Source organism: Chiloscyllium plagiosum, unplaced genomic scaffold, assembly GCF_037043375.1.
Source record: "Chiloscyllium plagiosum isolate Xiang-an unplaced genomic scaffold, Cpla_swu_hap1 HiC_scaffold_5, whole genome shotgun sequence".
Lineage (NCBI taxonomy): Eukaryota > Metazoa > Chordata > Chondrichthyes > Orectolobiformes > Hemiscylliidae > Chiloscyllium > Chiloscyllium plagiosum.
In genome coordinates this window covers 78,573,437-78,645,525 of record NW_028270143.1, presented here as the reverse complement: position 1 = coordinate 78,645,525, position 72,089 = coordinate 78,573,437, and the positions used below count along the sequence as shown (strand labels likewise).

Sequence of the window (72,089 nt, the reverse complement as noted above, 5' to 3'; positions counted from 1 at the left end):
CTTCATTCAACAATCCTTACAGTATAGAATGGATACCCTTGGAAAGGAATATCATGACATTTATCCTGGAAAATCTAACAAAAGCATTTCAAGAGACTGGCTTATGCAAAGTTGAACCTATTGTAAAGCCCAGGAAACCAAAACCTTCCACGGCATCAAGAAGTCAAGCAGAGAGAAATATGGAAGGGAATATTGGAGAAAGTGAAGATCAACAGGAGACTGAAGAGGTCAAAGAATTGAAGGAAGAGCATGTGATGATCAGCATTCAAGAACCTAAACAAGGATGGACTAATGTGGAGCTTAGGAAACAGTTGGCAATTGGGATCAACGAGGTTACTCGGGCTTTGGAGAGAGATATGTTGTGTTTGGTTCTGGTGTGTAAATCAGTGAAACCCCCTTTGATGACTCATCATCTCATCCAATTGAGCGTGAGCCGGCAGGTCCCTGCATGCCAAGTTCCCCACCTGAGTGAAACAGTGGCACCAGTGCTTGGTCTGAAATCTGTACTTGCATTGGGATTTAAAAAGAATTCAGAAGCTTTTACTGAGACGGTTAATGCTATTACTCCACAAGTACCTCCTTTAAATGTTTCATGGATACAGCAAAGTAAGGTAGTTGTAAATGCTGAAGAACTGGACACAAATGTGGAAGATTGCACTGGTGAAATTCCAAAGCTTGAAGTAACGGAGACTGCGCTTTCCCAAAGTCAAAAGCGTAAATTCAATGAAGTGTCATCAAATGATACTCCAACGAGCAAAGCAATAGGGGTGACATTGCTGCCTCTGAAAGTAAAGAAGATAGTTCCAAATCCAAATAAAATTCGAAAGCCAAAAAAGAATAAGAAAAATAAGTAAACATCAGATTGTGGAAACTTAAATGTATACAACTCATTTTTTGGTTAGTATCTGTTGACTGAAAAGATCAGTCAAAGGTGTCGATTCTTCATCAGAACTGTTGTAAATTTCAGATTATAAAGGGATGGAATAAAGACTGACTTGTCAAAGTTCTTAAATATTTAATATACCAGCTTGTTAAAACAAGCAGATTTAAAATTGTGTTACTCTTTTATTTTAAGTCCTACATGGGATCTAAGCGTAACTGATAAGGTTAGCATTTGTGACCCATTCCTAGCTGTCCTTGAGAGGTGGTGTTGAGTTGTCTTCTTAAACTGCTGCAAAATTATTATATACAGCTATATCCACAATGCTATTAGGAAGGAAATTGACAGGTTTTGAACAAAGAATCCTAGCCATTTGATGGATTGGTTTTATAATTGTATAATTGCTGGGCAGTACAGAACTTGAGTATTGCTGAAAGAAAAGAGACATTGCTTTATTCTGATGGTCATCAGGGTAGAACTATAATAATAACAACAAGATTTTACAGTTTAATTAATATTAAAAGATTCGTGCATTGCTGGCTCGACCATCATTTGTTGGGAGTCCTTGTCCATGAAGCACAAAAGCCAGAATTCAAGTTCAGTGGGTAATATGGAATCATAGAGTCATAGAGATGTACAGCATGGAAACAGACCCTTCGGTCCAACCTGTCCATGCTGACCAGATGTTGGGCTTTATTTCAAACGAAATGCAGTATAAAGTTGAGAAGAAACCAGGTGGACACAGCTGGAATACTGTTGATGGGTTTGCCCCTCATCTAAGTAAGTAATTACTGGCATTGGAGGCTGTCCAGAAAATGATTACTTGGTTGTCACCGGGTTTTTTAGAGGGACTTTCAGGAGAAGTTGAATAGATTGGGTCTAAACTCAGTGGAATTTAGAATAAGAAGTGACCTTATTGAAACATGCAAGATCGTTGTAGGACTTTACAGGGTAGATGTGGAGCCGTTGGTTCCCATTGTGGGATGGTCTACGATCAGAGCATAACCTGAGAATAAAGGATTGCACTTTTTCGATAGAGATGAAGAGGAATTTCTTCTCTTGAAGGTTGTGAACCTGCGAAATTCTTTACCGCTGAGATCTGTTAAGGCCAGGTCATCAAGTATATTCAAGGCTGTGATAGATTTGTAGTCAGCCAAGGAATCAAAGATTATGGAAAAAAGGCAGAAGTTGAGAATTATAAGATCAGTAATAATATTATTGATATTATCAGATCTTATTAGGCTGAATGGCCTACTATGGCCTTATGATTGTAGAGATATTGCCATGGAGAAAGCTAACTGTTCCTTGGTGCTATCAAAAGATTTATTTAAAGTTGGTAGTTCAAGGTGTTCAATGGGGAATGCACCAAGGAATGACTGTCCCTTCAAGCATTTGTTAATTGAAGAGGCATAATGTGTGAACATATTCTCTCTGTTTGCAAAATAAAGCCCTGTATGTAGCTTCTACATGTAAATGAGTCTCATTGTGAACCAGACTGAAACTTAAAATGGTTGTTTGTGCTTAGAATTACACTATCAGGATTGTTGAGCGAGTGTTTTCCAATAGTTGAATCACCAGCTGTATGACTGACCTTCTGGTGATGACCTTGTTCTGAGATTTGTAACTTTGACCATGATGGCAGCACCCTGTTTGTGGAGGACATCACTTGTGCTGCTAATGCATTATTCACTTTTAAAATCTTTAGTTTTACCTGTTCTTCAAATATTTTTGATTTACCTAATCTCTGGTAAAAGGGCGCTGTACAGTGGTGGGTTTAGGCCCATTCATGAGTTTGTGATCAGAAAAGCCATTATCTCATCACCACAGGGAGTGGAGTGTCTTATTTCCCCCTCCAACTCTATTTTGATTTAAACCACGCCCTCCCCTTCACTTTTTGATCACACAGCATTGCCCTTTGACCAGTGACACTGCTTGTCACTGGTCACTATGGTGTTTCCTTCCTTCCAGGTGTGGTATATAAATAAAGATATACACACCTGTTGTTCTTCACTGTGTCCGACACCTGCACACGTGACATGGTGCTGGGAAAAAAGCACACAAAAACACATATAATTGAGTGGAGTCAACATGGCTTCATGAAAGGAAAGTCATATCTGATAAATGTTTTAGAATTCTTTGAGGAAGTGACAATTGGAGGTGTAATGGACAGCGTGAAGATCTCAACCCCTCCCGGGAAGGGTCTCTTGGTTCCATGATCAGTCAAATAAACAACAGGAGTATGGACTGCTTCAGCAAGATTTCACAGTTTAATTAGTAATGGCCGGGCACAGGTTTGTCCAACAACACAGAGATTAAAAGCTTCTATGTTCCTTGGAGAAACTGTGCAATTCACTTTGAACAAAGACAATTTTTATATTTTCTTAAGAAATAGTACAGCCTTAATTACAGAGTAAATCCAATAAAGTGTAATAAAATGACATAATGGACAGCGGGTTAACCCAATGATATTTCCTGGGAACCAGTGTTATTTTCCACACATTATCTCTTTGCACCAGCATTTCAAGGTAAGCTACGATGGTTAGTAATGTCCTATGTAGCTTAGTTAATTCCATATTGTGAAGGATCCATTCTGCTTTATCTTTGATTCAGTTAGCTCAGCAAGGCAGGAATGCAGGCTTTAGCAGGTTGAGAAGCCATTGTTTAAACATAGTGTTAATTTACAGCCTGAAGCCATTTTATTATGCTACTTTATGTTTCATGCATTAAGAAGCCATTTTGTAGTTAGTAAAAGCATGTATTAAATGGTTGCTCCTGATAGCAGCCTAAATCCAGATTTTAGATCCTCAAGTGAAGAAGCTTACCTCAGATAACAATGGCCCATCTGGTCAAGATACCAATGGGCTGACGAGTGGCAGATGGAGTTTAATTTAGATACATACGAGGTGCTGCATTTTGGGAAAGCAAATCTTAGCAGGACTTATACACTTAATGGTAAGGTCCTAGGGAGTGCTGCTGACAAAGAGACCTTGGAATGCAGATTCATAGCTCCTTGAAAGTGGAGTCACAGGTAGCTAGGATAGTGAAGGCGTTTGGTTTGCTTTCCTTTCTTGGTCAGAGTATTGAGTACAGGAATTGGGAGGTCATGTTGTGGCTATACAAGACATTGGTTAGGCCACTTTTGGAATATTGCGTGCAAATCTGGTCTTCCTATCGGAAGGATGTTGTGAAACTTGAAAGGGTTCAGAAAATATTTACAAGGATGTTGCCAGGGTTGGAATATTTGAGCTATAGGGAGAGGTTGAATAGGCTAGGGCTGTTTTCCTTGGAGGGTTGGAGAGGTGACATTATAGAGGTTTATGAAATCATGAGGGGCACAGATAGGATAAATAGACAAAGTCTTTTCTCTGGGGTGGGGGAGTCCAGAACTAGAGGGCATAGGTTTAAGGTGAGAGGGGAAAGATATAGAAGAGACCTAAGAGGCAACGTTTTCACACAGAGGATGGTACGTGCATGGAATGAGCTGCCAGAGGAAGTGGTGGAGGCTGGTATGATTGCAACATTTAAAGGGCATGTGGATGGGTATATGAATAGGAAGGGTTTGGAGGGATATGGACCGGGTGCTGTCAGGTGGGACTAGATTGGGTTGGGATATCTGGTCAGCATTTTGGCTTTTTCTTTGCAAGGTTGTGCTGGAATGCGACAGTGTTATCAGAGAACTTCCTGTACTGCATGTAAGGCATCTAAGAGCCCATGGAAGTACAGGTAGTATATTAGTGTTAGTATACTCCATTTTGAACAGATTGGCGAGGAGAGAAACGAGGGCTGCCAGGTAAGTCAGTTTTTCCTACTTAAAAAGGGACTTAACTCAAAATTTGTGCCTCCATTTTGAACAGAGTGATGAGGACAGAGGGCGGAGAGAAGTGAGGGCTGCCGGGAAGTTTTTAAGTGGGTGAGATGTAAACCCAAGACCCTACACCATATGGCCTCCCTCCCACCCACCTCCTCTAACCTTACTAAGAGTCTGTAAACTCCGGTAACTTTTTAGGTTTTCTAATTTTTCTTCTTCTCTTCCTTGTTTAGTTCTGTGTGGGCTTTCAGATGAGAGGGGTATGGCTGTTAGGGCAGTTACATGTTCCTGCTGCAGAATATGGCAGGTGAGAGACACGGCACATGTCTCTGCCGATCACATTTGTGGGAAGTGCACCCAACTCCAGCTCCTCGAAAACAGAGTTAGGGAACTGGAGCTGGATGAACTGCGGATCATCCAGGAGGCTGGGGGGACATTGAAAGGATGTACAGGGAGATGGTCACTCCTCAGACACAGGATAAGGACAGCTGGGCGAGGAAAGTGAATGGACAGTCAGGGCAGGGATCCCATGTGGCTGTTCCCCTCAGCAATAAGTATACCGTTTTGGATACTGCTGGTGGGGATGGCCTGCCAGGGGATAGCCATAGTTGTGAGGGTCTCTGACACTGAGCCTGGCACTGTGGCTCAGAAGGGACAGTGGGAATAGAAAAGCGCTAGTGATAGGGGACTCACCAGTTAGACGGATTGACAGGAGATGTTGTGGTCAGGAACGGGACTCCCAGAAGGTGTGTTACCTCTCCGGTGCCAGGATCTGGGATGTCGCTGATTGGGTTTACAGGATTCTGAAGGGGGGGGCGGGGGTGAGCAGCCAGAGATCGTTTACATATTGGCACCAATGACATAGCCAGGAAAGGGATTGAGAATCTGAAAAGTGACTATAGAGAGGTTGGAATCTGAAGAGCAGGACAAGTCGAGAAGTGATCTCAGGTTTGCTACTGGTGCCACGAGATAATGAGGTGAGGAACAGTCAGTGATTGCAGCTTAACACGTGGCTGCAAGGCTGGTGCAGGAGGTAGGGCTTCAGATACATAGACCATTGGGATACTTTCTAGGGAAGGTGGGACCTGTACATGAAGGACAGGTCACACCTGAACTGGAGAGCACAAATGTCCTGGGTGGGAGATTTGCTCGTTTGGTTTGGGGGGGTTTAAACTAGTTTGTCAGGGGGTGGGAATCAGAGGCTACATATTTGAGAGAGGGGTAGTTATATATGAGAAAGTGATAAGATGTAGTGAATCTATCGAGAATGTTATTCATGTGATGGAACAAAGGGATCAGTTAATGTATGTCTGCTTTAACACTCGGAGTGTCAGAAATAAAAGTGATGCACTTAGAGCATGAATCAGTACTTGGGGCTGTGATGTTGTGGCCATAACGGAGACGTGGATTTCACAGGGGCAGGAATGGTTGTTAGCTGTTCCGGGGTTTAAAACGTTTAAAAAGAACAGTGAGGGTGGAAAAAGAGGAGGGGGTGTAGCATTGCTAATCAGGGAGTGCATCACAGCTACAGGAATGAAAGTTGTCGAGGAAGGTTTTTCTACTGAGTCAGTGTGGGTTGAAGTTAGGAACAGCAAGGGAACAGCCACCTCATTGGGGGTTTTCTACAGACCCCCTAATAGCAGTAGGGAGATTGAAGATCTCATAGGCCGGCAGAATTTGGAAAAATGCAGATGTAGCAGGGTTGTTGTTATGGGTAACTTCAACTTTCCCAATATCGACTGGAACCTCCTTCATGCAGATGGTTTGGATGGAGCCGTTTTTGTCAGGTGTGTTCAGGAGGGTTTCCTTACTCAGTATGTAGACAGGCTGATGAGGGGAGAGGCCATTTTGGATTTGGTGCTCAGCAATGAGGTTGGACGGGTGTCAGATCTCACAGTGGGAGAGCACTTTGGTGAAAGTGACCACTACTGCCTCACAGTTACCATAGTCTTGGAGAGGGAAGGGAGCAGTTACCAAGGGAAGATGTTTAATTGGGGAATACAAAATTATGATGCTATCAGACAGGAATTGGGAAGTACAGATTGGGAGCAATTGTTCCACAAAAAGGGCACAACAGACATGTGGAGACTGTTTAAGGAGCAATTGTGAGTGAAGCACAAATTTGTTCCTCTGAGACAGGCAAGAAGGGGTAAGATTAAGGAGCCTTGGATGACAAGAACAGAGGTGCTTCTCGTCAAAAGAAAGAAGGCAGTTTCCGTAAGGTGAAGGAATCAAGGATCTAGCACAGCTTTAGAGGATTACAGGCTTGCTAGAAAGGAGCTCAGAAATGGACTAAGGAAAGCCAGGATGGGGCACAAAAAGGCTTGCCAGGAAGGATTAGGGAGAACCCAAAGGCATTTATACATATGTGAGGAATAAAAGAATGATCAGGGAGAAGATAGGGTCAGTCAGGGATAGCGTAGGGAACTTGTGCGTGGAGTCTGAGCAGATAGGGGGAGCTCTAAATGAGTTTTATGCTTTGGTTTTCACGAAGGAAAGGGACCTTGTTGTGAATGAGAACTTTGAGGAGCTGGGAAACAGGCTTGACCAGATCAAGATTGGTGAAGTTGATGTGCTGGAAACTTTGGCAAACATTAAGATTGATAAGTCTCCAGGGCCAGACCAGATTTATTTTAGGCTGCTCTAGGAAGTGAGAAAGGAGGTTGCTAAGGCATTGGTGAAGATCTTTGCTTCCTCACTCTCCACAGGAGTTGTACTGGAGGATTAGAGGGAGGCAAATGTTCCTCTTTTCAAAAAGGGGAATAGGGAAATCCCTGGCAATTACAGACCAGTCAGTCTTACATCTGTGGTCAGCAAAGTTTTGAAAAGAATTCTGAGGAATAGGATTTATGGGTATTTGGAAAAACATTGCCTTTAGACGCGCTATCAGCATGGCTTTGTGAGGGGCAGGTCATGCGTCACAAAACTTAGAGTTCTTTGAGGAGGTGATGCGACAGGTCGACGAAGGTTGAACAGTGGATGTGGTGTATATGGATTTCAGGAAGGCATTTGATAAGGTTCCCCATGGTAGGCTCATTCATAAAGTCAGGAGGTATGGGGTACAGGGAGATTTGGCTGTCTGGATTTAGAATTGGTTGGCTGACATAAGGCAGAGAGTGGTTGTAGATGGAAAGTATTCTGCCTGGTGGTCAGTGATGAGTGGGGTCCCGCAGGGCTCTGTTCCTGGGCCTCTGCACTTTGTAGTTTTTATAAATGACTTTGATGAGGAGGTTGAGAGGTGGGTTAGTAAATTTACTGATGACACAAAGGTTGGAGGTGCTGTGGATAATATCAAGGACTATTGCAGGCTGCAGTGCGACATAGACAGGACGCAGAGCTGGGCTGAGAAATGGCAGATGGAGTTCAACCTGGAAAAATGTGAAGTGATGCACTTTGGAAGTTCGAACTTGAATGCTGAATATAGGATTAAAGACAGGATTCTTGGCAGTATGGAGGAATGGAGGGATCTTGGTGTTCAAGTGCATAGATCCCTCAAAGTTGCCACCCAAGTTGTTAAGAAAGCATATGGTGTTTTGGCTTTCATCAAAAGGAGTATTGAGTTTAAGAGCTGCGAGGTTTTGCTACAGCTCTACAAGTCACTGGTGAAACCACACTTGGAATATTGTGTCCAGTTCTGGTCGCCCTATTATAGAAAAGATACGGAGGCTTTGGAGCGGGTGCAAAGAAGTTTTACCAGGATGCTGCCTGGACTGGAGGGCTTGAGGTTAGCTAAGCTGGGACTATTCTCTCTGGAGAGAAGGAGGAAGAGAGGTGACCTGATTAAGGTATACGAGATAATGAGAGGCATAGATAGTGTCAATAGCCAGAGACATTTCCCCAGGACTGGATTGACTGGCACGAGGGGTCATAGTTTTAAGATATTAGGAGGAAGGTATAGAGATGTCAGAGGTAGGTTCTTTAGCAGAAATTGTGAATGTGTGGAATGCGTTGCCAGCTGTGGTGGTGGAAGCAGAGGCATTAGAGACATTTAAGCGACTACTGGACATGCACATGGACAGCAATGAATTGAGGGGTGCGTAGGTTAGGTTATTTTATTTTAGATTAGGAATAATCCTCAGCACATCATCATGGGCCGAAAGGCCTGTTCTATGCTGTACGTTTCTATGTTCTGTTAGCATGGATAGATGATTGGCTAACTATATAAAAGGAAGATTTGAGATAAATGGTACACTTTCAGAATGGCAAACTAACTAGTGGTGTGCCATCGGGATCAGTGCAGGGTACCATTATTTACAGTATCAATGACATGGATGAGGGCAGTAAATTTACTATCACCAAGTTTGACAAAACTAGATGGGAAGGTAAGTGGTGATCATGACATGAGTGTGTACAGAGGGATATACAGAAGTTGTGTGGGCATAAATTGGCAGATGAAATATAATATGGGAAAATGTGAGGCTTTGTAAGTGGAGGAATGGCTAGAGAGAGAAACTATAAAAAGCTGATTCTCTATATTCAATCTAGAGATAGAGGGCCTGAACAGAGTAGCTTTTGAGGTGATTGATTGAAACCCTGAACCACTTTAAATTGGGTTCATTTGAGAGTGAAACAGGTGTTTCTGATGCCTTGTACTTCTCTGATGCAGTAGAGTTACAATGTGCATTGTATTCTGGGAGAGGTTTTGGGTGCTATATCTAAACACTGTGATGTGCCACAAAGCTACCTATTCACTGAGTGGGTAGTGGGTATGTCACATGCTCACTGCATTATACTGATGTGTTCATGCTGTTTTCAATCTGCTATCTCCTCTGTATTTGAGCCATGTTAAGATATGTGTATGGTTTGAGTGCCCTAAAATGATGAAATTAAGGTGGAGCAGTACAAACAAAAATTCCAGAATTTAGCACTAAGTTAACTGAAGGTGTGGTCAGATCCCTGGCTTCTGACTGAGTTTACTTACATAAATTACGATAGTGCTCTCATCTAACTTACGGAAAATTATTTTTCAATACGTTTTATAGAACATAGAAAAGTACAGCACAGAACAGGCCCTTTGGCCCACGATGTTGTGCCGAGATTTAATCCTAACGTAAAATATAGTAACTTAACCTATGCACCCCTCGACTCACTATTATCCATGTGCATGTCCAGCAGTTGCTTAAATGTCCCCAATGACTCTGCTACCACCACCACAGCTGGTAATGCATTCCATGCATTCACAACTCTCTGCGTAAAGAACCTACCTCTGATGCCTCCTTTATACCTTCCTCCCAATATTTTCAAACTCTGACTTCTCATACCAGTCAATCCTGCCCTGGGGAAAAATCTCTGGCTATTGATTCTATCTATTCCTCTCATTATTTTGTACACCTCTATCAGGCCTCCTCCTCTCCAGAGAGAAAAGTTTGAGCTTATTCAACCTTTCTTCAAAAGGCAAGCCCTCCAGTCCAGGCAGCATCCTGGTAAACCTTTGCCCCCTCTTCAAAGCCTCTGTATCTTTCCTATAGTAGGGCGACCAGAACTGGACACAATATCCCAAGTGTGGTCTTACCAGGGACTTGTAGAGCTGCAGCAAAACCTCACGGCTCTTAAACTCGATCCCCCTGTTAATGAAAGCCAAAACACCATTTGCTTTCTGAACAACCCTATCCACTTGGGTGACAACTTTGAGGGATCTATGTACTTGCATACCCAGATCCCTCTGTTCCTCCACACTGCTAAGAATCCTGTCTTTAATCTTAAATTCAGCATTCGAGTTCACCTTCCAAAATGCATCACTTCATATTTATCCAAGTAGAACTCCATCTGCCATTTCTCAGCTCAGCTCAGCTCTGCATCCAGTCTGTGTCGCACTGCAGCCTGCAGTAGTCCTCGATACTATCGACGACACCTCCAATCTTTGTGTCATCTGCAAATTTACTAACCCATCCCCCAACCTTCTCATCCAAGTCATTTATAAAAACTACAAAGAGCAGAGGCCCAAGAACAGAGCCCTGCAGGACTCCACTCAACACTATCCACCAGGCAGAATACTTTCCATCTACAACCACTCTCTGTCTTCCGTCAACCAGCCAATTCTGAATCCAGATAGCCGAATCTCCCTGTATCCCATACTTCCTGACTTTATGAATGAGCCTACCAAATGCCTTGCTGAAATCCATATACACATCTACTGCTTGACCGTCGTCGACTTGTCTTGACACCTCCTCAAAGAACTCAATAAGATTCGTGAGGCATGATCTGCCCCTCACAAAGCCATGCTGACTGCCTTTAATTACACTATGCTTTGCCAAATAGTCATAAATCCTATCCCTCAGAATTGTTTTCAAAACTTTGCTGACCACAGACGTAAGACTGACTGGTCTGTAATTGCCAGGAATTTCCCTATTACCCTTCTTGAAAAGAGGAACAACATTTGCCTCCTTCCAATCCTCCGGTACGACTCCTGTGGAGAGTGAGGAGGCAAATATCCTCACCAGCAGCTTTGCAACCTCCTTTCTCGCTTCCTAGAGCAGCCTGGGATAAATCTGGTCTGGCCCTGGGGACTTATCAATCTTAATGTTTGCCAAAATTTCCAGCACATCAACCTCATCAATCTTGATCTGGTCAAGACTGTATCCCAGCTCCTCTAAGTTTTCATTTACAACAAGTTCCCTTTTCTTGGTGAAAACCGAAGCAAAAAACTCATTTAGGGCTTTCCCTATCTGCTCAGACTCCACGCACCAGTTCCCTCCGTTATCCCTGATCGGCCCTACCTTCTTCCTGATCATTCTCTTATTCCTCATGTACAAGTAAAATGTCTTTGGGTTCTCCCTAATCCTTCTTACCAAGTCTTTTTCGTGCCCCCTCCTGGCTCTCCTCAGTTCAATTCTGAGCTCCTTTCTACCAAGCCTCTAAAGCTGTGCTAGATCCTTGCTTCCTCCACCTTACGTAAGCTGCCTTCTTCCTTTTGATGAGAAGTTCCTCTGTTCTTGTCATCTAAGGTTCCTTAATCTTACCTGTCTCAGAGGAACAAATTTGTGCATCACTCGCAACAACTGCTCCTTAAATAGTCTCCACATGTCTGCTGTGCCCTTTCTGTGGAACAATTGCTCCCAGTCTGTACTTCCCAACTCCTGTCTGATAGCATCATAATTTCCTTTTCCCCAATTAAATATCTTCCCTCAGTAACTGCTCCTTTCACTCTCCAAGGCTATGTTAAATGTGAGGCAGTTGTGATCACTGTCACCAAAGTGTTCTCCCACCACGAGATCTGACATCTGTCCTGGCTCGTTGCAGAGCACCAAATCCAAAATGGCCTCTAGCCTCGTCGGTCTGTCTATATACTGAATAAGGAAACCCTCCTGAACACACCTGACAAAAACAGCTCCATCCAAACCATCTGCACTAAGGAGGTTCCAGTCGATATTGGGGAAGTTGAAATCACTCGTAACCTGCTACTTTTGCATTTTTCCAGAATCTGCCCACCTCAGAGGTGGTCTGTAGAAAACCCCCAATGCAGTGGCTGTTCCCTTGCACCCATACTGACTCAGTAGACAAACCTTCCTCAACAACCTTCACTTCTGTAGCTGTGATGCACTCTCTGATTAGCAATGCTACACCCCCATCTCTTTTTCCACCCTCCCTGTTCTTTCTAAACGTTCTAAACCCTGGAACATCAAGCAACCATTCCTGCCCCTGTGAAACCCAGGTCTCTGTTATGGCCATAACATCATAGACCCAAGTACTGATCTATACTCTAAGTTCGTCACTCTTATTTCGGACACTCCTTGCATTAAAGCAGACACACTTTAACCGATCCCTTTGTTTCATCACGTGAGAAACCTTCCTGAAAGGATATATTGAATCTATCACTATCCTGTCTGCAATGGATCCCCTCTCAGACATGTGGCTCTGATTTCACCCCCCCCCCCCGCTAGTTTAACCCACATGAATCACAGGAGCAAATCTCCCACCCAGGACATTTGTGCCCCTCCAGTTCAGGTGCAACCCATCCTTCATGTACAGGTCCCACCTTCCCTAGAAGGTATCCCAACAGTCTAGGTATCTGAAGCCTTCCCTCCTGCACCAGCCTCGCAGCCATATGTTAAGCTGCATTTGCTGACTGTTCCTCATCTCACTATCTTGTGGCACCAGAGAAATTGAGAGGATCTGAGATCACTACTCTACGTGTCCTGTTCTTCAGCTTCCAACCTAACTCTCTGAAGTCACTTTTCAGATCCTCAATCCCTTTCCTGGCTATATCATTGGTGAGAAAGTGAGGTCTGCAGATGCTGGAGATCAGAGCTGAAAATGTGTTGCTGGAAAAGCGCAGCAGGTCAGGCAGCATCCAGGGAACAGGAGAATCGACGTTTCGGGCATAAGCCCTTCTTCATTGGTGTCAATATGTACCATGATTTCTGGCTGCTCCCCCTCCCCCTTCAGAATCTTGTAAACCCGATCAGCAACATCCTAGACCCTGGCACCAGGGAGGCAACATACCTTTCAGGAATCCCGTTCCTGACCACAAAATCTCCTGTCAATCCGTCTATTGAGTCCCCTACCAGTAGCGCTTTTCTATTTTCCCCCCCTTCCCTTCTGAGCCACAGTGCCAGAGACCTGACAACTATGGTTTTCCCCTGGTAGGCTGTCCCCACCAGCAGTATCCAAAGTGGTATACTTATTGTTGAGGGGAACAGCCACAGGGGATCCCTGCTCTGACCGTTGGTTCCCTTTCCTCCCCGACAGTAACCCAGCTGTCCTTACCCTGTGACTGGGGAGTGACCACCTCCCTGTACATCCTCTCAATTTCCCCCTAGGCCTCCCAGATGATCTGTAGTTCATTCAGCTCCAGCTCTCGCTCCCTAACTCGGTTTTCGAGGAGCTGGAGTTGGGTGTACTTCCCGCAGATGTAGTCGGCAGAGACATTTGAAGTGTCTCTCACCTGCCACATTCTGCAGGAGGGACATGCAACTGCCCTAACATCCATATCCCCCTATTCTGATAGCCCGCACAGAACTAAACAAGGGAAGAGAAGAAAAAAAAACAGAAATCTGAAAACTTACCTAGTTTACAGACTCTTGGTAAGCTTAGAGGTGGTGGGTGGGAGGGCAGCCCTATGGTGTAGGGTTTCTGGTTTAGAACTCACCCACTTAATAACTTTCCAGAATTCCTTCACACCTCTCAGCAAATGGAGACCCCGATGCCTGAGGTAAGTCTTTTAAACGGTTAGACTCACCTTCCCAGAATTCCTTCGCTCCTCCCTCGCACCTCTTGGCAAAAATAAAATGGAACAATAAAATAGAAACTTCATTGAAACATGCAAAGTTGCTGGTTGATGTCCACGATTCTTCTCAATTTTCTAATCTCAATGTCACAAATTAGCTGGGAAAAAAAAGACCAATTCTGATTTTTGGTTTTTCTGGTTGGAAAAACATTGAATAGTTTAAAAACACTCAAGCCACACTCCAGTTAATACAGATCATAGTCAAAGATGGTTTCAGAATTGCATCACCTTACCTTCAACATTCTAATTCTTGTCTGGAAAAGCTAAACCAAGAACAAAAGGACAGAGTGGGGACTATTTCTTACACCATTAGCAAATCATCTAATCGTCTGGGTATACAACTGCTTGAGGTGATCCATTAGTCATAATCACTTGAACAATGATACTCTGGCTATAAATATGTTCAGACATAATCTCATTACGTATTGCAATATCAGGTCTACACTATCCATGACCCTATTTAGATCATTGATCAGTTTGAAAGAGATCATGTGACAAGTGATCTAGCCTGGTGTGTGTTTACTAAAGTATTTGTTCTAGAATGGTACAACAGCGGAGTTGCAGAAGGAACAAAGCAATGAGTGGTTTCTCTCCCTCTCCAGACAACTTAAATTTCAAACACTGGCTCTGATTTTAACTGTCTAACTGCTATAATGTTTTTTTTAAAAAAAGGAGGCGATAGGGGGTACTGCAGAGGCTGGAGATCAGAGTCAAGTTTAGAGTGGTGCTGGAAAGCACAGCAGGTCAGGCAGCAGCCATGGAGCAGGAAAATTAATGCTTCGGGACAAAGCCCTTCATTCTTGATGAAGGGCTTTGTCCCGAAACGTCGATTTTCCTGCTCCTCTTTTTAAAAAAAGTATTCAATCCAACAGCTGCCACCTTCAGTGAAACAGAACCTATCCAGCTACACCATCAAGGTATCTTGATGCCAATAGCAACAGGACTGAGATCAGTCAGAAGCCAGCCAAGTCACAAGCTTTTGAGTCAAATACCCCTTTACTGTTGCACTGTCTCTGAATTGGTTAATTTATTGTCCCACTTTTATCAGATTCTGCAAATACAAACATTGACTCAGAGATAGAAACGTTAGAGGTTTTTTTAAAAAAAGTTCTTTACTTAAAACTGAGGGAGATTGTGGAAAATCTGTCTCGAATTTGACTGTTTGCAGGAGGTTGTCACTATTCTCTGCTTCATGATACGAATCCTGAGATTCTCACCAATGGATCCATCAGACACAATAGATATGCAAACTGGGTCAAGCAGTGCTGCATGAATGCTCTTTCCAAATCTTCCTTGTTGCAACGGTCCATGAAGTTCCTGGCCAGAGTGGAGCTAACCTACACGGAGTGGGAAACCGTTCAACCGTTGACATTTCCAGGCCAGACGCTAGCCTGTGTGCACACTCAGAGACCTAGCTACAAACCATCAACAACAAATTGAGCAAGGCATTTTAGAAAATGAGCTTCAGATTAAATATCCAGAAGTAAAAGGTACTCTACCAGACTAGTCCTGTCACACACACAGCCTACCCCACCATCAAAATCCACAGCAAGATCCTAGGCCTAGACAACATGAATCATTTCCCTTATCTCAGTAGTTTTCTCTCACTGTGAGCAGATGTTGACAATGAAATCCAATATTAACCCAAATGTACCAGGGCAGCCTTTAGATGCCTCAGGAATCATGTTCAAAGTCCAAGACCTCAAACCTGCCATTAAGCTCATGGTCTACAGAGCAGCATAGTCCCCACTCTCCTATATACATGAGAAACATAGACCTTGTACAGCAGACACCTCAAAACCCTGCAGAGCTATAACTACCTCCACCTTGGTACACTTCTAATCTACTGGCAAACAGGTGTACCAGTGAGATAGTCCTCTCTCAGACCAATATCTCCAGTATTTACGTCCATTTGACCAGTTGTGATGGGCAGCCCACATTATCTGCATGCATAACACAAGTGCAATACTCCGAGTTCTGCAATGACTAAGGATTCACTAGGAATGCAGATGAAAATGCAACACCTGAAAGCCTTCCTAAGCAAATACAAAATCCGCATTGAAACATTGCCATCGCTTGGCCTAGAATGCACAAAATGGTGAAGTGCCAGTGAAGGCAGCAACCACTGAGTGGAGCACGTGGAAGCCAAGTGTGAGCAGCGGAAAGGGCATGTAGAATCCAGAGAGTCTCACCCCCTCCCCCTTGCCTCAAACAACACCTGGGGCAGAGTTTGAGGCTCCAGTATCAGATTATTCAACCACCGCAGAACCCAACATTTCACCCTGGGTGGAAGCAAGTCATCTTTGAACCTGAAAGACCACCAAAGATGTTGAGAGAGAGAAAGAAATTGGAATTTTTCTTCATAATTTTACTTAGATTAAGTTAAATACAGTAAAACTTGCCTTTTTTACAACAATGAAATCTGACTGATTGTGTCTTCTATATGATCACAACATGTAAACAGTTACACATTCACTGAATTGGCAAGTATATCTTTTCCAAAAAAAATTTGTTGGGATCAAATGAGGAGGGACAAGCAGGGATGATTGCAACAAGTGACTCAAATTGCTTAAAGTTAGCTCACTCAGAGAATTATATGTTCTCCAGTAAAACAAGTTATTAGAAGGTGGAGACCTAGAAAAAAAAGTGAAACATCCATCCATTTGGAAATATATACACATGCTGTCAAAATTAGGCTTTTCTGATAGAATGACTAATGTTTTCAACTATCTAAAACTTGTATATTCTGAGAGAAAATAAAAGTGTCAAAAAAACTGATTAATTGAAGGAATGAAAGCATGCACAAGTAATAGCAAAGTTGTAATGACGTTTATTAATTCAGACATCAAACAGTCATGCTGGTGACCTCAAACATTACTAAAATCAGAAAAGTACATTCTTTCTCTGGCAACATTTAAACCATTCCAGAACTGATTTAGGAATAGGTCATTTTTAGCACACATTGGGGGCCTTTTCAGTGAAGCATGCATAGCAATAATAGTAAACTGTACACAACCCGTCATTTGACCAGGCGAAGTTTTAAGCTCAACAGCTAAACATGCTTTAACAAACAAGCCCCATATCCTTCTTCTCAACATAACTTGTGCAAAACACAACATGGAACAAAGCTTTCAGCTTTCATTTAAAAAAAAACAACTTCCCTTTGATTTAGTCTCATTGTCAGGTATTCACATGTGCATTTACGCTTAAAAAAACATATCTGACTCCATTATCAAGATATCTGGAGAAAATGAAATAGCCAATGTTCATATGTAGAGAATGAAAAAGAGATTTGGCAAGAGAAAATTTCTCATCCATCATGATTGTTTTAATATTTTAAATCTACATGTATCTGCGAGATTGCTTTGACATGCAGCCTTAAGCTACTCTTAACTGCTACCAACTCTGTTAACTTCAGTTGTGGTTTGCCCAGATCTGAAATTTAGTCACAAAACCAGGCACCCATCTCAAATGTCAGCAGCTCCAAGACATCAATTCCTGATCTATGAATTGTAAAGTGAGCACTTTTACCACTTCTATCGGGCCACGCCAGGTGGCATTTTAAAAAAAAGCTTAGAAACTAACAGTGACAAAGCTTCGCCCCAACTTTACACAAAAACATGGGGAATGTGGCCTCTTTCACAAATAAGCCATGAACACTACCAATGAGCAGCCAGACTGCATTGTTGACATTGCAGATGCATATGGAATAGACTGGGACATTTTCCAATGTACTTGCATTGCTGGAAATTCTGAATTTGCACTATCGAGTTATTGCAAAAATTCCCACTTTCTATTACAAACATGACAAATGGATAAAAATCAGCTTGCACTATAGGCCTTTCAATATTCCTATAGTGAACACTTAAAAAAACACCGTTCAATAAATATAAATCTGTCTGGCAGTACAAGACCACCCAGTGAATATAACAATATTCTTCACAATTACTACTGCACTTTATTTGTACAAAAGACTGAGTTGTCATTCTGCAGAAGAAGCCTCCAGTTCCTCATTACCTCATGTAGCAGCAACGTGTTCTTCATGAATGTCTAAATGTAGATTAGCCTCTTGAAATTAACAAAAGTGCATTCAAAATCATTTTAGGCATTGATGAAAAATCTTATTTAGGTTGCAAATAATTAAAAAGTAACATTCATAGTGGTTCCAATTCCCAAGAAACACCATAGAATAATGCAACACTTTACTGCACAACAAATCAAATCCTAAATAAAGAATTAATTGTCTCCATTCTGTTGCAAGCAAAACATGGTTGCAACTATAGCTCCTTTTACAGAATTCTCTGTTGAGCTAGTAGAATACTGTCACTGAACAAAGGCATGATATTGGATCCTGGGCTTCAATGAAGAGACTTCTACAGCAGTAGTGGTGTTCTACTGTAGCACTAGACCAACCTGCAAGAAACAAAATTCAAAACATTCAGTAAAGCAGGGGGAAGATATATAAGCTTTGGAAAAGGCTGTAGAAATTTGAGCTCAACAGTTCAAAAATTTGATAATTAAACATGAATATCATTGAAACTTGAGTTTTACTTGGCAGAAGGTAGCTTTGTTTTAAAAGGTCAAGAAAGTAGAACCAGGTGTATGCTTTAAAAGTTATTATGAATAAAGTGGCAAATGTTTAGAGTAATTTAAAAAAAAGAACTGAGGATGCTGGAGATCTGAAACAAAAACAGAAATTGCTGGAGAAACTCAGCAGATCTTGCAGCATCTGTGGGAAGAAAGCAGAGTTAATATTTCCAGTTCAGTGACTCAGACTACAGACAGGAGGTGGAAGACCTGGAAAAATGGTGCACTGAGAACAAACTAGTTCTCAATGCCAGCAAAAGCAAGGAACTCATTATTGACTTTTGGCAGGGTGTTATTCATGCCCCCCAACACATTAACTGCATAGAGGTGGAACGAGTGGAGAGTGTCAAGCTTCTGAAAATGATCATCCACAACAAGCTTTCTTGGACCTTTCATGTGAACGCATTGGTTTACAAAGGCCCAACAACGTCTCTTCAAGGAAATGTGGCATGACAGCAAATACCCTTGCCAACCTTTATAAGTGCACCATCAAGAGCATACTGTCTTGATGTATCACTACCTGGTATGGCAACTGTACCACTCAAGATCGGAAATGGTTACAGACGGTGAACTTGGCCCAGATAATCACAAAGGCTAACCTCCCATGTATAGAATCCATCCACGAAGCCCATTGTCATTGAAAGGCCGCCAGCATTCTCAAAGATCCATCCACTTGGCAATGTTTTTCTACAACCTCTACCATCAGGGAGAAGGTACAGATGCCTGATCACATGCACCAGCTGGTTTGGTAACAGTTTCTACCCTACTGTTATTAGAACGCTGAATGGACTCTCAGACTCTTAACATTCGCTTGTCCCTGTGTTTTTGTTTTTGCCACTGTTTACCTATTATTTACTTATCTATGCTATTTAATGCTAGGATCTGCCTGAAATGCTCACAAGTCAAAGCTTTTCACCGCACCTCGGTACACGTGACAATAAATTCAATCCAATTTAATCAGAACTTCTGATCAAAATTCAAATTCAATGAATACATTTGGAAATAAAAGCTAGTCTCATGAATAATGACCATGAAACTATAGATTCGGATAAAATCTCATCTCATTCACTAATGGCTTTTAGGGAAGGCTATCAGCTATCCTTACGAGGTCTGAAATTACACAAATTACTCCAGATGCACAGCCATCTGGTTGACTGGTTAACTGCCTTTTCCAATGGTCTACTGGAATACACTCAGACCAGGCTAATTATAGAAGGCCAACAAATATCAGACTTGCCAGAAATGTGCATATCACATTTAAAAAATAAAAATCTCTGAGTACTTTCCTGGCTTCTTTATGTCCATCTCACAGCATACATTCCCACTGAAATTCTTATCAGCCGCACATGTGAACATATTAATACTCTAGTTTCTTATCCAAGTCATTAATATAGCTTGTAAATAGTTCAACCCAATGTTCCTTGTAACACCCCAATAGTTATAACCTGTTAATCTGAAAATAACCTGTTATTCCTAGTCTGTTTACTGTTGGTTAACTAAACCTAAATCAATGTGAGTTATATTACCCTCAATCCCAATCGCCTTAATTTTATCTAATTACCACTAGTATAATTTTTGAAAATTCAAATAGATTATATCAATGGATCCTGTGACACACCCTTACAGCCACCTCCTCAGACAAAATCTAGAGTTATCAAATCTGACGCTCCTCAATACTATGTGTTGACTTTGCCCAAAGATACAAACTATTAAGTACCTTGTTATCATGACCCAATAATATTTTCTAGCATGTTTCTTACTGCTGATGTCAGGCCACATGACCTATAGTTCACATTTTGATCCCTGCCTCCCTTCTCAAATAATGGCATTGAGTTTACTACCGCCCAATTTCCACAAATTGTTTTAGAATTTACAGAATTTGGCAAGATTGAAAACAAGGCAAATACTACTTCTGTAGCTATCCCTTTTAAAGTTCTAGGGTGCAGGACATCATGACCAAGGTACTTGTTGGCTGAGTTCCATTAATTTCTCCAGTCCTATTTCTCTATTAATATACTATCCTAAGTTCCTACTTTGAATGGATCCTTAGTTTTCATGATCGCTACATCACTTTTTTCAAACTTTCAGACAAATCCAAAATATTTGTTTAATATCTGACACTTCCATATTCCTCATTCCAATTACTATCTCTGCCTTTAAGACTGTAGCTCAGGTTGAGGTTCTGGATGCAGGTTTGTTCGCTGAGCTGGAAGGTTCATTTTCAGATATTTCGTCGCCATACTAGGTAACATCTTCAGTGAGCCTCTGGATGAAGCACTGATGGTGTAGCCCGCTTTCTATTTATATGTTTGTGTTTCCTAGTGTTGGCCATGTCATTTTCTGTGGTGACATCATTTTCTGTTCTTTTTCTCAGGGGATGGTCAATGGGATCCAAGTCAATGTGTTTGTTGATAGAGTTCTGATTGGAATGCCATGCTTCTAGAAATTCTCGTGCATGTCTCTGTTTGGCTTGTCCTAGGATGGTTGCGTTGTCCCAATCGAAGTGGTGTCCTTCTTCATCTGTATATAAGGATACTAGTGAGAGAGGGTCACGTCTTTTTGTGGCTAGTTGATATCCTGGTGGTTAGTTTTCTCCCTGTTTGTCCAATGTAGTGTTTGTTACAGTTCTTGCGAGGTTTTTTTAACTTCCATGATGTTTACTTTCATTAATCTCTAGGTAGCTAACGTAAAATGGAGGGAGAAGTTTTTACATGTTTTACAAGTTGAATCTCATTTTTTGTCAGTTTGTCAGCTTTTGTTTACTTTTTCAATCAACTGAATCCTCAGGTTCACTAATATGTTTGGAAGTATTACAAGTCTCTTCCTTTCATCTAATATTCTTTTAATGTCTCATTAGCCATGGTTGGATCATCCCTTGATTGGTGGTTTAATCCTCAAAGAAATGCATAATTCTTCTAAAACTTACCATCACCTATCTGCCATCATATTTTAAAAATCTAGTTTCACAATCTACCTTAACTATCTCATCCCTCAGATCTTCATAGATTGCTTTGATTAGATTTAAGATTTGAATTCAGTATTTAATTAGATCACTGCCAAACCCAATATAAAATTCTGTTATTTTATTATCTCTTCTTCCCAGTGAGTTGCCAGTGAAAGGTTATTAAGTAAATGATTTTGAGATTTTTTATGAATTTTGTCCCCAACATTGCTGTCACAAATTCAGTTTGCCCAGCCTATATGAAGATTAAAGAAACTCATCCCAACACCCAAATTGTATTATCCTTAGAACTTGTAACGTAATATCCTGATTTACGATCTACCCTACACTGCAAGGGCTGGAAGAAATAGCTTGAAATACAATCAAGCAGCCAACCTGCTCAATAACATTCAGTATGTGTTCCACCTGGACCCTAAACTGCTGACCTCATGACAACCTTAATTCAAACATGGACAAAAGAGCTGAATTCCGGAGATGGTGGGGAGATTGACTTTGACATCAAGGGTGCCTTTGACCATGTGGTATCAAGGCAGTCTAGCAAAATTTGAGTTAATAGGATTCTAGGTTTTGTGTGTGTCTGTGTGGGAGGGGGAGACACAGGGACATTTTACTTGTTGGAGTCCTAACGGGCATAAAAGGAAGGTAGGTGGGGTTACTGGAGGTCAGTCATCTCAGCTCCAGGACTCCTTGCTCTGGGAACAGATTGTTTGGTTGCCCCTCTCCCTCTCCTGTTTTAATCAAAACCTTGCTGACGGTATTTATCAGCAGTCATTTTTAAAACATACATCCATCTCGTGGTCGTGGTGAGATGAGCTTTTCCTAGCTGCCAGTAGTGTTTCTCATGTAACCAGCAGATTCAGCTAATTGGCAACTCCCATTCCCTACGTGCACCAAATACTAGGGAGATTACTCTAATACTCAGGAACATACTTAAAAAGTCCATAAACCTACTCGAGCTGTTGAACAGTCAAAGAACGCGGAATGTGAATGTGTTTCAGACGAGAGTAACTGAGGAAATTTCAATATACTGAATTTGAAAAAAAATCAATGTGTGCTTTTTAAAATAGTGAAGTAATCAATGGGTATTTTATTTCAGCATGGCTCCTGCATTTTGGACATGGTGGTGACTTGGTAAATTAGTATGAAAGCTTGGGTGGAGAGTCAGGGTTGGGATAGGGGTTATTAAGGGCCATAGGAATGACTAGGGCCATGGCTTGGTATGGGGTTCAAGGAAAGTGGATTCAGAGCGTTGGGTGGCATAGGTTAGCGTGGATGGAGCATGGGAAGTGTACACCTGAGATAGATAGTGTATGAGGGGCGAATGCTGGCTTTGGTTGCATGAATTTTCCTAACAATCTTAACCACACAATGCTGTGTCTAGTTCCCACTGACAGTCAGAAGCTTCCACTCTCCTTCCAGGTTTATTCAGCCCAGCTCCTGGGGAACTCCACCAGCCTGGAATGAACATCCAAACTCCCAGGTTACCTTGGTTAATTATGCAGAATTAGGAAATTCCTATCGCTGCACTCTGAACCTGGGTCTGAAGTCCAATGCTGGCAATAAAACACAACCATCTAAGTATTTGGATGACTGAAATTGGCTGCCCTAGTGCACTTGCAAAATGAAAGCGCAATCAGAAAAATTATCCTTCTGATAAAGTGAATGATTGCTCGCATTTGGAAGAGGAGATCATGGGAGACTAGAAAACGAGAAGACCAGGCAAATAGTGTGGGGTCCATGGCTTCAAATCCTACCACAGAATTTAAAATCAATCAATAAAAAAAAAGCTGAAACATGAAAGCTGGTCTCAATAATGGTGCCATTAAACAATCTTTGGATGCTGTAAAACCTATCTGGTTCAGTAACTACCTTCAGGGAAAGAAATGTACTATCTATATGCGATTTGGCCTACATGTGACTTCAGACAGATAGTAACATGGTTGACTCTTAATTGTCTTGCAAGCAATACCTATATCCCATGAAAGAAACAAAGAAAGGGTAGTGCAGGTCCAAGAACAAGTAGCCTCAGTGTTTATAATTTAGATATAAATGTTTCTCACCTTTTCCGGTTCCATGTCTGGGCACCTCCAATTGTACAAATAGTACTGTAAGTTACCATCACCTATGCCAAATTTTAATTTTTCTAGGAATGTTTTGTTTTCCATCAGATCAAGTGCATTCAACACATCAAATCCTTTCTGTAAAAGGAAAATGGAATATTTATCAGGAAAAAAAAGTGGGGTTGATAGCACCAGAAAACCATCAAAAATTATTTCCTTGGTAAAGAATTTTCTTGCATGGTACCTGAATAACTTCACTTGCCAAACAAGAACAGCACAACTTTTAAAATATATTGATAAATAACTGTTTAACAGACGACAATGAGAGCTGCTAATAGTCCAGAAATAGTCGCGTGCAGGAAGAAAGCAGAGAACAAAATACAGAACTGGAGATCAGAATAAAATCATGACAATAATACTGCTTTCTTTTATTGGTCAGAGTATTGAGTACAGGAGGTGGGAGTACATGTTGCGGCTGTACAGGACATTAGTTCGGCCACTTTTGGAATATTGCGTGCAATCTGGTCTTCCTATCTGAAGGATGTTGTGAAACATGAAAGGGTTCAGAAAAGATTTACAAGGATATTGCCAGGGTTGGAGGATTTGAGCTATAGGGAGAGCTTGAATAGGCTAGGGCTGTTTTTCCTGGACTGTCGAAGGCTGAGGGGTGACCTTATAGAAGTTTATAAAATCATGAGGGGCATGAATAGGGGAAATAGGCAAGGTCTTTTCCCTGGGGTGGGGGAGTCCAGAACTAGAGGGCATAGGATTAGGGTGAGAGGGGAAAGATTCAAAAGAGACTTAAGGGGCAACCTTTCCAGGCAGAGGGTGGTACGTGTATGGAATGGGTTGCCAGAGGAAGTGGTGTAGGCTAGTACAATTGCAACATTTAAAAGGCATCTGGATGGGTACGTGAATAGGAAGGGTTTAGAGGGATATGGGCCAGGTTCTGGCAGATGGGACTAGGGATTTCTGGTTGGCATGGACAAGTTGGACCGAAGGTCCGTTTCCATGCAGTACATCTCTATGACTCTCTGAGTTTCTGCGTTTCAACTTGAGCTTGAAAATATCTCATTCTTGAATGGGTAAGAGAATAATTTTCTATCTCCTGCTTTCTAAACAGGCCTTTCTCATTCTGTATTACTAACATTATTCTAAGGAAACAGTCAGTCAATATGATTACCGAAGTTAAATACTTTCCTGGACTGTAAAGATTAAATTAAAATTACATATCTTACAAGCATAAAATTATACCCTTGTACTGAAAATGCTGACTCTTACCAGGCAGCAGTCCTATTGTGCCAAGCATGCATTTGCTACACGCTCAAAGCTCACTTAAACAGCTATTCTTTTGTGTATTTATCTAGACAGTGGTTGCCAGCAAGCTACTAATTAAAGGATAGGATAGGATAACAGCTTAATCATGCATCATCTCACATAAGTGCAATACTTCTGTTAAAATGCACATCATTCTTCATCAGCCTCAAGCTCGTCTGAATTGGTGAGCAGATTCAGGGGTTTCTAAATTTTATGACTGTCACCTGACTATTGAAACACAGTGCACCTCTTTTTTAGAAACTACTCTGAATACTCTGAATTAGATTAGATTACTTACAGTGTGGAAACAGGCCCTTCGGCCCAACAAGTCCACACCGACTCGCCGAAGCGCAACCCACCCAGACCCCCTCCCCTACATTTACTCCTTGACCTAACACTACGGGCAATTTAGGATGGCCAATTCACCTAACCTGCACATCTTTGGACTGTGGGAGGAAACCGGAGCACCAGGAGGAAACCCATGCAGACACGGGGAGAATGTACAAACTCCACACAGTCTGTCGCCCGAGGAGGGAATTGAACCCGGGTCTCTGGCACCGTGAGGCAGCAGTGCTAACCACTGTGCCACCGTGCCGCTTCTTCTCTAATCATAGACACCAACTTCCGTAACACTAATGTATTGAGTGAGCAGATGTTTATAGCAATTAAGTATGAATGTATAGGTATCTTCAAACCATAGCAGTCAGAATTTGTGTTATCTTGAGGATGTCTAAAATGGAAACCCAAAGAAAGTCAATGTGTTTCAACTTTAAGATGCACTTGCATTCCACATTCTACTTCCCCCATTAGTCTTCAAATACTTAAAGGTCAAATTTTAACTCTGCTCCTTCATGTATTAAGCTACATTAAAAAATGTTTCCCAAAAACTACAGTTAGAAGTTTTAGCCATGTATGAGTCAGCAGGGTATACATCAAAATGCAGCTGTCAAATAGAGACCATGTTTAATTACAGCTAATTCAAACATATATTTCACCTCGTTATTTATTCCAGAAACAAACACTATTGATTACATCACTTCAATTTACTAGAACATTCTTGAAAACAACCCACACAAACAATTCATGCTAAACCTAATGATTGCGTTCAAAACATCTTTGTAACTCAGTTAATCATGAGTGATTTTATTATGCTGTAGCTATTATGTGTACACTTCAAGAGATGCAATAACAAAAAAAGTTTACCGATTTTGCAATTATTAGTGCATCATTCATAAGATCAATTAATGGGGTTTCGGTGTGAACGTTATAAAAGGAATAGGCAGCCTTAAGATTCTTGTGGACGGGATGATGCATAACTGTGGAAGGTAAAGTGTAGAAGCTCACAAAGTCTGTCAGCTCGCCATTAGCACCCTGAAAGAAAATAAATAGTTGTTTAAGAAGGCCAATTGTCAAAATGTTAAAAATCAAAGTAGTTTGAACCAAATTTAGACTCTAACATACAAACTATGGTGTATTCTAATTCAAAACTTGTTTAATTTCACTTCAACTATACTCTATTATTTGGAAGGCATATACAAGTCTTAGCTCAGTCCTTTTTCCAGTGAAACTCAATTTAATAAGTTCAGTGTCTCTTTACAAATTAGTGTGCATAAGGCATGAAATCATTGTGAACATTTCTTAGAACCTCTTCTAAAGCATCTCAATCTTTATTAAGGTAGGGACACCCCATATTCCAGAATTAGCCTCACCACTGAGTATACGATGTCAGAACAACTCATTTGAATTTAGTCCCAATGACCTCCTGCACCTGCCTTATTTGACTGGATACTGTCAATCGCATAACAGATAGCTGTAAAACTAATTAATCCAACCCTTTCAAATTCAGGCATCCAAAAACCATACTACCTCTTCGTAGTACAGTACCTAATGCCTCCAGGATTTTCATCTCTGCTATTTTATTTAGTAGTTGCTTCCATACAATGAACACTTTGCATGAACGATTTCCTGATGTCACCCACAGGTAACCTTTCACTAATCTTAACAATCATGAACAAGAGTTAACATGTATAAAAAAGAGAAGCACATAAATGCAGACAAAAGATCAAATACCCAGCCTTACCAACATTGTTAAGATCTATTACCTACATTTCTAAAAGACCTATTCTACGTTTACTTTTTAAAAGACTGAAAATATTCATATCTAAAACTTAATTGAACAATAGTGTGAAGCAATTTGTAGAAGGGTAGATAACAGGTTGATTAAAGATTAAGCCAGCTTCACTTCTATGGGAGTACCATTAGCTCAGAAATGTAAAGCAGCATGGGAACCGGGCATAAACATATCATGCTGCCACATAGACAGGCAATTTGATGAAGAAATATGTTAAGAAACTAAGATATTTAAAGAAACACCACCTTTTTCTCATGTTTCCCGGACAATGAATCACTGATTCTCAATTCCCAATTAGTTATTAGCAGAGGGAGGGAAGGAAACTTAAACGCCTTCATGGTGCTTGAAAGGTAATGTTAATAGACAACACAGCTGGTCAGTTACTTGCTGGACAGCATGCAGGGATTTGAAATATGGAAAATAGTATTAACATTTAAACATTAATTTCCAAAATTTTCATGATACTGGATTCTACATTCTCAGGCTGTAATCAGCTACACATGCTGTGTTGTTTTTTTAAGCTAACTTCACTTTTAAAAATAAACTTTTTAATTTTCCCTTAAAATTCTCTATTCTATCACCAGAATCGGTTGGGAAAAGTGGAGATACAGCATCTGAATTGTAATTGATAGCAATAGACGAGGAGTGTTTTCCAATAATCTATTCTTTATATTATTAATTCATGAACTGAATAAAATAATGGAGTGTTTACTTGTTGAAGTTTGCAAATATCAAGTTAAGAGCGACACTAAGTAGGAAAGATGGGGCAGAAAGTTACACGGGACTAGACAGATAGTTATTTTAATCCATCCTTTTCGATACAACAATAGGGTATTTGAACCAGGAGGTAGGGACACCATCACCATGCCAACAGACACTAGGACTAGACAGGTTAAGTCAGTGAGCAAACAGAGTTCAACTGTTTGCAAGGTAATTTGGGAGAGCAAATACACAAATCATGAAAGGTCAGCAAACAGGTACAAAGGTACTCAGGGCTAATGGAATTATCTCAATGAGTGTGGAATATAAAAAGGAATAAGTCATTTTGCAGTTGTGTAGAACCTTTGTCAGATTCCTTTTGACAGGAAAGATGAATTGATCTTGTTGAAAGTGTGCAATGTACATTCAAAAGAATAGGTTCTAAGGGTTAAATTATGCAGCAGGTTCTGACTGCCAACCTCCTAATTGTCATAAAAGCAAATTACTGCAGATACTGGAATCTGAAACCAAAAGAGAAAATGCTGGAAAATTTCAGCAGGTCTAGCAGCATCTGTAAGGAGAGAAAAGAGCTGACGTTTCGAGTCTAACTGACCCTTTGTCAAAGCTACAAAGGGTCAGTTAGACTCGAAACGTCAGCTCTTTTCTCTCCTTACAGATGCTGCCAGACCTGCTGAGATTTTCCAGCATTTTCTCTTTTGGCCTCTAATTGTCATATTGCAAACAGGAGGCATTTTTCATTTCAGTAGTGCATTTCATCCACAGAAGTGAGGGATCAATCAGGTCCCCAACTGCACCAGGCAACTAGCTCAGTTATCTTGCCCACCTCCTGATAATTTGTCACTAGCTGACAAAGATTACCCAAATATCTTGAGTTCGTTTCTTAGTCACACTACTGTAGTGTTCAAGATGAAGCAATATGATTGACTCTCAATTGCTCTCTGAAATGGTGTAGCAAGTCACTCAGTTGTATCAACTGTTACAAACTCTAAAGAAAGAAATGGACTCAGACAGACCCTGGAATCGACAGGAAATAATAATGCAAATCACAGCCCCACTGAATCTGCCAAATCCTTTTTACCAACATCTGAATGAAAACACAAAAATTAGGACAGCTGTTCCAAAGACTAGTCAAACAACAGTCATATTCTCAGAATCATAACTTCCAGACACTATCACCACAATCCTGTTCAACAGGCAGGGCTTAATTATGAGTGCATTCCTCCCATCACTGTGTAAAACTAGTAGGATGGTGAAAAACAGCAAATTCTCGAACAAGAATATTCTACATTTTGTATCAAATGCTTTTAAAGTATGTTGCCATGAGTGTATTCCTTTGTCAAATGGTGTTCAGCAACATAGCTTCCTTTTCTGCCAGTATCCTCAGCATGAGTTCAAGCAGTGCCTAAATTTTTGAAACAAATCAAACTCTGAATAAATTCTTTTATGAATCTATAATACTCTATACCTGTGATGCACAATAAGACTACCTTACAACATATTCTTTATTATAAGTATATAATATACAAGTTTTTAAAACAAAGTACCCAATTCAACAAAAAAATTCTGATTCACTTTTAGAAAGTTTTTCTTAAAAGAAACCCTGAAAAACAAAACAAAAATGTCAATGCTGGAAATCTGAAACAAAAACAGAAATTTGCAAATACTCAGTCGGTTTGGCAATAGCTTTGAGAGAAAGCAGAGTTAATGCTTCAGGTCCAATTTCTGTTTTGTTCCTGTTTATCTTTCCTTACCCCTTAAAGAAAATGATTGATCCTTGGATTAAATTTCATATAAGGCTTTTGATCGACATGACTATTTTTCTTGGTTGGTTTAGCTGACTGTCAAGGAATGGAGGAGTAAATGAAAAGTTTATCCTATTTTGTTTTCAAAACAGAAAGTCACTACACATGCAGACAAACAATACAATTGCATTACCTCTACCACGTAAGTATCAATAATGTTTTCACGGGGCAACAACCAGTGGACTACTTCTTCCTCATTCATCACTGGAGCAAGCTCAAATTGCTTCAGGTAATTGAAGAGCAGCTCTTGTACTTTTTTCATGTCCTTTTGCTCCATTGGCCTCAAACCAGTTGTTTTGGGAGTCTAGCAGAAAAGAGATAATAGAATTGTCATTGTGATAAACAGAATTTGGTATTGCTACTTCTACCCAAAATGCTGCATGGCTTCCCTTCATACCATGAAACTTATTTAAACCCAAAGCTGTAGCAATACGAGCATAGCCATCAATGACAACTAGCATAATGTTAATATTTAGTTTCAAAACTAACTTTCCAACAACTACGCCACTGCATATGCTTTATAAGGTAATTATTTCAGTGACAAGGAATTATTCTACCCAATAGTTTGACAAAACAAATACTGTAGTATAAAATACAATTTAAAATGGACAAATTACCAAGTATTGCAGACCTAATTGGCCTAATTTTTCTCTCACTGAAATAAATACCTTAGGAAAGGGGCATTAAGTAGTAAATTAGAAAAGGGCCTCACTATTTCCACAGTATCTATTTTAGGAAGGATGTGGTTTGTGGTGCTTACATCTGGTAACCTGTACAGCTTCATAGTTCTCTGTAAAGTCATGTTTCTGCTGAGATGAGAGAACTTCACTTCTACCAGCTTTCTAGGGTTTAGAGATCGATGCCAATACCTTTGAATATAACAGCAGTATTAAACATAAATAATATTCATTGGTAGCTTAGCATCAATGCAATGGATCACAAACTTCCAAGAACATTAACGGCAAACTAAATACAGCCTGAAAGAATTATAGGATCAGTTTTTCTAATTAAGAAAATTAAGTTTAAAACCTGATCACAACTGCTGAGTGGTGAGAGCAGTAAATCATAGAATCATCAAAGAATTCCTTTAACATGGATGCAGGCCATTCCACCCATCAAGTCCACACTGACCCTCCAAACAGCATCTGATCCAGCCTCACCATATCCCTCTCTCCCACACCAATTAACATCTGTACTTAAAAACAAATTAGTTTATTCACATCTTGTCTGTTTGTGGGACTACTGGTAAAGAATGGATGAATTTGTCTACATAGCGACTGCTGAACTTTAGAAAGTAATTCACTTCTAATTGCTTTGACGTTAAATCCATCACTTATTACTAAAATACTGAAAATAAAATCAATGACTTGTATACAGACAAAAAAGTTTAACAACAATCATTATATTAGCTCTAATAAATATGCTGATGTATCACTTATTGTCAATTTATGAAGTGTAATTTTTTCAACAACAATAGCATACTACCTGCATGTCGCTACAGGTTTTGGAAGAACCACTCCTGCTGTGTACACTGCTTGAAAGATCCCTTCCAAATTCACTCTTCGTGTAATTTCACGGATTAAAACTGGAGCAACACGTTTTGACCGCAGCTTCTTGTGCACACAAAGAAAATTAATTTCAACCATCTTCTTCTCGCTGACAGAAATAATTAGAAAACACTAAATTATGCATCTAACATAAAAATAAAGTAATAGGAAACAGACCCGTAAATATTCTTAGTGCCTTCATCACTGTTATGATAAATATTTGAATAAAAGTTTCAGCATATAATATACATTTTTATTTCACCGTGCCCGACTATATTCCTCAGGGGAAATACTCAGTGTGGCACCATTATATATAATAAAATGGATACAGCAGCATAGGAGGCTATTCAGTCCATCATACCTGTGCTAGTTTACTGAAAGACCAACTGAGTTCGCCCCATTCTCCTGCCTTTTCCCCATATGACAGTAAATGTTTTCTCTTCAGACAATTACCCAGTTCTCTTTTGAAAGACATGATTAAATCTATTTTTACTACATTTAGACACTGCAACACAGACCTTCAACTACACATTGAGGTACAAAAATTTTCTTCACGACATCATTGCTTTTTTTTTAACCAATCTCCCTAGATTAGTGTCCTATGTTCTCAATTCTCCAGCCAATGGAAACAGTTTCTTTCTACCTATTCTCTCCACACTGCATGATTCCAAACACTTCTATCAAATATCCCATTAAGCTTCTCTTTTCCAATGAGAATAACCCCAGTTAATCCTAATCTATCCATGCAACTAAAGTTTCTCTTCTCTTGAACCACTCTTATGAATCTTCTTTGCACATTCTTGAATGTCTTAATGTCATTAATAAAGTGTAGTGCTTAAAACTTGACTTAGTACTCCAGCCGAAACTGAGTCAATGCTTTATACAGGTTTATCTTAACTTTTTTGCTTTCTCTCCTATGCCCCATTTATAATCCCCATTATCCTGGACAGTTTGTGAACCACTCAACCTGCCATGTCACCTTCAACAATGTGAACCTGCATATCCTGAAGACCCTCTGCTCTTGCACCCTGAGAACTTTACCCTTTGTTATACATTGCCTCTTCATGCTCTTCCAATCAAAGTGCAGTCACTCCAATCACTCCACAATTCTCTGCATTAAATTTTTTCTTGCCACTCAGCCAATTTCATGTTGATGTTGCTTTTGTTCCTCTTACACCACAAAATTCAAAATTTTCTCACAAGTCAGTCATGTGGTACTTTACTAAATATCTTTATGACATCCATGTATTCCAGACAACCATATTACCCCATCCATTCTCTATTACTTTATTAAAAATTAATTAGTTTAATATGATTTGATCTTAATAAGTCTATGCTGGCTTTCCTTAATTAAACTGAATTTGTCCATTTGACTGTTAATTTTGTCCTGATCTATCATTTCTAAAACATTCCTCAGTAGCAGATGACTTATTGTTACACTGTTTTCACTGTACCCTTGCTGGTTGAACTGGGAAGGATGGGTAAAATAGACAGCACTGGAGGTGCTGGGTAGCATGAAAGGGTGGAGGTTTGACATGGGACTAGGTGGGAGGGGAGGTAGCATGGGAAGGGCAGATGCAAGGGAAGCATGAAATTGGGAAGATAGGGATGATATGAAAGATGATGGATATAGCAACAGAGGGATTAGATGGGAACAGTTTTATTGTACTGTCATAATAGGGATACCTCACTTCAAAATGATTTGCAGGTGTCGACTAGTAAAAATAGGATTAATGCACGGAATTAAAATATTCACTTCATGCTTTCTTTCCAGGAAAATGGAAATCACTGCACATCTCATCATAAATACCAACTAGACAACTGTACTGCCAATGAAAACTAATTCATAGGTATTGTACAGATTAGCATTGTAATCAAAAAACAATTATTCTTTCCATTGAATTAAAATGACTTACATGACTTATAACTTATTTAAAATGCATTCATGTGTTGCATACTGGCAATTGTAAGATAATAACGTTGTTGCTAGTAGCAACAATATGGTTACAGTTGCCATGTTAGCCAAACTGCAAAATGTGACCTAATGTAACAAAGCTGTTCAACATTAACAAGCAATTTTAAAATTATTATTCATACACATTTTAAAAAAACCCAGCCTATTACATGAAGATTGAAATGAAGTTTGGCAAGGTGATTATTTTATATGCGACCCCAAGTCCAGGTATGTTCAAGTGGTATTGGTATTTAATTGCGTTTAGAAACAATATTGCAAGAAAATGCAGTTCATTTATTAATGAAGGACTTTTGTCAGCTGGGTGAATGCTGTCACAAACTGACTGTGGCCTGAATTTGGTACAAAGCTGCACTGAAGCATTAGGAATACAGTAATTAAAATCATAATACTAAGATTCCAAGAAATAGGAACATGAACAGGCCAATCATATCATCAAACCTGCTCCACACTCAATAAGATTGCAGCCTTACCACCACTTTCTTGCCTTTACTCAATAGCTCTCATCAATTGAAAATCTACTGAACTCAGACCTGAACATATTCCATGGCCTCAGCTCCACTGCTCTCAAAGGAAGAGAATTCTCAAGAATGGTAACACTCTGAAAGATGAAATCCCTCCACCTTTGAGAATCAGCATCTTTAAATTGTGCCCCTAGTTTTAGATTCCCTAACCAGGGCAACGATTCTCTCTTATGCCCCTCAGAATCTTATATTTCAAATAAGATCATCTCTAATTGTATAAAATGCAAATGAATTTAGGCCCAACCTCTCTGCATAAGATTATCCCTTTATCCCATGGATCAGCCCAATGAATCTTGTCTGAACTGCTTCCAAAGCAAGTATACATCAGTGCTTAAGAAAGGCGATGAAAGCTGTACACAGTACACCAGATGTGATCCCACCAATGCCCTGTACAGTGTAGCAAGACTTCCTTACTTTTGTAATCCATCCTTTTTGCAACTAAAGTCAAATCTCCAATGCCAAAGAGAGCTTGCCAGCAACATAATTGTAGCAGATTGACGTGAGCACCACTATCAGAGCTCACACATGTGAAAACAGACATAATAATCAGTGAAACAATTTAAAGACATTTGAAACAAATAAAATAGGAGAACCTACATTTCATAAATACGAATATTGGCAGGAATTGCACTAATGAATCCTACTAATTTTCTATTTGAAGATACACGAACTCCACAGTGCCATTGTGGTAACCAGCCTGGAGGACGAAGTGCCCTGAAAGAACATGCAACTTTTAGATTAACAATCCCAATTAATATCAAATTAAAATAAAATTTCCAAAAGGCATCAGTAACTAGAATTGTGTACTCACCACTGCAAAAACTGAGGAGAGTAATCAAATCTAAACATATTGTCATCATCCTCCACATAATTTTCATTGAGCAATGTATATAATTCTTTCAGCTGAAAGCAAGAACATTCCAGTAAAGCTCAGTTCCAAAAAAAAATTTATGCTTCATGTCAGTAACCAAGTGTTCAATTTCAAAACTCTGTGAAACATTTTAACACCCAATAACTCTAACACTCGTCAGAAACTGTACGGCAAGTTTAGATTTTATTTAAAACGTGAAATGGAATAATATTTCCTAGAATAAAAATCAAAATGTAGACTTGGTGTGACTTTATAACAAGTCAATTGTAGTTACTGTACAAATGAGAGAAATGGGCACCTAATCGGCTTTTAATAGCAGATGACTGATATCTCAGACTGACTTTTTAAAATTGGCAATCCAGCATCGATCCATTGCTCTACGCTAACCTGTATACCTGCAAGTTTATTTCCTTAAAGTAGCCATCGAATTTCCTTTCTGAAATCATTGATTGCCTCTGCTTCCACCACGCTTACGACAGCAAGTCCCTAGTCATTATCACTATCACTTAATTTTGTTAGCAGTACCATTGCAGTCAAACACCAGAACCACCACATCTTAAATTTTGTTGGAACCCAGTAAAGTATTTTGAAGGGAGTTACTGTTGTAATATAGGGAAATGCAGCAGTGCAATTGGTTTATAATAAATTCCACAAACAGTAATGAGTTTAATGATCAAATCAACTTCTTTAGTTGAAGCAGATAAAGGACAAAATTGGACAGTTCCAATCTGATTCAGGACGGCCACAATATATAGGCTATGATGTTTCTTGAAATAATGTTACAAACTACTCTTAGGTATTACTATATACAATTCTAAACGTATGCTGCAAATTTTGATCCAACTTCACCTATATAGTGTTATAGAGATGTACAGCACGGAAACATACCCTTTGGTTCAACTCTTCCATGCCAGATATCCCAACCCAATCTAGTGCCACCTGTCAGGATCTGACCCATATCCCTCCAAATCCTTCCTATTCATATACCCATCCAGATGCCTTTTAAATATTGCAATTGTACTAGCCTTCACCACTTCCTCTGGCAGCTCATTCCATACACGTTCCACCCTCTGCATGAAACAGTTGCCCCTGAGGTCTCTTTTATTATCTTTCCCCTCTCACCCTAAATCTATGCACTCTAGTTCTGGACTCCCCACCCCCTGGAAAAGACTTTGTCTGTTTATCCTATCCATGTCCCTCATGATTTAATAAACCATGAGGTTTAAACTATAAGGTCACCCCTCAGCCTCCAATACTCCAGGGAAAACAGCCCCAGCCTGTTCAGCCTCTCCCTATAGCTCAAATTCTCCAACCCTGGCAACATCCTTGTAAATCTTTTCTGAACCCTTTCAAGTTTCACAACATCTTTCCAATAGGAAGGAGACCAAAACCGCATGCAATATTTCAACAGTGGCCTAACCAAAGTCCTGTACAGCCGCAACATGACCTCCCAACTCCTGTACTCAATACTCTGACCAATAAAGGAAAGCATATAAAATACCTTCTTCGCTATCCTTTCTACCTGCGACTCCACTTTCAAGAAGCTATGAACCTGCACTCCAAGGTCTTTTTGTTCAGCAACACTCCCGAGGTTGTTACCATTAACTGTATCAGTGCTACTAAGATTGCTTTCCTAAAATTCAGCACCTCACATTTATCTAAATTAAACTCCATCTGCCAGTTCTCAGCCCATTGGCCCATCTGATCAAGATCCCGTTGTAATCTGAGACGACCTTCTTCACTGTCCACTACACCTCCAATTATGGTGTCATCAGCAAACTTGCTAACTATACCTCTTATGCTCACATCCAAATCATTTATATAAATGATGAAAAGTAGTGGACCTAGCACCGATCCTTGTGGCACTCCAATGGTCACAGCCCTCCATTCTGGAAAAACAACCCTCCACCGCCACCCTCTGTCTTTTACCTTTGAGCCAGTTCTGTATCCAAATGACTAGTTCTCCTTGAAATTCAATGAGGTCTAACCTTGCCAACCAGTCTCCCCTGGGGAACCTTGTTGAATGAATTATTGAAGTGCATATACATCACATCCACCAATTTAACAAGGGTTTGATTTTAATTTCCTATATCAATTACCCCCAAGACAGCTTCGATTTAGTGGAGGGCTCTCATTTTCTGGCATGTAAGTTGAATTTCTCAAAATCATTTGAGCAGGAAACTTGGGGTTCTTGTGGTGCAGTGGTAGTCCCCCTACATCTGAGCCAGGAAGCCTGGATTCAAGTACCACCAGCTCTTGAGGTATGTACAGGTTGTTTAAGAAATATCTGAACAAGGTTTTTCCAGGCAGAAAGAAAGGACTTTCCTCTCAACAAACTGGAGTGGATTCAGATTGTGTTCAACACTTCCTCCAAGACTAGCTCACTACAATTCCAAGCCCCACTCCCCTCCCAGCTAATGGAAGAGATCAAGTAAATTTCCCACATTGCCCTGTTTTCTCAGCTGGGAACAAGGAAAGGGGAGGATAATGTACAAATAATATGGAAACTGAACTTTTGTTAAAAAGTTCTATTTATAAGAAAAATAGAACAAACTATCAATTATTTTGTACAAATGTAAAATATTTGAATTACAAACCTCTTCAGAACTGCCCATATCCAGAGTATCCCACATGAAGCCATGAGGCAATGAATATGGCTCTTGACGAATATTCTCTTTATCTGGTTCAATAGAACCATGAGTTGTCACAACCTCATCTGCAGGGACCAAAACAGAGAACTCTCTTTTATAAATTCACTGCAGGCATAAAGTACCAGTAATGCAATGTAGATGCTAACATAATTCAATCATGTTTAGATAGAGGAGACAGACTAGGTCAACAATAATTTTTATGACTAGTTGTAAAGTCATAAAATTAAATTGAGATGTTATTTGGTACGAATATCCCAATCAATTAGCTTTGAAACTTATTCTCCTTTAAATATAAACAATTCAAACTGGTGGGTTCTGCAAAATTTCCCAAACTGTTTATGCTTTTTTATTTCCAATTGAAAAACTGAGACACTCAAGTGCCATTTCCTCCTTCTACCACCTTCCATCTTGCTCCGTACTAAAACTGGCACTCTAAATCAAACAAGTAAATCACATTAGTAACTGTGCCAGTCTACAATGCTGCAACCAAGGGAGTTATTTCATTAACCTAAGCAGTCAATGTGCAGACACAATTTTGTTGAAGTCCAGAAGTATGAGAAGTCAATTCTGCCCACTGTTTTCCTCGTACACACACAATTTCATGAAATTAAGTAATTTAAATTTTAGAATCTCACAGAGCTACACAGTCATAGACATAGCCCACCATATCTATGCTGACCAATAAACACAAAACTACAATTCCATTTACTTGCTCTTGGTCCATAGCCCACTAAGCCCTGGTATTTTAAGTGCTCACCCAGATGCTTCTCAAAATGTTCCGAGAGCACCTACCTCCACCTTCTCAGGTAGCATGTTCCATTTATTTGCACTCTCTGAATGAAGGTTTTTTCTTTCCCTCAGATCTCCCCTAAACCACTTGATCCTCACCTTAAGCTTATGCCCTCTGGTCTTAGGCACATTTGCTATGGGTAAGAGATTCTCACAATCTACTCTGAGATACACAAAATTGTGATGGCACAGACAAATCAGATCTGTCCTCATCCTCCACTTCTCCAAAGAAACCAAATTCAACCTATCTAGTCTCTCATCACAACTGAGGCTTTCCATCCCAGAGAACATCCTGGTGAATTGTCTTTGCAACTTCTCCAGTGCAATCACGTCCTTATGATAGTGTAGTGACCAGATGTGCACAATATTCCATCTGTTGCATGACCAATGTTTTATAAAGTTGTACCAAGACTTCCTTGCTCCCATATTCTATGCTGCAGCTCATGAAGGTAAGCATCCCATATGCCTTCTTCACCACTCTGCCTACCTGGGCTGGCACCTTCAGGGTTCTATGTACTTGCACACCAATGTCCTTTGTTTCTCTCTTGGTACGTTCTATTCATTGTGTATATCATTCACTTATTAGACATCCCAAGGTGATGATCTCCCACTTATCACAATTGAATTTCCTCTGCCCAATTTATTAGCTGATCAATATCACACTGTAGCCTGAGACTATGTTGCTCACTATCAACACCACCATAAATTTGTGTGTCATCTGCACACCTACTAATCATACCTTCTATGTTTACGTCCAAATTGTTGCCTTGAATCACATGGACCATCCTACCTTTTGATCCATTCTTCCAATTAGGACCTTATCAAAGGAAGTTTACTACTATTTGTCTACTATTTATAAATCTTGTAGAATTATAAGTAGCTATTTATATTTCCAATTCTACATAGCTCATGAAGCTGTGGGGAACTGAACATAGAAACTGACACATAAATTCACCAAGTATTTAGACAAATATATCTTACTTTACTGAGCTTCACGCATTAATATTAAATCATAATAAAATAACTTTGATATTGTCATACTTTAAAATGTAAGGATCGAATAAACAATGTAAAAATGCTGATAAACCATTCCCCGAAAGCCAAAACATACAAAATTCTAGTTAATAAAGGAGACCAAGTATTGAGCTGCATTAACAGTAGCACTACACTACATTCAATTCTAAGTGAGTTAGAATAGTGACAAGTTTTATTTTTGCTGTTTTACCTACTTTTAAAAAATATTAACGAAATGTACATGTTGCTGGTGAGCTACCTTCTTAAACTGCTACAGTTCATGGCAGGGTTTATGGTGGCAAGGTATATTCACAATGCTGTCAGGGAGGGAGTTCCACGATTTTGACCCAGTGACAGTGAACAAAGAGTGAGACAGTTCCAAGTCAGTTAGTAAGTGTGGCTTGGAGAGGTACCTGAGGGCAGTGCTGCCTCCATGCATCTGTTGCCTTTGTCAATCGATGTGGCCAAGGTTTCTGATTTAGAAGGCACTGCCAAAGGTGTTTGATTAGTTGGTGCAGTGCACCTTGCAGATACTGTACAATGCTGCTACTGTGGTATCTGTGGTGAAGGCAGTAGATATTGAAAGTGGTGGATAAGGTGTCAGTCAAGTGGGCTGCTTTGTCCTGGGTGATGTCCTTTATTTTGAATGCTGTGGGAGCTGCACCCATCCAAGCAAGTGGATAACATTCTGTGAACTCCTGTTTTGAGTCTCTAAGATATTGGACAGGCATAGGGAAGATAGAAAGTGACTTATTTGTTGAAGAATTCCTACCTTCCAACTTGCTCTTGACAGCACAGTGTTTAGATGTCTGGTCCAGTTCAGTTTCTGATCAGTTCTAACATCCAAGATTTTGATGGTGAGGGATTTACCGATGGAAATGCCTTTGAATGTCAATTGAGGATAGTTAGATTCTCTCCTTTTGGAGATGGTCATTTCTGGTACTTGCTTTACATGAATCTTATTTGCCACTTCTGAGCACAAGCCTGAATTTAATTCAGGTTTTTGCAGCACATGAACACAATGCTTCGGTATCTGAGCTGTTGTGAATGGTGCTGAACACTGCTAACATTAGTGACCATTCTACCTCCTGACCTTGTGACGGTGGGAAGTTCTTTGATGAAGCTGAAAATAACTGAGCCTAGGAACTCACGCAGTGATGCCCTGGGATTGAGACGAGTGATCTCCAATAACCATGACCATCTTCTTTGTACTTGGTATAACTCCACAATGAGTGGAGACATTTCTCTCCAATTCTCACTGACTCCAGTTTTGCAAGGGTCCTTGGTGCCATACTCAACTGCAGTCACTTTTACCTCCCTCTTGAGTTCAACTGTTTGCCTATGTTTGGATCAAGACTAGTGAGTTTTAAGAAGATCTGTAGGTCAGGTTGAGGTTCTGTATGAAGGTTTGCTCGCTGTGCTGGAGGGTTCATTTTCAGATGTTTCGTCACCATACTAGGTAACCTCTTCAGTGAGCCTCAGGATGAAGCACTGATGATTCCTGCTTTCTATTTATGTGTTTGGATTTATTTGGGTTGGTGATGTCATTTCCTACAGTGATATCATTTCCTGTTCTTTTTCTCAGGGGGTGGTAAATGGGGCCCAACTCAATGTGTTTGTTAATAGAGTTCCAGTTGGAATGCCACGTTTTTAGGGATTCTTGTCTCTTACATCCAGATAAGGAAGGACACCACTTCGACTGGGACAACACATCCATCTTGGGACAAGTCGAACAGAGACACACACGAGAATTTCTAGAAGCATGACATTCCAACCGGAACTCTATCAACAAATCCCATTTCTGAGAAAAAGGACAGGAAATGACATCACCACAGGAAATGACATTACCAACCCAAAGAAACCCAAACATATAAATAAAAAGCAGGAATCATCAGCAGTGCTTCATCTGGAGGCTCACTGAAGATGTCACCTAGTATGGTGACGAAACGTGTGAAAATGAACCTTCATGGATCAAGAATATAATAAGTTCAGGAATAAATAGGCACTGGATGAACCAATTAAAGCAGCAATTACTAAGCAAGTAGTCCTTCCTGATCAGTGGGAATAAACTGATGGGGTGGTAATTGGTAACTGGATTTGTCCTGCTTATCTGTGTCATGGCATACTTGAACAAATTTCCATATTGCCAAGTAATGCTGATGCTGCAGCTAAACTGGAACACTGTCAAGGCTACGAGCCTTTGCAGTATCCAATGCCTTCAGCAGCTTCCCAATATCACAGGGAGTGGCTAAAGGCATCCTAGGGACCTCAGGTAAAGGTTATGGTGAATCATTCATTTGTCAATTCTGGTTGAAGGTCATTGCAAATGCCTCATTCTTGTCTAGTGCATCATGGTGCTTGGGTTCCCCTTTTGCTGAGGATGATACCAGTGCAATCTCCTTCTCCTGTTAGTCATTTGACTTCTGTTATGCCTCAGTGGGGTTGTTTGCTGAAATCTCATCCCATTATTCAGAGATTGTCACGAAAGTTAACAATCAGAAAAAGTACGTAGAATGCCTAAATTTATGTTTTTGACACCCAGGTTGATAGAAAGCAAAGGCTAAGTTTTTGCACTTGACAAAAATTACTATTTATTCCACATCATTAAAATGTAGCTAAAGGTAAACAATTTAACTTTTGCCAAATAACTATCTGAGGAAATTAGTTTTAATTAGTAAACTCTCTTATAGACCTGCATAGATTCACAACCCTCACTATCTTAATTTAAATGGGCAACCTCCTATTCTGAAACTCTGACCACTAGATCTATATTCACCAACAAGAGAAAGCAAACTTTCTACATTCAAGTCCCCTCAGAATCTTATTTGTTTTAATTAAGTCATCTCTGACATTTCTAAATCAAAGGATACAGGCCCAACCTGTCTAGCCTCTCATCAGAAGGCAACCTGCTTATTTCAGGTATTAGTTTAGTTACTCTTCTCTGAACTTCTTCCAAAGCACTGACAACCTTCAATAGGGATGGTGACCAGTACAGTACAGCATTCCTCTCTACTCTTACATTAATTCCCCTTGCAATAAAAAATAACATCCAGTTAGCTTTCTTGATTATTTGCTGCACCTGCATATGAACCTTCTGTGATTCATGCACCAGGTGACCTAGATCTCTCTGCATCCATTTATCATTTAAGGTATGTCTTGGAGATGGTGTTGGACTGGGATGAACGAAGTTAAAAATCACACAGCACCAGGTTATAGTCCAACAGGTTTATTTGGAAGCACGAGCTTTTGGAGTGCCGCCACAACCACCTGATGAAGGCGCAGCGCTCTGAAAGCTAATGCTTCCAAATAAACCTGCTGGACTAAAACCTGGTGTTGTGTGATTTTTAACTTTGTCCATTTAAGATAATATGCTTATTTTTTATTCTTTCTGCCAAAATGGACAATTGCACATTTCAAAACACTGCATTGCTATTTACCTATCCTCTAACCTAAACTACCAGTTCACTGGTGATTAAGTGCTGCTTTCATTCTCTCATTGTTGCCCTTTTAAAAATTCATAATGGTACTCTTAGGCACACACTCTCTCCCTTCAATGGCATGGAAAATTCAATCATATTAGGGTCACTACCATGCTTGGGTGTTTTCACTATGAGGTCATAATTAATCCTATCTCATTAGTCAAAAGCCAGGTCTATTCATACCCTTCTCTCTGGTTGGTACTATAACATCCAGGTCTCAGAAATTGTCTTGAAAACATTAAATGAATTCCTCACATAGACTATTTTTTCTCATCTGATTCCTTCCTACATATAGGTTAAAATCCCCAAAGATAATCACTGTATGCTTTTGATAAACTTTCATTATTCCTTCCTTGATACATTTTCCTACCATGTGGTACTGTTAGGGGCCTATGCACAACTTCCACAAGTGACCTGTTGCCTTTATCAATCCTCATCTCTACCCAGATTGCTTCTATATCCTGGTTTCCTGAGTTTAATTCATCCCTCTCTATTGTGCTAATGTCATCCTTATTTAACAAAGCCAATTCTGCACCCTTTCCTAGCTTCATGCCCTTCCTAAACATCACATGCCCTTCAATATTCAGATCGCATTCTAGCTCGTCTTGCAGCCACACTGCAGTAACAGTCGCTACATCATACTTATTTATATCAATTTATACTACTGATACATCTGTTTTGTTTTGAATTCAAATACAGTGCCTTAAGTTTTGTGCTTCTGTTATTTTTGTAACATCTAGTTATCTGATTTGCTCTTGGATCTATATTCTCTGTCCCTTCCTGTCATTGTCGGTTTGTCATTTCCCACATTGATTCCTTTCTCTGTGGCCATTCCCCTCAACTTATTCACATCAACTTCTCAAATTTGGGCTCTTGCCCCCATGAGTTAGCCTGCTCTACTTCTCTAATTATGCTGTTCACAAGAATACCAGTCCCAAGTGTCCTTCAACTCCATCATACTGTAGCTTTTGACATACAACCTGTACTGCCGTTCTTAGTGAGTTTTTAATTATTTATTTAGCTATCAGTTAATGACGTTGCATTTTATGTATTAACTGTAGTGCCAACATGTCTACCATGTTAAAAACTTGATAACAGGCTTAAACTAATAAACAATATTCACTTCTGATGAAACAAGCATCTGATATTTGATTTGAGCTTCCTGCCTGTGATAAGGTTATGATTAGGCTGCACATCCTCCCTTTCCAATATCAGCCAATAAAAATAGAGACTGTGTGATGCGTTTTTTTTGACGCAACAAGAACTAATGATAAGTAACTTTTTTAGAATGCTTCACTGTAATGTTGACTGCAGGACAATTTTCCCATATCTGAGCTGTGATGTTTGAATTTTTGGAATTCCCTTCCTCAAAAGGCAGTGAATGTAAAATCTTTAATTTTTTTAAAGCAGTGGTAGATATACTTGATTCTCAAAGAGATAAAAGAATATTGATGGTATGCAGGAATGTTGAGTGGAGGTTAAAATCAGATCAGCCATTGAATGGTCGAGCAGGCTCGATTGGCAGAGTTGAATATCCTGTTGGTTTGTTCATATGTAAGTCCCCCTTACACATACACACCCACACAAAATATCCTTATGAATGGAGGGAAGGAATAGGAAGGCAATTCAGTGGTTTCTGTTTACAAGGTCACTGAAATGATTCTTGCACTGGTCAGAATGCTGCTTCGCAATCTTCCCTTCCTTGAAGCTTTCACTGGTTTGCAGGAAACATAGGGGACTATTTCATATTTATAAAATGTAATTATAAGAGGACTTATTAATTAAAATAACTTTTACTGCAGCGAACAGAGGGAATTAGTGGAGGTCTGATGGCTTCTCTCTATATTATTCATAGTCCCAAGCTGTTCAACTAGCGGAAAACCAAACACACAGTTGTTGGCAGAAGGCCTGAAATCATTGCTACTGGTGACTAGTCAGTAGATGAATCAGCTTTCTGTTGCCACACAAAGCTTCATTTTTATACATCCGTTTGGCTTCAGCTCAACAACAGACAACACTTCAATTTAAATTATGTTTGCAATGAGTCTCAGACTATTTGCTTTCAAAATACGCTGCAATCTACCATTAATCCTTGGTTTGTAAAATGGTTCTTTTCTTATTTCAGTCCACATTAAAAATATAGAAAAACAAAGACAAGATCTTTACGCCATCCACCATATTAATGGCTGGCAGGACATTTTTTATTCACTCATGGGATGTGGGGATTGATGGCTAGCCAGTATTTATTACTTGTCCCCAGTTGTCCTCGAGAATGTGGTGGTGAGCTACCTTCTTAAACCGCTGCAGTCCATGTGATATAGGCAAGTGGGAAGTGTTCCATCACACTCTTGCCTTGTAGATGGAGGACAGACTTGGGAGAGTCAGGAGGTGAGTTACTCACCACAGTATTCTTAACCTCTGACCTGATCTTGCAGCCACTCTATTTAATATCACAAAACCAGTTGAGTTTCTGGCCAATGGTAACCCCCAAGATGTCGATAGTGGAGGTTTCCGAAATATCACACCTGTCAAGGACAGTAGTCAGACTGTCTCTTATTGGAGATGGCCTGGCATTTGTGTGGTGAGAATGTTATTTGCCACTTGTCAGCCAAGCAGCTTTGATTTGATCTTCTGGTTTTGAGAACACTAAGCTTACTTATCACATGCTGCTTTTGTTATTTGGTTTGTAAGTAGCTCCATGCTGTAGCATTTTTAGATCCAGTGTTCCTCCTGGCATGTCCTCCAGCATTCTTCATTCAGCCACACTGTTCTCTGGCTTGACAGCAATGATAGAGAAGATTTGCCAGGTCATGCAGCATTCAACTGCTTCATTCAATTCTGTTACTATTGACTGCTCAAAGCACCCCATGGATGTCTGGTGATCAGTTGCTAAACCAGTTTAAAATCTGTTCTATTTAGCAGCTTTTTTTTAAATGTATTTGTGACATAATGCCATGAGGCTTCATGGGATCCAGAGACAATGAGGAGGAATCTAGAGTAGATTAGATTAGATTACCTACAGCGTGGAAACAGGTCCTGCGGGCCAACAAGTGCACACCGACCCTCCGAAGAGCAACCCACCCAGACCCATTCCCCTACATTTACCCCTTCACCTAACACTATGGGCAATTTAGTATGGCCAATTCACCTAATCTGCACATTTTTGGACTGTGGGAGGAAACCGGAGCACCTGGAGGAAACCCACACAGACATGGGGAGAATGTGCAAACTCCACACAGACAGTCGCTTGAGGTGGGAAATGAACCCGGGTCTCTGGCGCTGTGAGGCAGCAGTGCTAATCACTGTGCCACCCTGGGGCTGCTCCCTCCCAAATATAAGCCTTTATTCTGCCACCTTTGGTAAATTTATCCTGGTGGTAGGACATACGAGGATTATAGTGGCAGTGTTTGGGATACTCACTGCACAAACTATCTTTGTAAAAATAACTATGTTACGCTGTTGCTTAACTTGTCCATGGGACACTGCCCCAATGTTATCATAAGCTCCCAGATGTTACCAAAGAGGGTTTTGCATGATTGACGTGATTGGAGTTGCCATGGACAATGCTGTGTATCCAGCATAGTAAGACGTCCTAAGTGGTTGGATACAACTGAGTGGCTTGCTGGGCCATTTCAGAGAACATTCAAGAGTCAAATATATTGCTAAAAGTCTGGAATCACACACAGGCACGAGGAGATAAAGATGGCATACATCCTTCCCTAAAGGTCATCAGAAACAGAGAGTTCCTTATACAGCTATAGTTATAGAATCAACATTAGATTTCAATAATTTCAGTTTGCACATTTGACATTAGAACATAGAGAAGTACAGCACGGAACAGGCCCTTTAGCCCACAATGTTGTGCCGAGGGTTAATCCTAATGCAAAATAAAATAACTTAACCTATGCACCCCTCAACTCACTTCTATCCATGTGCATGTCCATCAATCGCTTAAATGTCCCTAATGACTCTGCTTCCACCACCACAGCTGGCAACGCATTCCATGCATTCACACCTCTCTGCGTAAAGAACCTACCTCTTACGTCCCCTCTACACATTTCTCCTAATATCTTAAAACTATGACCCCTCGTACCAGTCCATCCTGCCCTGGGGAAAAGTCTCTGGCTATTGACTCTATCCATTCCTCTCATTATCTTGTTTACCTCAATTGTTGTACATGTTATGGAGGTGCCAATGTTGGACTAGGGTGGGTAAGGTCCGAAGTCACATGACACCAGGTTATATTCCAACAGTTTTATTTGCATTCACAAGCTATCAAAGTGCTGCTCCTTTGTCAGGTGAAATTTCACTTTACCTGATGAAGGAACAGCTCTCTGAAAGCTTGTGATTTCAAATAAACCTGTTGGACTCTAAGCTAGTGTCATGTGACTTCTAATATCGTTGTAAATAGTGCACGGGGATATGCAGAAATTACAATGTAAATTAAACAGAGTGATTCCTGGAACGAAGAATACATTTACAGTTATGAGGAGAATCTTGAAATACTGGTGCTATTTCTACTGATGCACAGAAGACTAAATGTATGAATTGTTTTAATATATTGAACAGAGAAGGAGAAATTGTGATGAAGACAATCAATTTAGAATTGTCAATATGAAAATGCTTAAGGAGAAAAGCTTAAGGAAAAGTTATGTTGCTTAAACAGGCCATTGGAACATGTGATGCTTTGCCATAGAGCATGACTGAGGCAGTAACCATTGTAAGAAAAGAAAATAAGTATTTAAAAGGAAAATATATGATATGGGGATAGTACTGGGCTCTCTTGGTACTAAAATTTCTGGAGAAATGATAGCACACAGACTAAACAAGTTAAAAATCACACAACACCAGGTTTTGGTCCAACAGGTTTAATTGGAAGCACACTAGTTTTCGGAATGCTGCTCCTTCATCAGGTGGTTGTGGAGGACTCTACCACCTGATGAAAGGGCGACACTCCGAAAGCTAGTGTGCTTCCAATTAAACCTTTGGACTATAACCTGGTATTGTGTGATTTTTAACTTTGTACACTCCAGTCCAACACTGGCATCGCCAAATCAAGACTAAACAAATTGGCATAGTTGCTTTCCTACCTTGCAAACATCAATGGTCGTATAACAAATTTGAGATTTGATTGAAAGACAGAATATAGTGATCAGAACTGAAACATTAGTTGAAAATAAAACGCTGTTTATCAAATTGACATCAGAGAATTTTCTTTTGCTATTATAGGACTTGGAATCTATTGCTATTCAGTTAATGTACAATGATTTTGTTTTGTTTCCCTAAACTAGGAGCTTTTCTCCTCATGAAACCATTTTAATATAAAAATACAAAAAATTACATAAAAACCTGTTTCTACATCTTAAAAAAAATTATAATGACAAGCAATATTTGACCAATATCAATCTTTTTTTTCAAATAATTGTTATTTTGATGCCATTCTTTTCTAAAATCATTGTCAATATCTGAGCATTTTCACCAACACTAGCATTTACTGCCCAAATCTAGTTGAAGATGGAAATAACGGAGTGGCTTGCCATGTCAATTTAGAGTTAGTTAAGAGTCAACCACATCAATGAGAGATTGAAATTACACATAGGCCAAAAGAGGAAAGTTTTCTTCTCTAAAATACTTCAGCAAACCAACTGGTCTCTTACAAGAATCAAACTTTGCTTCACTTTTACTGGAGCTAGTTAATTTTAAAATCAACTTTTTAAAACCTGAATTCAGATCCTCAAATAGTCATGATGGATTTTGAATTTTTCTCTGAACTATGTATTAAGGAACCTCATGTTGTTAACAACTTGTCTTCAGCAACAAAATACAGGAGTCACTTAGGAATCCTTCCTTTACTACAAGGGCTCCTATGCTGAAGTAATACCCCTCACAACAACTAAGACTTCTACATGTACATGTACTGTGGTCAGTCAGAATATTGTTAAACGTACTAAGTTTGGGTACCGGTTGGGTGTCCCAGAAGTGGTATCTGTGTTGACTGGCCTCCTCCAGACTCTTGCCAGGGCCTTGGCATGCTGTAAGCAATTCCATTGCTCTTTGAATGTCCTGAAGCTTTTGCATTGGAACGGAGGGATTCTAATGAGAAAGAACATCAGTTTTAAAAAAAACAGATGTTTTTTAAAAAAGAAGTCCAGCATTTTGGACATTTTCCTACATTAATGGCACTATAGAACTATGGCAACACCACAGTAACTTGTTATCTAAACAAACATTCACTCTACTAATTTTGTCTTTGTTAACGTAATTGTGCATACATTTTCATGCTATCTGCAAATTTACAAATACTTACACTAATGTCATAATTTAAATCACTGGTGAAAATAAACAGCAATGGAGTCAACATAGACGAGTACAGAATCCACTTTGACCAGACCTCATTCAGATCCACCTTCATAATGGGAATCACTTAATGGCCCAAATAATCTAGGAAGTTAAACTTTTAATTTCTACCTGCAATAGATGCTCCTACTCAAAACAGAAATATAATTCTACAATTGACCTTGGCAACACTGGACAGCAGGGCAAGGAGACGTTCTCCTGTTCTGTTCGAACTACAACGTTTTCTCTATCCCCATTCTTCACTAAAGTGTACTCCAGAGGTTAGGTGATGTATTGGTCAAGTTTTAACTATGTTACCTCCCCCTGCCACCCTGGTAGAAATTACATGGAGAAAATCTGCTCATCTATGTATATTTCAGCAGCCGTGGTAAGAGAGAATACTGGGGATGCTAGTAGCTTTATATTTTAAAACTTCAGAATTAACTTGCTTACATGAAGCTACTACAATGCCAAAACCAGAAATAGGGTCCTATAGAAATGACAGAATAGTGCTGAAAAACATTTTATGGTTTCAACAGAAAATCACCAGTGCATAAATCCAAGTCTATAATAGACTGAACAATGTGCCTAAAATATTCCTATCTGTGTTGATAATGCACAAACTTGTCACATAATTTGGAGCAAATGCCAATGTTAATGTTTCTTCACCTTAAACATATACTTCCTCCATCATTAGTCTGTCATAGTTGCCATATGTTCTAGGAGATGCGCTGCAGCAACCACCAAGATTTCTCCAAAAATAGCTTTCAAACATGCAAGCTCTATCACCAAGAAGAAAAAAGGATTTGAGGTGCATAGGAACATCATCAACAAGTTCCTCTTCGAGCTGTATTCCATTCTGACTTTTACGTGGAGCTACCAGTTTTGGACTGAGGTGGACAAAGTTAAAAATCACTCAACATCAGATTACAGTCCAACAGGTTTATGTGGAAGTACAAGCTTTTGGTGCATTCCTCCTTCATCAGGTAGCTAGTGAGGCAGAATCATAAGACACAGAATTTACAGCAAAAATCAAAATGTCATACAACTGATGCGATGTATTGAACACACCTGGAATGCTGTTAAGTCTTTAATCACTTAGAATGGGTTGCAGGTTTTGATTCATTAATATTTTAATCCCAGAACTTCTTTCAAGTCACATTCCTGAGATAACTTAAGATTTTATAAAAATGGTGACATCTCAGCTCAGACAATGCATTAAAGCTGTGAGGTTAGAGTCTGTGTGTATTCCAACCTTGAGTCAGACTGGTTCTATTTATAAAGTATGAATTTATAAAATGCCACCTGGACTGACTGCCTGCAGACTGTGTGCTTTTTGAACAAAATACAATGAATCTCCAAATACAAATCTGCAAATGCATAATTTACCCCATAGACGTACATGTGTGTGCATGCTTGTGAGGCAGAGGGAGAGTCAGAGAGTATGTGAGTGTGTGTGTGTAGCATGAGAGTGGGTGCATGCGCATGTGATGGAGTATTCTTGTGAGAGAGGAGAGAGAGTATGCGAGTGCATGTGTGGCATGAGAGTATATGCATGCGCGTGTGACAGAGTATATGCCTGTGACAGGGTGTGTGCTTGAGTGTGGGAGTGTGTGTCTCAGAGAGAGAGAGTCTGCACGAGTGTGAGTGTGATCGTGTGTAGGAGTGCATGTGTATGTGTGCTTATGTGTGTGTGCATAGTACAGTAGGGTCACCTGCAGTGTGACATGAACCCAAGATCCTGGTTGAGGCCGTCCTCATGGGTACCGAATTTGGCTATCAGCCTCTGCTCACCAACTCTGCATTGTTGCCTATCCCAAAGTCCACCTTGGAGGATGGTCAGCCAAAGATCTAAGGCCAAATGTCCTTGACCACTGAAGTGGTCCCTGACTGGAGGGAACATCCCTCTCTGGTGATAGTTGTGTGGTGTCCATTCATCCATTGTTGTAATACCTGTTGGTCTTGCCAAGGTACCATGCCTCAGGGCATCCTTGCCTGCAGCTTATGACATAGACAACTTTGGCCGGTTCTGACATGCTACAGCGAGAAACTGTAATGACCTCCTTAGGAGGCAGACAAGAGATACAACCAATAGGGTACCCTTCATTGTCCTGTACTTCCGAGGAGCGGAGAAACTTCTCCATGTTCTTCACAGCTTCAACACATTATCGATAAGGAAGAGCACCTCGCCAAGATCTTTCCAACACCTCTACTTCTCGCCTTTAAAACAACTGCCAAATCTTAAACTGACCACTGCTTGCAGCAAACTGCCCAGCCTTCAGGACATCAACCATAACACGATACAACCACTGCAAGATGTGTCAGAGTGTCGACAATGGATACAACCATTACATGTGTGGACACCACCTACCATGTGAGTCGCAGGTACTCATGTGACTCAGCCAATGTTGTTCGCAGCCAAGTTCAGTACTCATGAGGACAGCCTCAACTGGGATCTTGGGTTCATGCCACACTACAGGTGATTCCACTATACTATATTCTCACAAACTCCTATACACAATCACACTCACGTGGACCCACTCTCATACACATGCACTCTCAGACATACAAACATACATACACACGCCCCCGCCACAGGCATATACTCCGTCACCTACGTGCACACATTCTATCAAGCACGCACACGCTCACACATTCTCTCCCTCTCATGCATGCACGCAGGCACACATACAAGTTTTTGCAATTTTTGAGAAGATTTGTAGCTCAGGTTGAGGTTCAGGTTTTATGTTTGCTTATTGAGCTGAAAACAAACTTGCCAGCTTATAACCCAAACATATAAGTCTATGAGGTGAATGTGCATTTGCAGATTTATATTTGCAGATACATTCTATTTTGTTCAGCAAGCACACAATCTGTAAACAATCAGTTCATGTGACATTTTATAATTCTTACTTTGGAAATAGAAGCAGTCTGACTCAAGGTTGGAATACAGACAGACTCTAAACTCACACCTTTAATGCACTGTCTGAGCTGAGATTCACCTTTTTTATAAAACCTTAAGTTATCTCGGGTATGTGACTTGAAAGAACTTCTGGGATTTACATTTTAATGAATCAAAACCAGCAACCCATTCTAAGTGATTAAAGACTAAACAGCATTCTAGGTGCGTTCAGTACATCGTGTCAGTTGTAACACACTTTGATTTTTTTTTTTACTATAAATTCTGTGTCCTATGATTCTGCCCTGCTGGCTATCTGACGAAGGAGCAATGCTCCAAAAGCTTGTACTTCCATATAAACTTGTTGGACTATAACCTGGTGTTGTGTGATTTTTAATTCTGACTATTGCCATTGTTTCACTGTCACCAGACTGAAATCTTGGATGTCTCTGTCTAATGTCCTATAGTATAGTACAGACTACAGTGGTTCAAGAAGGCAGAAATGGGTAATATACGCTGGCCTTACTATCAACACCTACATCCCATAAACAAATAAAAAAGAAAATCAGCATTACTTTAACAATGATTTCTTTTCTTCATTTACTGAAGAGAGTCATAGAGATGTACAGCACGGAAACAGACCCTTCCGTCCAACTTGTCCATGCCGACCAGGTATCCTAACCTAATCCAGTCCCATTTGCCAGCACTTGGCACATATCCCTCCAAACCCTATTCATATACCCATCCAGATGCCTTTTAAATGTTGTAATAGTACCAGCCATCACCACTTCTTCTCGCAACTCATTCCATATACGCACCACCCACTGCGTGAAAAAGTTTACCTTTAGGTCCCTTTTATATCTTTCTCCTCTCACCCTAAACCCTCTAGTTCTGGACTCCCCCACCCCAGGGATATTACTTTGTCTATTTATCCTATCGATGCCCCTCATGATTTTTAAAACCTCCATTAGGTCACCCCTCAGCCTTTGATGCTCCAGGGAAAACAGCCCTGACTATTCAGCCTCTCCCTATAGCTCAAATCTTCCAATCTTGGCAACATCATTGTAAATCTTTTCTGGACCCTTTCAACTTTCACAACATCTTTTGATAGGATGGAGACCAGAACTGCATGCAATATTCCAACAGTGGCCTAACCAATGTCCTGTACAGCCCTAACATGACCTCCCAACTCCTGTACTCACTGCTCCGATCAATAAAGGAAAGCATACTAAACGCCTTCTTCATTATCCTTTCTACCTACGACTCTACTTTCAAGGAGCTATGAACCTGCACTCCAAGGTCTCTTTGTTCTGCAAAACTCCCTAGGACCTTATCATTAAGTGTATAAGTCCTGCTCTGATTTGTCTTTCCAAACTGCAGCATCTTGCATTTTTCTAAACTAAGCTACATCTGCCACTTCTCAGCCTATCGGCCCATCTAACAAAGGATTTTGACATACTGAAATGACGCATCAGTGCGCAAAATTACAGAGATTCTATTTTGTAAAGGGCACCAAAATGAGTAAATTGTTCAAACGGGGCTGAAGATAACATTTAGTCTGCATTAGGTTTGGAGTATTTGCCTGCTTGATACTTAATAACATATGAGGAGAAAGTGAGGTCTGCAGATGCTGGAGATCAAAGTTGAAACTTTATTGCTGGAACAGCACAGCAGGTCAGGCAGCATCCAGGGAACAGGAGATTCGACGTTTCGGGCACAGGCCCTTCTTCAGGCCCTTCCTGAAGAAGGGCCTGTGCCCGAAACGTCGAATCTCCTGTTCCCTGGATGCTGCCTGACCTGCTGTGCTGTTCCAGCAATAAAGTTCAAACTTAATAACATACCCACTCTAAAGTCAGTTGTAGTACCAACTGTCGCAGTAAATGTTTTAAATATTCTACTAGTATTCTCTTATAATTACTATACATTTTGCAAGATACAAATAAAAAAGTTGAGTATTATAAAGGAAAAAATAAATAAAGCTTGAAGGATTAAGAGGCTAATAATACCAAACAGCTAGTGACAAATCCACTCTGAGGGATCAACGGGCAGAACTTCAGCACATCTTTGGTGAAGTGTGGGTTCTATCCACTCCAAAGGCCTATATTTGAGTCTGATAAATTTTCCAGGGTGCAGTTCATGTAAATAATATCACCAGTGTCCTGGTGAAATTCCAGTTTGTTGAACAATCTGCTTCATAGTGGCAGAAAAATCAATGCAACAGCCCACATCACACCAGAATCAAAATGTAGTTCTTAACATAGAAAACAGGAGCAAGAGTAAGCTATTTACCACTTTGCCATTCAGCATGATGATTGCTGACTTTCTAGCTCAATGTCATGCTCATCGCCACCTTTAGCCTTTAGAAATCAAACAGCAATTCGGCTTCCAAAGCCTCCTCCGGTACAGAATTCCACAGGTTCAGCACCTTCTGACTGAAGAAAATTCTCCGGAACTCAGTCCAAAATGGTCTACCTTATTTCCTGGGAACATGGTCTCAAATCCTTAACCAAATCATTTCTGCATCAAGTCTGTCCACTAGATTTTTTTTTATGTGGTTCAATTATATACCCTTTCATTATTCTAAACTCCAGTGAATATAGATCCAAACTCACATCATATGACTAACTTACCATTCTAGGTATCAGTTTGTGAAAGTTCATTGTATTCCCTCTTTGGCAAGTACAACTTTTCTTCAGTAAACAGATCAAACTTGCACTTAATATTACAAGCATGGGCTTTCAAGGCACTATACAAATGCACCAAGACTTTTTTGATCCCCTACTAAAACATCTTGGAATGAAAGCAAAAGAACCATTTCCTAATAGCTTGCTGCACCTGACATGCTTGTTTTCAGTCACCACTGTACAAGGACACCCAGGTCCCTGTGCACATCAAATTTACCCAATCTTTCAGCACAGGAGAGATGGTGGAATAATGGTACTGTCACTAGACAAGCAATCCAGAACTTCAGGTTAATATTGTGGACATGAGTACAAATCTTACCATGGCAAACAGTGAAATCAGAAATCAGTAAAAATCTGAAATAAATGGCTAGTCTAATGGTGGCTATGTGATCACTGTCAGTTGTCATATATCATTAATGTCCTTTCAGGAAGGAAATCTGCCATCTTTACCTGGTCTGGTGTATATGCAACTCCAGATCTACAAAGTGGTTGACTCTAAAATGCTCTCTAGACAATTAAGGATTCTGTTTCTCCTACCAAAGTGGACATCACCACAATTATCAATATAATTTTCTCACTCACTCAACTTGTCGAAATTGATGTAAAAACCTCTTTACATCTTCCCCACAACTCACAATTGAATCAACTTTTCTGTGGTCAACAAACTTGGTAGGTCCAAAATATTGATATACATTGAGAGAAGGGAACCCGAGTGCTGATCCATCAGCCACCTTCCACACTGAAAATGGCCCATTTATTCCAATTCTCAACTCCTGTCTGTTAACTAATTCTTAATCATGCCAGTATATTACCACCAATCCTATCTACTTTAATTATGTACACTAACTTCCTATGCAGAACTTTACCAAACACTTTCTAAAATTCAAATATACCACAAACACTTTTCATCTATTCTGCTAGTTGCATCCTGAAAAGCACACCATTAAGGTTTGCCAAACATAATTTCACTATCGTAAATCCTTGCTGTCTTTGTGTAATACCAGTGACATTTTCCATGATATTCTACCATCACAACCTCTGTTATATAGAGTTCAACACTTTCCCTACTGCTGATGTAAATGAATCTATAAATTTCTGCTTTCCTCCCAACTTTATTTTTTAAACGGTGGGGTTACACTTGCCACCTCCAATCTGCTAGGGCTATTCCAAAATCTACAGAATTTTGGAAGATTACAATTAATGCATCCACTATTTCTTTGACAACCTCCTTTGGCACACTAGGTTGTAAATTTTTTGGATCTGGGAATTTATCAGCTTTCAGTCCCTTTAATTTCTCCACTTACTTTATTTAATATTAGTCTCCTTCAATTCCTCCTTCCCAACAGAGCCTTGTTTCTCTAGCATCTGTGAAGTTATCAGGGTTCTAATCTATGAAGCCAGAACTAAAGTGGTTTAATTTCTGTGCCATTTCCTTGTTCTTCATTATCAATTTTCCTGTTTCAGATTGTCAGGGACCTTCATTTCTCTTCCTTTTTATACACTTTCAGAAACTTTTACAAGTTGCTTTTACATTCCTTGCAAGTTTATTCACACACTGTATTTTTCTACTCTCAATCTTTGCTGAATCCTAAACTGCTCCCAGTCTTCAGGATTGCTACAGTAAAACAAAAAACTGTGGATGTTGAAGATCTGAAACAAAAACAGAAATTGCTGGAGAAAATTCAACAGGTCTGACAACATCTGTGGAGAGATAGCAGAGTTAACGTTTCAAGTCTAGGGACCCCTCTCTTGTTGTTTTTCCTCAGGATTCCTACTTTTTCCAACAACTACAAATCATGTTTCAATATAATAGTATCATCAATTTCTTTTGTTAGCCATGGTTGGGCAACTTTTCCTGTTGTGTTCTTTCTCTTGAAAAGAATGTCTAACGGTTACAATGCACACTTTTGTTCAATAACTATTAATTATTGCTTATCCTCTGTCATGCCTTTTAATTAAGTTACACAATGTATCCCAGCCAGTGTAATCCTTCGTGCCTTGGTACGTTTTTTTAAGACCTAAGAATTCTAGTTTCAGATTTGATGACTTCACTTTCTGTCATAATGATGAGTTCTATTGTGTTATGGTCAATTATTCCTCAAGAACCTATCACAAAAGATTATTAATTAACCCTTTATCAGTACACAAAGCCAAATCAAGGATGACCTGTTCCTCTGGTTGGTTCCTCAAAATTCTGATGTTAAAAAAAACCTTGTACACAGTCCAGGCATTCAAAATGCAGTGAAAAGTTTTTGAAGTCGCCATACTACGATGCCCAAATTAATAACTGAAGTCACGAACAGCAAGTAACAAGAAAACGTTCACCACAGTTCGATAAACAGCTACTGAATTTGGGGTATACTGGAAAACCAGGTCGAAATCACCACTCAGGGCCGAGCTGAGACCTCCATGCTGGGCTGCTGGAAGATACAGAAGCACCTCCAAAACATGGATGAGACCTCGTGCTGGGACAAGACTTTCATATTGGGCTGCTGGAATACCCATAAGCCACCAAAGACCTCCATGTTGGGACAGGACCTCCATGCCAGGCCAAGACCGCCCATCCCTGACAAGACCGCCACACCAGGAGACCACCCAACAGGCTTAAACTGCCATTCTGGGCCGCTGGAAGCCACATTGTTGCTGGGCCTGGACCGGAGAAGATGCCTTCCGCTGAAGTTGTTAAAAGAAGGGAAGGTACCATAATAAATGGAAGCATCTTTTAAAAATCATAGGAAGAGGAAAAAAGAAAGCAGAGAGACAAGCTCCAGACTCCTGGGCTGAGGAGCTCACATGTTGCATTACTTCTCCATTGCACTACTACACATGATACAAGATATGATAGGAGAATGAAACTGGTAAACCGGACCAGCCCAGAAATTACTGAATAAAAATAGACTGTGCATCGTTAAAGCCTGGAAGTAGGCTTCTGGGATTCACTGCTTTGGCTCTTACATCTGGAAGGAGCCTATCAATAAATAAAGTGATTTTTGAGACCCGTAAACCATACACAGCATTAATCAAAAAGGAGGAAAAGGAAACTGAATGACAACTAAAAATAAAGGCTGCTGATTGTGATGAATATTGACACATCTTTCAAGAAGTTTCCATTCTTCCAGCAGTTATTTGTACAGCTTTAAAATGACCTACAAATGGGGGGCATTGATAGGTTGAATAGCCAAGGTCTTTTTCTTAGGGTGAGGCAGTCCAAAACTAGAGGGCATAGGTTTAATGTGAGAGGGGAAAGATTTAAAAAGGATCTGAGGGGCAACTTTTTCATGGAGAGGATGGTGCGTGAATGGGACGAGCTGTAAGAGGAAGTAGTAGAGACTGGTACAATTACATCATTTAAAGGGCATCCGGATGGGTATATGAATAGGAAGGGGTTAGATGGATATGTTCCAAATGCTGGCAAATGGGACTAAGTCAGATTGGGATATCTGGTTGGCGCAGATGAGTTGGACCGAAGGGTCTTTTTTTTGTTGTATGACTCCAAGTCACCTATTAAGAGTTTAGCATTGCGCATTGTTTAAAAAAAAGAGTAACAACATAAACTTCTCAGTTCAGGAAATTTGCTATAATTAGTCCATCTCATTTTACATTTTCCTGCAATGATTGCGGTAAAGTTGCTACAGTCCCAGAGGACCATGTTGCTGCTCTCTCAATGCCGAGAGATGACTGGTGGTGGTTTAACCTGGAGGTCACCATGCCTCAGGTGAAGGGATGAAATTGAGAAGGCAGGAACTTGATGGTGACCTCAGGTTAGAACATGATTTAGGTACAGTACAGCTCAAAAACTATTTCTCAACAGACTTCTCACCAGCAAAGTGAAAATTTCAATAAGGAAAATATTTCTTGGAAATAGATTTTGAATCAGACTGGGAAAAAAAAGTGTCTTGCTGAAAGAAAAGGTACAAAAAAGATCTGAAATCATCTCACAAACCATCATATTCCAAGTTCAGCAGGGGTAAAATTAAAAAAACCTGCTCAAATCTAAATTTAGAAAGAACCATTTAGACACATGGTCACAGTCATTTCAGTGCGCACATGGTGTGGTTCAAGAGTGAAAATGGGAATATATACAACTTAAACAAAAACATCTGTAAACATAAATACTTCAACAATTGAAGAAAAATGATCACTTGGGGCTTAAAGAGCTTGCTACAAAGTTATGCCTGCAAAATGTAACAACTAATTTAAAGATGCTTCATTTGTTTCAGAAGAAATGATCAAATTCTACATCTAATAGTACTCTGACAGATGATGACTGAGCATCAGTCCAAAAAGTTATATTATTGTTTGGTACATAAAGGTACTGACAAAATTGAATGAAATCGGAAACGAAAATGCTCAAGGTAGCCCTGGCAGCAAATTCAACCGAGAAATATCAGGTCAATACCAAACCATGCTTCAAAGAAGCCTGCTATTAATGTGTACAGCTTCTACACTAGCAGTCATCTCAGGAGCAAACTAGTAAATAAATTATCTCACGTTTTAAGCATTGGTCCATTTACATGGAAACAAAGAATATGAGCAGGAATTTGAGGTTTAGCAAATTGTGCTCACATTAAGCATAGTTAAAGGCACATTTACTAAAGAAATCAAGCATATTTTACTTTTCTGAATACATTTTAAAGAAGTTAGTAAGACATTAAAAATATGACTTCACTTTTGAAGCGGGCTGTTGAACTTTGATTTCCTGTGAATCAGAGGCAGAATCTGACTTGGTGCTCGCAGAACTAGGCTTCTCTTTCTTCTTTTTCTGCTTTTTCTTCTTCTTTCTGGCCCCAGTTTCCCCTCCAGGACTTCTGTCAGCAAATTTAGATAAAATAAGGAGAAAATTACCATTTACAACAACCAGCCCCTTCATCATAAAGAACTTAAATATTACTGAAAAGAGAGACATATTACTAGAACATTTTGTCTTACAATCATCACAGCAAACGTAAGATTGCTGAATTTCAAATGATCACAACAATTTATACCATAAGCGAAAAGAGTGAAAACAAGCTGATAAATCAACCTTGGTTAATGAAGGCGTTGCTAAGGAGAAAGCTGCAGGAAATGATAAGCTCCCAAGCTTCTGGTAATTCAAAAAGGCACAAAGCTTAAATATGGTCCTCCTGTTTGTAAAGGGACCCCTACACATGAATGCATATCACTTCTTGCATATCACTAAATGAGTCACATTGCAAGTTTGATTATCTTAAATTAGTTGTTCATACAGCTATTAGTGCATTCAGGACTGTGCAGCAAGTGTTACCCAATTGCAAAATGATGGCTTACAGGTGGCATATTGCTTTGTGTTTTGGAAAAGTACGCTATTTGAGCATGGCCTGTGTGAGCTAATAAAACAAAGATTTTGTGGGATGATCACTAAAATCATTAGCATAATGTTTCCACACTGCTATAACAGAAAACTGGTACTCATACTAAGGCATCTGACATAAATATAGTAATAGTTTGCTCTGATGAACTCAAATCATAGGCAACCTCAGCATAGAAAGAGGCCATTTGACGTCTGAAAAGCTAAGTACAGTTGATCAAGAGACTGCCTTTATCCACACTGCACATTACTCTTTCAGAAAATTCCAATAAATTGGCGAAATATGATTTCAATTTTACAAAACCATGCTGGCATGTTCTGATTATCTTAAGTAGTTCCACATGTCCAGTTATAACCTCCATTATGATTGATTCTAACACCTTTCCCACAACAGATGACAAGCTAACTGGTCTGTAATTTCCTGTTTTCTGTCTCCCTCCTTTCTTGAATGGATGGGTTATGTTTTGTTATTTTTTTACTCTAATGGGCATGTCCCACTGGTTGCGACATGAAGGTTCATCGAGGAGGGACTGGAAAGAATTCTCATGCTTGCCAATGAAGTTCAACTACAGAGTTCTCACTAATGACTGAATCATCATCTCATTTTGGTTTTTACTATTTTGCATAAGAAATTTATTTGCAGCAAGATAACAGCAATTTTTAATATCCTTAAAAAGTTTGATTAATAGTTTAAATTATAATAAAATTCATGCAAATGTAAAATTATACTGCTTAAAAAATTCCCTGAGGTTTTGTTTTTAATCGCAGTGGTATCAGGGTTTATTGACAAAATGTTGGTGGCCCATACAAAATTGGTGCAGGAGCAGGCCATTCAGCCCTTTGACCTACTCCACTATTCTCATATCCTTACATTCTGATCCCTGGTTCTGGACTCCCCAGTCTTTGGGAACATCCTTCTTGTCTTGTCCCATTGGAATTTAATCAATCTCTATGAGCCACCATCCTCTCATTCTTCTGAACTCCAGTGAATATAGTCCTAACTTATCCAGTCTCTCTTCATACATCAGTCCTGTCATCCCAGAAATCAGTCTGATAAATCTTTGTTGCACTTCCTTCAAAGCTAGAACATCCTTCCTCAGACAAGGAGATCAAAACTACATAGAAGTGCACAATGTTCAGTATTGGGGTGGCATGGTGGCACAGTGGTTAGCACTGCTGCCTCACAGCGCCAGAGACCTGGGTTCAATTCCCACTTCAGGCAACTATCTGTGTGGAGTTTGCACATTCTCCCCGTGTCTGCGTGGGTTTCCTCCGAGTGCTGCGTGGGTTTCCTCCCACAGTCCAAAAAAAAAATGTGCAGGTCAGGTGAATTGGCCATGTTAAATTGCCCATAGTGTTAGGTAAAGGGGTCTGGGTGGGTTGTTCTTCGGAGGGTCGGTGTGGACTTGTTGGGCTGAAGGGCCTGTTTCCACACTGTAAGTAATCTAATCAAATCCTTTGTGACTCCTCAGACACTGAAACAGTCCATGTTCAAATACAAAAAGATACGGACAATATCCAAATTTGGGGTGAAAAGTGGCAAGTAACATTCACAACACCAAGTAATGCCAGGCAATGACCATCTCCAATCAGACACAGTCTAACCACCACACCTTGAAATTCAATGACGTGACCATCACTGAATGCCCATAATCAACATCCTAGGGGTTACCACTGACTTGAAACTGAACATCATATAAACAGTGGCTACAAGGGTAGGTCAGAGGCTTAAAGAACAAAAGAAAGTACAGCACACACCAAGTCAGGCCCTTCCGCCCTCCAGGCCTGCGCCAACACAGTTTGCCCTTTCATACTAAAACTGTCTTCATTTACAGGATCCTTATCCCTCTATTCCCTTCCTCGGCTTGTATTTGTCCAAGTGTTTCTTGAATGCTACAAAAGTGTCTGCTTCCACCACCTCTTCTGGCAGCACGTTCCAGGCATTCTGTGTGAGAAAAATTTGCCGTGCACATTCCTTTCTTTTGAATAAATATATTTATTAGCAATTTTTTTAACTTTACAAACATATACAATTATTGAAAGATACAATCAATAACAAATATCAGTTTAATAAAAAGAAAAAAAACTCAAATTACAATACGACTGTCTACTAACTACTAATCTACCATATAATACAAAACAAACCCTAACACTGTGCAAAGCAACACCAATAAATAAGCAAATAACTAATAGATAAAAAAAAAAGCAAAAACAAAAAAAACACAGAATGCAGAACTGCTATGCTCGGTGCAAAGCTCCCAAACAGAGGAATGGGTGGCCTTGCACATTCCTTTTAACATTCCCCCTCGCACCCTAAACCTGTGTTCCCTAGTAATTGACCCCTCCACCGGAGGAAAATGCCTCATACATTCCATTCCATTCCCAATCATTTAAACTTCTATCAGGGCACAGCTCAGCCTCCTGCATTCTAATGAAAATCGACCCAGTCTATCCAACCTTTCTTCATAGCTAAAATCCCTCACACAATCCTGGTAAACTTCTTCTGTACCCTGTCCAAAGCATCCACGTCCTTTTGGTAATATAGTGACCAGAACTGTACGCAATATTCCAAGTGTAACATAACTTGCCTATCCTTACACTCAATGCCCTTTCCAATGTAGGCAAGCATGCCACAGGCCTTATCTACTGATGCCACCTTCAGTGATCTGTGGACCTGCACACCCAGATCCCTCTGCAGATCAATACTCTTAAAGGTTCTGCCATTCGCTGTATAATTTCCATCTACAATTGACCTTCCAAAATGCATCACGACCTATTTGTCCAGATGAAACTCCATCCACCATTTTTCAGCCCATGCCTCCAACTGATCTATTGCCTATTGTATCTTCTGACAATCCTCCTCACTATTCACAACTCCACCTATCTTTGTATAGTCTGCAAACTTACAAATTAGACCAGCCATATTTTCCTCCAAATCACATATGTAGACCATGAGCAGCAGAGGTCCCAAACACCACTAGTCACAACCCTCCATTCTGAAAATTATCCTTCCACTGTTACCACCTGTCTCCAATGACTAAGCCAGTTCTGTATCCAGTTCACCTCTGATACCATGTGACTTCTCTTTTTGTACCAGTCTATAGTGAGTAACTCACCTCCTGACTCCCCAAAGTCTGTCCACCATTTACAAGGCACAAATCAGGAATGTGACAGAATAATCCCCAATTGCCTGGATGGGCATAGCTCCAACAACACTCAATAGTGACATGATCCAGGCTAAAGTAACCTGCTTGACTGGCACTACATTCACAAATGTCTACTCTCTCAACTACTGATGTTCAGTAGCAGCAATGTGTACTATTTACAAGATGCAGTGCAGAAATTTGCCAAAGATCCTTAGTAGCATCTCCCAAACCCACAACCACTTACACTTAGAAGGCGGCAGATAGAGGAACAATACCACCTGCAAGTTCCCCTTCAATCCACTGACTTGGAAATATATTGCCATTCCTTCAGTGTCACTGGGTCAAAGTCCTGGAATTTCCTCCCCCACAGCATTGTGGGCCTATCTACAGCACAGGGACTTCAGTGGTTCAAGAAGGCAGCTCAGCACCACCTTCTCAAGGGTAACTATGATGGGCAATAAATGGTGGCCCAGCCAGAAATGCCCGAATTCCAATAATGAATAAAGTTCAAAAAATACTCCAGGTGGTAAGGGGAGGAGGCCAGAAAATGGAGTTGAGTCTGAGATGAGGTCAGCCATTGAATAGCGAAGCAGGGTCAAGGGGCACTTGCCTACTCCTGCTCCTGGTTCTTATGTGCGATTTCACCAAGGCCATATAGAGCAAGACATCCCTGCTCCGGTACTTCAGTCCACTCATCATGAAGGCCAACATACCAATTGCTTTCTGCAAAGTTTACTTCATCTGCAGATATTTTTAATAAACCTGTTCAGACCAACATACCCCTGGAACAGATGGGACTTGAACATGGGCCTTATGACTCAAAGACTGGTTTGTACCACTGTACCACAAAAGCTCAACTTCTTACTTTCAGTGACTGGTGTGCAAGAACATCCAGACCGTGTTGCAACCCCTCTTTCCCAAACTATCACCATACAGATAATAATCTTCCTCATGCTTTTGTTAATAAAGTGGATAACTTTACATTTATCCACACTGTACATCATCTACCATGCATTTGCCCACTCAGTAAACTTGTCTAAATCACACTGAAACATCTCGACATCCTCCTCACAGCTCACCTCCCACCCAGTTTTGTGTCATCTGCAAATTTATAGACATTACATTTAGTTCTCTCATCCACTGATTAATATATATTATGAATAGCCGGGGTCCAAGCATTGGTCCTTGTGTTATCTCACTAGTCAGTACCTGCCACTTGGAAAATTACTTCTGTCTGCTGACCAGTATCCTGTCCATGTCAGAACCCTATTCCCAAACCCATTTGCCTTAATATAACATACTAGACTCTCATATGGAACAGTATCAAAAGCTTTTGAAAGTCCAAGTAAACCACATCCACTGGCTTCCCCTTATCAACCATACTAGTTATATCCTTAAAAGATTCCATTGGATTTGTCAAGCATGATTTCGCTTTTATGATTGACCCATGCTGACTCTGTCCAATCTTGTGACTGATTTCCAAGTGTTCTGTTGTAAAATCTTCTATAATGAAATCAAGCATTTCCCCCAATACCAATGTCAGGCTAACTTGCCTGTAACTCTGTTTCACTCTTGTTTTAAAATTGTGGGATTACAATAGCTACACGCCAATCCATAGGAACTGTTCCAGAGCCTCTAGAATTTTGAAAGATGAATATCAATCCATCCACTATTTCTAGGGCCACTTTCTTAAATACTTTGGGACGTAGGTTATCAGGCCCTGGTGAATTTATCAGTCTTTAATACCATCAATTTTCTCAACAGCATTTCCCTACAATACTGATTTCAATTAGATCCACCCTTTCACTTGATCTTGAGTTCCCTCATACTTTGGAATGTTATTTGCATCCTCCTTTGTAAAAGCAGGTCAAATTTTGTTCCCCATTATAATTTCCCCTATTTCTGACTGTAACTGATGAACTGTTGAGCGAACGAACATTTACTTATGTTTATTTTTTCCTTTTCGTTTTTTACATTTCTCTTACTCTTTCCTTTTTACAATATTCCTTTTTATAACCTTCACAAACCTTGCAATGTTATTGCGTACCATTATTTATCATTACCATCACTCTGAGAAGGTGGATTTTAAAATAGAGACAAACTGTTTTAGCAGTTCTGTAAGGTTTGTTTAACAAGTCAAAGTCATTTTAGAACAGTAACCTAAATAAATCATTGATCAGAAGGCATGTAACTTCAGTTCACAGCCTACCAGACTCTTGCTGTTTTATTGGATTAAATGTTTATAATGTTGTATTTAGAGCTGAAAATGTGTTGCTGGAAAAGCGCAGCAGGTCAGGCAGCATCCAAGGAACAGGAGAATCGACATTTCGGGCATAAGCCCTTCTTCAGGAACATTGTATTTAGAACAGGAAGATTAAGCACATAATGGCAATTTGTTTAGTTTTGACTTCAGAACAGCAAGTTCCAAGTTACGTCAGAAGAATCTGGACTTTAGATTGGAAGATGGAATAGTTTCTCCTAGCAGCGGAAATTAATTTTATTTTAGTTCTGATCAGAGGAACCAGTCACTTCAGTAGAACGGTTTCCAAGCGGAGAGATCTTTAATGGAAGTATTCAAGCTGTTAAAACTGAGAAAATTTAGGCCCTCAGAATTATGAAACGATAATACGTGAAAACTCACAAAACAATTGTAAAATTGTCCACAGGGTCCATTAAAAGAAATCGGAAGGGATCATTTAAGTAGAAACTTGAGTTTGGTAGGTGTTATAATTAGCTGAAAATGTGTTGCTGGAAAAGCACAGCAGGTCAGGCAGCATCCAAGGAGCAGGAGAATCGATGTTTCGGGCATAGGCCCTTCTTTGGCCATTCCTGAAGAAGGGCTCATGCCTGAAACGTCGATTCTCCTGCTCCTTGGATGCTGCCTGACCTGCTGCGCTTTTCCAGCAACACATTTTCAGTTCTGATCTCCAGCATCTGCAGTGCTCACTTTCTCCTAGGTGTTATAATTACTCTGGAGTCAGTATCTGTAATAGGTAGTGTTGGGAAACAATTATTTTGCCACCTGTGTTCAGAACCTTTTAAACTCTCTTCTATATTGTTTGATTTGCTTCTGCCTCTTTTGTGTAATAAATTTAGGTTCTGCTATTAAACAACATCTGCAGCCTTGTATGAATATGTGATCAAGCACAATGTTAACTATAGATCTATCAGGCAGGCTTCATTCTGGGATCTGATTTGTTCTGTAGGGCCATAGATGGGATCATAACACTCTCTAATCCCTTACAATAAAGCTAACATTCTATTTACCCTCCTAATTACTTGAAGTAGCTGCACTCTGAGATCCATATAAAAGGGCACCCAGATCCCAATGTACCACAGCATTTCGCAGTCTCAACTTAAACAATAACCTGTTTCATTGTTCCTGCCAAAGTAGCAAACCTCACATTTTTTTTCAATAATATACTCATTTAGCTACATTATGCACTTAGCTTATCTTCTAATCCTTGCAGGCTCTTTGTGTCCTTCTCACACCTTGCTTTCCTACCTTAATTTTATATCAACAACAAATTTGGTAACACCAGTCTTGGTCTCTTTATTCAAGTCACTAATTAGTTGAGACAATGGTTTTAGTTATGCAATATTTTGCCCATGTTAATTTTATTCTTAGCACCATGAGTTCTTATTTGCTTGGTAACTATTTGAGAGATACCTTATTGAATGCCTTTTCAAAATCAAAATATACATTACTGGTTCCCTTTTCTCTGCCTTACATGTTATATCCTCAAGGAAGCTGAAAATGTGTTGCTGGAAAAGCGCAGCAGGTCAGGCAGCATCCAGGGAACAGGAGAATCAACGTTTCGGGCATAAGCCCTTCTTCAGGAATGAGGAATGAGTTCCTCAAGGAACTCCAAAGAAATCTGTCAAACAAAATGTCTCTTCCATGAAACTGTGTTCACTCTGCTTAATTTTCTAAACACTACTATTACTTTAATAATGGATTTCAGCATTTTCCCAGAAAGATGCTAGATTAATTGGCATTAGGTTTTATGATTTCTGTCTCATTCCTTTCTTACAAAGGAGTGTTATATTTGCTTTAAAATTACACTAAGTGTTTATGGAATCAACTTCCGCAACATTTAAGGTAGAGTATTCTAGATCTCAACCATACACTGAGTAAAGAACTTCTTCTGATGTGAGATGGTGGTGTAGTACTAACTTCACTGGACTAGTAATTCTGAAACCTTTGGATCAAATCCCTCTGCAGCAATGGTGGAATTTGAATTCAATGGAATAAAAAGCTTATCTCAACTGTTCAATGAATGGCCTTGCAAGTCACTCAGTTCAAGACCAATTAGGGATGGATATCTAATCCTATGAAAAGAATAAATGAAAAAACAGCTTCAGCCAATGTTTTTAAATCTATAATCTCAAGTTACTGACACCTGCCAGGGGAATAGTTTATTTCTACCTACCCTATTATAATACGGCACCTTGGCAGGCAACTCTTCATCTCGGATGTTCCAAGGGAAACAGCCCTAACATCTCAATCTCTCCTCATGACTGAAGTCTCTTGACTTTCGTGACGCCTTAGTAATCTTCTATACTCTGGGATGTTTACATATTTCCTGAAATTGATGCCCCCGAAATTGTCATTGAAAATTCCACTGAGGGCTAAACAGAAACTTGTGTGAAGTTTGCAAACGTTCTCCTTGCTTTAATGTTCAATGACTACTTATAATTTTAAAAAATATGAATTTACAAACTTGGCTGTGGTAGTGTTCAATTGATTGCTGGAAAAACTCAGCAGGTTTTGAAGAAGGATCACTGGACCCGAAACTTTAACCTGCTTTCTCACCACAGACGTTGCCAGACCTGCTACGTTTTTCCAGCAATTTCATTTTTTTGTTGAAGATTGTAGTCAGTTCCACGACACAAACAACAGACTGGAGGCAGGGGCAGGTTACTGAGGAGGAGGATGGAATTGGTAACATGCTGGCTGGAAAGACTTTACTGATTTCTTGACCTTGCAAGCTTCAGATAAGGCGTTGGGGGGCGAGATGCCCCAGACCTGAGCCCAGCCAGTTACCTCCTCCTCCCTCCCACAATTAACCTGCCAAACCCACATGGCGCAGCAGATTCAAGCTGCCAACCTGCATGGTCCAGGGGCGAGATCCTCTCGCTTTATTTACTAGCCCGATGTATACACGGTGCAGGGACTCAATGTCTTCACGGTTTACCTGATAATTGTAGACAGCGCACAAATCCCCGAGCCTCAGGCAAGGCCGGGCCCTGGGCCCCGACTCCCCCAGACACACATCCCCGGGCAACCGCAGGGAGACTCTCCCCCCCGGCCTCCTCCCCGCCGACCACTACCTGTGCGTTTGCTCATTTTCCTCCTCGTTGTCTCCGTCGATGCCGCAGGTGTCGTGGTCGTCCAGCTCCAGGCTCTGCTGACTTGCCGCCGACTCACTGTCCTCCGCCATCGTCCAACCGCCGACCCGCCGTAAACAGCGCCCCCGACAGGCAGGCACAGCTACTGCCCGTGAACACCCCGAAACAGCGCCCCCGACAGGCAGGCACAGTTACTGCCCGTGAACACCCCGGAACCGCGCCCCCGACAGGCAGGCACAGCTGCTGCCTCTGAACGCCCCGAAACAGCGCCCCCGACAGGCAGGCACAGCTACTGCCTCTGAACCGCCCTAAACAGCGCCCCCGACAGGCAGGCACAGCTGCTGCCTCTGAACACCCCGAAACAGCGCCCCCGACAGGCAGGCATAGCTACTGCCTCTGAACCGCCCTAAACAGCGCCCCCGACAGGCAGGCACAGCTACTGCCTCTGAACACCCCGAAACAGCGCCCCCGACAGGCAGGCACAGCTACTGCCTCTGAACACCCCGAAACAATCCAGACCCACAGTCTGGGTGCAGTATCCCACAAACAGTGTGCAATATCCTATAAACAATGCAAACCGGATGCAGTATCCTGCAAATACTCCAAAGCCTCAAACAATGTGCAGTATTCCACAAAAAATCCAGACCCACAAACACCGTGCAGTATCCCACAAACAATCCAGGCTCTCAAACAGTGTGCAGGATCCCACAAACAATCCAGACCCACAAACAATGTGCAGTATCACACAAACTGTTAGAAACGAAAATCGCTTCTCAATAATCGCTCTAGACAAATTCAGGAAAACAAAGTTTTATTAACAAGTCAAGTCTGCAGAGTTGGGCACCCTTGAAGAAAAGGCGCGCTGAGGCTTACAAAGTCTCCCATTATATACAGTACAAGTCCCTCCTCTCCTTGGCTCTAACAAGCCATGAGGTTCACATTCTTAAAAATATCATTATTCTTATCACAAAGTCTGCAACAAATGGCTCCAGAGTCTCTAAAGTTGTTGTTTTTCTCACCCTGTAGTCTTATCAGTCAAAGACTTCAATCTGTAACAGATGTCTCTCGAGTCGTTCCCCTATCCTGGAGTCTTATCAGTCAAGGACTCATCCTTCCCTGCCTGTGTTAATGGTTTCATCAATCAAGGGCCTGTTTGTTTTTACTCTGCTCACAAATTGTCAGCATTCTGCACAATTTAAACTAGCCTGTTTGTTTTTACTCTGCTCACAAATTGTCAGCATTCTGCACAATTTAAACTATTCTACTTTTGAGTATATAAAATGTTCTAGAAAAGAAACAAAAGTTTTGTCTTTTATTATAGATCAGTCTGTGGTCCAGGCACATCTTAAAGTTTAAACCGAAATTACCTCTCACAATTCCACCCTTTTCTTTCTTTAAGATGTGCCTGACCAAGATAAGCCCCCCCTCCCTCAAGGGCCTGAGAAATCCTTGGTCTTTCGCAGCAACATCACTTTAAGTTCCCGCGTCCCATGTTGTGGAACCATCGGAAATTTTCAAAACCGCTTTACCATTATCGTCAATTTCTAGACAGCAGTTTGTCAGGTTAAATTTCCCGCACACACCCCCCTCCGAGGCCAACAGATAATCCAAGGCAAGTCGGTTTTGATATATAGCAGCCCTCATCTGATCTTGCTGCTGAGCCAACAACTCTAGGGCCAGGGCAGTCCGGTTAGTAATGACCTCTACGACCGATTTAACATATAGATAGGAGTACGATATCCCCATGATCCGTCCTGTGCCCACGTAGCCGGCCCGTAGTATTCAATAATCCGGGCCGATGGCCACTCATCCCCCCAATCACCGACTTGGATATCCCTTGGCGACCTACGCAGGGGGTCAAAGAGTTTAACTCCCAAATCATCGCCTTCCTCCCAGGGTAATAGGAAGAATTCAGGTCTTATTAGACCCAGGAAGCATACTCCAGCCCATCCCATGGGCAGTTTGGAATATGCCTGATTACCGCATATCCAAAATAGGCCATCTGGAGCAGGCCCTCCCTGCCTCACAACGTCATCCCACAACTTTTTTACCCCAGGGACGCCCTCATAAGGACCAGGACCACTGCAATTCCAGTATTCGGATTGTTGACCCCGTGGCAGAGTCTGGACAGGATTATTCCAGCATTGATTCCCCTGACAACCACCGCTCCACACTCTTTTCATGCCATCGGAAGGGTCAGCACTTAGCTCGTAAGAGGAGGAATCAGAACGTAACCGAATGCAATTTTGATGATCTCGGTGTGCAATGTACCAAGCAATATTCTCAGGCCACCATACTCGCGTGGCTGCATCCAATATATTCTGACAGGGGCTAATCCCTACCTTCACGGTCCCCTTGCCTTCAATACAGAACTGGCCCTCAGGGCTGTTTGTCAGTCTCCACCCCTGGCTTTTTCTGTCGTTGTCATGAGTCCAAGTGGTTTGCAGCAATTCCCCTATGTCTAAGCTTTGACCAGTCCACGGCCATTGTTCCGACATATGCGGCCCCCCACAGACCCAGCAATTGCTAACATTTAAAACAGTGGCTATTCTAGAGGTGAGATCAATAAACAGGTTTTGTGTAACATCAGGGAGTTCAATCTTTCCTTCTACCTCTGCGTATACAGATGGCACTTTAGGGAGCACGACCGTTCCCTGACGGTCTTGCTCTTTCCCCAACCCCCGATCAGGGATCTGTATCCTGGTCTCCTTGACTCTGTCAACCTGCTCCCTGAGCAACACGGAGGATAGGTCCCACCTCCCAGTTTTGCTAATACACACCCAGCGGTCATTTATAGGGCATCCATGGATTTTGCCACCGTATCCTTTATTATATATCTGATAATAGGGTCTCCCATCCTCCCAACATTCATGGCGTGCACTCACATCGTAACACCTATCGTCCACATAGGAATGGGACACAAATGATCCCGAATAGATTCGAATCCCAAGTCTTACTGTAGTTCGACATTTGTCACATCTCCCCTCACCCTCCCCCACATACAGGAGTAAACTGATCAATATCCCCACCAATACAGTCCAAGTAGAGTTCATTATTGCTGTCTTTTCAGTTTTACCGACAACGGCTTGTCCCCTTGCTCGCATGTCCAGGTGCTTTCTTCTTCAGGCGGAACAGGCCCCTTTATCCTTGATGCGTGGACCCACCCTTTTTCTTTCGTCCGAACAGCTGCTTCAGTTGTTAATAGAACCAGGAACGGTCCTTCCCACCGCGGCTGGAGCTTTTCGGCCTTCCAGGTCTTAACAAGTATCCAATCTCCGGGCTCCACCTTATGCAGGAGGAAGTCGAGCGGCGGAGTCTGAGCCAGGAGACCTTTCCTCCGGAGTTCTGCAAAAGAACGGGATAAGGCCACTAAATAGGTTCGGATAAATACATCCCCCCCTTGTAGAGTGGGACATCTATCAACCGTACTCCAATACGGTAATCCGAACAGCATTTCATAGGGGGAAACCCCGACATCTCGGCGAGGTGCCGTACGTATCCTCAATAGGGCAATGGGCAGGCACTTTGGCCAGGGTAACTTAGTTTCTAACATCAGCTTAGTCAATTGGGTCTTGAGCGTGCCATTCATTCTCTCAACTCGACCCGAACTCTGAGGATGCCAGGGTGCATGGAATTTCCATTGGATACCCAGGGCAGTACAGATCAAATGGTGTAGCTTAGAAATAAAATGCGTCCCGCAGTCGGAGTCGATAGATTCCATTATGCCATATCTCGGGATTATGTTCTCTAACAACAGTCGGGCCACGGTTGGTGCATCGTCTTTGGCAGTTGGGAAAGCCTCTACCCAGTGAGTGAAATGGTCTACTATTACTAGCAGATATTTCCATCTCTGTACTGAGGGTAATTCTGTAAAGTCGACTTGGATCCTCTGAAATGGCCTAATCGCGAGGGGCTGACCACCGGCTGGCATAGAACGCATGGCCTTCTGATTAATACGCCGGCAAGTGGGGCATCCGACTACCTCTTGTTGGGCTAATGTGTATAT

The 72,089-nt window shown here is 40.6% G+C and overlaps 2 protein-coding genes across 4 annotated transcripts in view; one reads left to right on the top strand and one right to left on the bottom strand.

The window, feature by feature from the left end:
* The window catches only part of rpp38 (ribonuclease P/MRP 38 subunit), a 20,331-nt gene extending 17,985 nt beyond the window's left edge, over nt 1-2,346 (top strand). For both annotated transcript variants that reach the window (XM_087987340.1, XM_043690327.2), the window contains exon 2: nt 1-2,346. This exon is cut by the window's left edge and continues 115 nt beyond it. In XM_087987340.1, the coding sequence (XP_087843466.1) occupies nt 1-854 (854 nt within the window). In that variant the 3' untranslated portion in view covers nt 855-2,346.
* Nucleotides 2,347-16,721: 14,375 nt separating this feature from the next.
* nmt2 (N-myristoyltransferase 2) lies at nt 16,722-68,189 on the bottom strand. Of its 2 annotated transcripts, XM_087987332.1 has the most exons (12): nt 68,066-68,189; nt 58,929-59,067; nt 48,289-48,433; nt 37,005-37,123; nt 34,348-34,439; nt 34,134-34,250; nt 30,979-31,149; nt 30,254-30,362; nt 29,627-29,797; nt 26,044-26,211; nt 23,524-23,661; nt 16,722-18,327 (listed from the first exon to the last, which is right to left on the bottom strand). In XM_087987332.1, exons 1-12 carry the CDS (start codon nt 68,173-68,175, stop codon nt 18,307-18,309), a joined length of 1,500 nt encoding a protein of 499 aa, XP_087843458.1. In that variant the 5' UTR covers nt 68,176-68,189; the 3' UTR covers nt 16,722-18,306. The 2 variants fall into 2 exon arrangements, with proteins under 2 accessions (XP_087843458.1, XP_087843459.1); XM_087987333.1 differs by lacking the exon at nt 68,066-68,189 and having other exon boundaries at nt 48,302-48,433.
* Between the last annotated feature and the right edge of the window lie 3,900 nt (nt 68,190-72,089).

Coding starts and splice junctions, on each gene's coding strand:
- nmt2 (XM_087987332.1), bottom strand. CDS start 68,175: ATGGCGGAGGACAGTGAGTCGGCGGCAAGTCAGCAGAGCCTGGAGCTG. Junction 34,440..37,004: donor ATATGGGCAGTTCTGAAGAG/GTTTGTAATTCA, acceptor TCTTGCTTTCAG/CTGAAAGAATTATATACATT. Junction 29,798..30,253: donor AGCTGTACAGGTTACCAGAT/GTAAGCACCACA, acceptor CTTTTCTGCTAG/ACTCCCAAAACAACTGGTTT.